Source organism: Lissotriton helveticus, chromosome 6, assembly GCF_964261635.1.
Source record: "Lissotriton helveticus chromosome 6, aLisHel1.1, whole genome shotgun sequence".
In the NCBI taxonomy this organism is placed as follows: domain Eukaryota; kingdom Metazoa; phylum Chordata; class Amphibia; order Caudata; family Salamandridae; genus Lissotriton; species Lissotriton helveticus.
Window position 1 is genome coordinate 1,384,635,616 of NC_136067.1, and position 72,089 is coordinate 1,384,707,704.

The following is a 72,089-nucleotide window of genomic DNA, read 5'->3' on the forward strand; positions in this document are numbered from 1 at the left end:
ATCATTTTGGCATAGTAAGGATAGAAGAGATTGGAAGTATCAGTCAAAATAGAAAGACGATGGTCGTTCGCATGTATTAGGATGTTACCCATCCCAAAAATAGATATGTTGACCTCCCCTCTGAAACTCTGGGAAGGGAAGGAGCAGTGGTGAGTTTAGTGCCATAGGGAATTTTGACAGTTTTTGTAACTTGTAGGTAGAGTAGGACGGTTTTTCTCCATTTTGCTGGGTATTTAGAGTAGAAAATGAAGTTGGATGATTTATTGCCCTTGATTGTTTCAACAATTAGTTTATCTGGGTGTTATTTCAGTAGGTTGTGTTTAAACATTTTTATAGCATTACTTGAGAGATTAATTGGATATTTCAAGCTTCATGTGTTGGGGCCGTACCTCTCCAATGTGGTGACGAGGGGTTTAGGTTGGTGTTCAGACATCGTTGCTGTGACTAGACCTTTGGGGAGGTGCTAGGGAGATGTCTGAGTGGTCATCAAGCAGGTAGCAAGCAGGGGGCTCCTCTCGCAGGTAGTAGATTGGTTGGTGGAGCTTTGGTGGACTCCAGCAGCAGCCGTGAGTCTGCAAGGCGCCAGCGGACATTGTCTGATCGTGGAAGAGGGGTAGTAGTGTCATAGGTGCAGTTTGGTACTGATAATAGATTGTGGGCTGCAATATTATTGTAGGTAAACTTGAACTAGTTCATAGAAAGTTATTAGGGAGAAACGATTCCAAAATGGCCGTTCCTTAGTGTAGACATATGGTTGAGGAATTTCCTACTTTGCATTTAGTGAAATTGCATGTGTGCAGTCCCATTTCGGATTCAATTAGGAAGGGCTGCCATCTTCTGAGAGAGATGTGGGGACTAAAATGGATGCAGACCATGGGGCCAACAGCAGCTCAGTGGCAGCCGGTACATTCATGGTGACAACAACAAAAAAAGAAAAATGAAAAATGAAAGAGAGCACACCAATCCACTGCAACGCTCTGGGATTCTGGGAAGTACAGGGGAAGCGTCAGTAGCTGCCACAACACCCTCTAATCAACATGAGGTTGGGCCAAGATGACAGAAGCAAAGAGTTGCGGCACAGCATGTCAGCCTCGTATTGTGCTGGGCAGATTGCAGGAGTGGGCAGGCTGTAACAACATTCTGTCCAACTTCCAATATGGCTTTCGCAAGGGTGTTGGGACCACAGAGCAGGCCATCAACTTGAACTTTCTAGTGAGCAAGTACACACAAATAAAAGGGGGCAACCTGTTCCTGGCATTTGTGGATTTGACCTCCCCATTCGACTGTGTCGCCCATGATAAACTCTGGTCTATTATGGCCTCGATGGGCGTTGACCGTGCTATCGTCATCTTCCTCAGATATCCGTGATGATCTTCGTCCATTTAAAAAACAAAAAAACAATGTCTGAACCTCGACATGTACCCAGGCTGCGTGCAAGTGTTGTAAGCATGTCCTTGCCTGTTGCGGCCTTTGCCTCGTCCGTACTGACATGCACATCCCAATAAAGTCCATGTCACCCCACTGGTGTCTAAGTGTGTGGTGTGTTCGTTTGATTGTCCACTCGTGTGCCACATGGGGAGGAACTGACTGATGCATGTGCAATGGTGGTGTGTCCCTTTTGATAGCTCAACCTCTGTGAGCCAGACATAGTCATGGGATAGGTGCTGGCCGACATGTGCACTTACGTGACTGCAACAATATGAGTATGGTGTGCAACCCCTGACCATGTCCAGCAATGTCATACATCACAACGGAATGTGGCCACACAGATTTGTGTAAGTGGGTTTTCGACGTGCAGAGCTGTTGTCACATGTGATGTAGGACAGCACCCCTGGGCTGCTACAGATAGGGTCACTCCTACCCCTAGCACCATTCAACACATGGACATGGGGCTATAGTGAGGGGGGTCATGAGATTATTGATGATGTGCAATGGGTACACAGCTAGTACTCACCTTCAAAGTCATCCAATTTGCCATGTGTCTCAGGGATTCACATACGCATAGAAGTAAGTTACCATGGTGTGCCTTCATGTGCAATCATTGTCCCCACATCCAGCCATACTCCCATATGTGAGAGAACATAGTAATGAACATCTGTGAGATTCAGAATGTTTTATTCACATTCAGGTGATTGACAGAGCTGGTGCTGTACATGGCCATCCAAGCCCACATCACATGGAAGCCCAGTGGTGGGCCAAACACCGTCCTTTAGAGATTGAGCAGTGATTAGGAAGTGGGAGAGTGCATTCCGCAGCAGGATTGCTGAGTAATTGCTCAGCAGTGATAAATGACCATCCGTGTCAGGGTCCGGGTGAATGTCGCAGGGGTCAGTAGGAGGTTTTCCTAGGGCATGCTGCATAGATCATCACCAGGCAGGGACAGGGCACATGGTGGTGATGGGTGCTACTGCCACCTCCTCACACAGTAATTTATCTCCCCTTCTTACTCCCCTGATACGAGTTCTGTGTCCGGTGTGTGTGGCGGGCTGATGGCTGCATCACTGTGTGCCACTGGCACAACAGACTGCAAAGGTGATGGGGCAGCATCACTGTGTGCCACGGACACAACAGGGCTCAGAGCTGTGTGTATCGATGTTCCTGCTGCAGTCATTTGGGAACGGCTCAGTGGCAGCAATGGCAAGATGAAATACTGCAGGGCAATGAGGTTCCCAGTTACTACTGGCTGGTGTCCGTCCGTGGCAGACAGACTTCCAGCCTGCATCTGCTCCATGGTCTCCATTGACCTCTGCATCTGTGTCAACTCTGTGCTCTGATCGCTGGTGCCTGTCTGACAGACAGTTCTTGTATGATGTTCATTGCCCCAGTGAGCTCAGCCGAGGTCTGTGCTAGTGCATCGTGCGTACAGGGAGTGTCTGATAGGGACTGTACATGGTCCCTGATGGTACTCAAACACCCACGTATGGCATTGAGTTTGGCTGCCACAAATTCGAAGCCCACCCGCAGCTGGTCAGCCAACTCCACCTGGCAACGCCATATACGTTGTTGGAACTCAATGAATTGGTCAGGAGTGCTGGAAGACAGCCGTGGTGATGTGTGTTTCCTGCTGTGTGGTCTGTGCAGGGGGTGGACTCACCTCAGGGCAGCTGACCTGCCCTGTTTCTGGGGATGGGGTACCGAGGCTATCTAAGATCCGTTGGAAGGTGTCGGTGCAGATGAGCAGGGGGTCCTCTTCATCGTCACTGAAGATGTGTCTGGTTCGCTCTGCAGGAGGTGTTGGTTCTCCCTCTGCAATGTGTAAGGAGAGAAGCAGGGTTACAGAGTCGTACATGTATGTTGGAGATTTGATGATGTATACGTTCTGACTGCATGCCAATGTGCATTGTGCTCATTGGAAGGTGTCGGTGCAGATGAGCAGGGGGTCCTCTTCATCGTCAAAGAAGATGTGTCTGGTTCGCTCTGCAGGAGGTGTTGGTTCTCCCTCTGCAATGTGTAAGGAGAGAAGCAGGGTTACAGAGTCGTACATGTATGTTGGAGATTTGATGATGTATACGTTCTGACTGCATGCCAATGTGCATTGTGGCTTTTTCTGGGTAGCTGGCTATTTGATGGCAGTCAGTGTATTTGTTCGACTACATGACTGATGTGTGGTAGTACCCGTGCTTTGTCATCACATAGTGTCAGGCAATGCCAGATGTGAGTGGACTGTTACTACGCACGTACGGACCTGTTGTGAGTTGTGTACTATTGTGCTGGTGTTGCACTTTGTACCTCATTGTCCTCATTGCTGTTGTTCTGTGATTGCTATGTGTGTGCTGCATTATATTGTTGGGGATCTGGAGTGGGCCCCTCTGTGCACATTGTGGACGTGGGCCTACTTGGCATTTCTATGTGTGCTGCAGTGTGTCAAGGCTCTCAGTTACAAGTTCCACGATCATTGTGGGGGTGCAGTGTGCTACACGTATTCGTGCATGTGTGCCATTGAGCCCATCTCCCCCCGCCCCCCGTCCCTAGTCGTTACTCACCCTGTTGCTGTTGGGTCAGGTCGTATCGTGCTGTGTCCAGGCCCCCGATTCCTGCCACCGTCTCCACACTGCTGACTGTGGCCAACATTTCCTCCAGCCATCAGTCCCTCCTGTGTCTCAGGACTCCCACCTCCAGTCGCCCTTGCTGCATTCCTGTTGGCGGCGAGCTTCTCCTTGGTTTGGCTGTGCACTTCATGCCAGCACCTCTTGACCTCCTCTGGTGTCCTCCTCGTCACTCCAACTGCATTGACGTTGTTTATGATGGCCTGCCACATTTCCGTTTGGGTTTCCAGAGCCACAGTGGAAGTGCTGAACAGTTAATGGTAGTGTCCTGTGACATCCGTGATGATGGTCCGGTCTTCCTGCGGACTGAACCCTGTCTACCTCTTCCTCTTGTCCTAGCCCTTCCCCGAGCACGGGGTTTCTTGCTGGTCCTAAGGGGGGTTTGTGGGGTTCTGCTTGTCCTCTGCACTTAATCCCGGTGCATCCATGGTGCTATGCATGTCTCTTTCTTTTATAGTGCATTTTCCCACCTAGCGTGTTGGATTAGCAGGCCTGTGGCTGGTTTACCCTGATTTTTGTACAGTGATTGGCCTCATCGCATGTTTTTTTGCGTTCGCGTTTCACATTTTTGCGGCCCTGTGTAGGTTTTCACGCTGATTTTTGCTGCGTTATCTGGTGTCTATCGCATGCAACCGCCTTGTTGTGAATTCCACGTTCACGCGGGGTTGTTTTCCCGCGATAGGCTGCGATGGTGAAAGTTGCGTTAGGCTACTCTTGCGGTAGTTATCATTTGTTCTTGTGAATATACCCCTAGTATACTCCTAAGATGCAGACCCTAACCTATGTGTCTAGGGTCTGAATGTATGGTATGCCAAGAAACCCCCTTCTGAAATAACCCCTTTACCTGGTGGGTAAGAATGTAGGACCCCGTCTTGATCATGAACTGGACACCCCTCACGGAGATATCAGTCAGCTGCTAGGCGAAAGCTTCAGCATGCAGGGACCACTCGAAGTCAGCAGAAGTGCCTCCTCTCATTGTAGTCGGAAACAACGTACCATATATATATATATATATATATATATATATATATATATATATATATATATACGGTACGTAAACGTCCAACTGCTCAGCAGATCCGCACATCAGCATGTCAACTGGATAGACGAAGCGAGACCCGTAGTTGGTGCAGATTATTTATTTATTGTAAGCCCTACACCAAACTGCCATGACGCGTTTCGGCTAAACAAAGCCTTGATCACATGACACCGTCATGGGGGCTGGTGTGCTCTTTTTAAAGTGCAAGTGAACCGTTAAAAAAAGACATAGTAAAAGTACTTTGAAAATTACCACTTAATGTGTAACAAAAAGACTATCAAAGGGGGGCTGACATCAAGTTGAGTCACTGTATCTAAGTATAAATACAATTACAAATATATAAATTTATAACATATATATATATATACAGAAAACAACATCCTTGCCTCAGGATGCGATTGTGATCAGGGTGAATATTGTTTGTATTCCACAGATAGCTGCGTTGCCATATGGACGTAATAACAAACACATTTGTATCACGCATTTGAAAGCCTTAAACATAATGCCAAGGCAGTGTGATAGTATTCTCACAAAGTTCCTTTGTGTCAGCAAGGTCTGTGTTTATTAGAAACTAACCCAAGCGTCACAAATGTGTGTCAAATGTCGATGTAACAAAGGGAAGACAACTTTAGGAAAGAACCCTGTACATGTAAATTGGCACTATTTCCTACAATGCCTTACTCAGGCACATGGCAATACAGATATCACCATGTGAAAAGTGACCAGTTGATTTCTACAAAGTGCATAGTATTGCATTTCACCACGTGTCTTTTCATATCTTTAGTAACTTTAAATTAAAGTCACTTAAAAACACATTTTTGTAGATATCTGTTGATGGTACAATATGTATATCAAAACAAAAGGTGGAGAGAGAGGGGTTTGTTAAACAGAGATCCATCATATGGCCTCCCAAACTACACATTAACAACTAAAATGTATTATGTGCCACAGTAATTAATCAGAAGTGGTTACTGGCTCCTATGATTAAGATGCAAAAACACTTACCCACGTGTTTTATCCTTGGGTTCCTGTTCTCTTTGGGTAGGTCATAAGTTTTATAATCCCAACTGGCTTTTGTCAACCAGCAGTTCTGACCGGGGATCTTTTTAGGAAATATTCTCAAAGTATGTATGAAAAATGCTACTCAACCCAAGTTGGCTACTGCTTTTACAAACAGGAGTGTGGGAACACTGGGTGGTTGAAATGTTGTGGATCCTATTTATTCTTTTATTGAAAACGTTTTGTATAGCGCGAACATGACCCAAGCGGGTATCAGAGCGCTTTACAGAAGAGGTGCAACACATAAACGTGGAGACAATTGTGGCAAAGCACCAGCAACATATAGCAATAGTAACAGGAATGTAATGAGAAAATAATGGAGGGTATCAGAGCTAGGACATTGCAAAATAACATAGGTAGACAGAGGTGCAAAACAAGGATGACCGAGACTAAGCTTTTAGCACAGAGACACACTCATAAGTGAAGCTTTCACTTCCCTTTTGAAGGACTCTGTTTATGGAATCAGTCTAATTTCCGTTGGTAGGGAGTTCCAGATTCTCAGGGCAATACCTGAGAAGACTTGATTGTAAGTTTTTTTTTGGGGGTTTAACCAACAAGGTACTGGAGCTACTAGAGGAGCGGCCACCTCCCAAAAGAACTAGCTAATTTGCAAGGTACAGAGGAGTGTTGAAATGAAGTGCTTTGTAGGTCATGCAGGTAAGTTTTAGTTGTATCCTTGACTCGAATGGTAGCCAGTTTAGAGATTTCAAATCCGAGGAAATGTGGTGGTTGTCTAGGAGCCTGTGATGATTCTAGCAGCAGCATTCAGTGAAGCCTTGAGAGGGGCAGATTGTACCTTGGTAGACCACAGAGGTTTGCACTGACATATTCCAGTCGAGAGATGACTAATGCTTGCACAGCAGATTTGAAGTCATCGGTGGGAAGTAAGGGTTTTAGTTTCCTAAGGAAGCTCAATTGAAAGTTTGCTCCTTTGGTAGATGCGCTGATGTGATCTTGCATGTTCAAGTTCTTATCCAGCACTATTCCCAGGGATCTCGTAGAATCTATGATGTGTGGTGTGCAGTTGAGAACGGAGAGATTTTTCATATATTTCTCCACGATGAGGGCTTGCTTGGGTGGTGAGATAAGGAGGAATTCTGTTTTGAGGGCGTTCAGTTTGGGATGGTTGAAGGGTAACCAGTTTTGGGTTTTGTGCAGGGTTCTGTTGAGTGTCTTGATCTCGTCCAGTGAAGAGATTTTCATGTACAACTGAGTGTCATCCGCATACATATGATAATGTATGTTAGCTGCTTTCAGGATTTTAGTAAGAGGTTCAATGAATAGGTTGAAAAGAGTGGGAGAGAAAGAGGACCCTTGGGGCACCCCCAGAGTGCAAGGACTGGAATTGGAGAGGGTTTGATTGGGTTTAACTCTCTGAGTTCTGCTATGGAGAAAAGAGGCAAACCATTTTAGTACTGAGCCAGAGAACCCCATCCTGTGTTCCAAAACGTTCAGGAGGTTGTCATGTTTGACAGTGTCAAAAGCTGATGAGAGGTCGAGTCAGATTAAAAGGCAGGATTCGGTCTGGTCAAGAATTGTAAGAGAGTCAGCAACTATATGTGTGATAGGTGTTTTGGTGCTGTGGCCCTGACAAAAGCCCAATTGGAACTGATCCAGCAGTTGGAATTCCTCAATGTGGTTACACAGTTGTAATTGAACACAATTCTCAAGGAATTTTGCCAGAGTAGGGATGTTTGTGTTTAGTCTGATGTTATTCAGATCCTCTGGTTCAGCTGTAGGTTTTTTGAGAATAGGCAGCACCAAACCGGACTTTAAGCATTCGGGGATCTCATCTTGTAGAAGGGAGGCATTAAAAATCTTGGTCCAGAGAGGGACTAGTGACCATATAATTTCTTTTAAGAAATTAGAGGGAAGGGGATCGTTGAAGTGATCAGAGGGTTTCAGGGTAGAAAGAATGTTGAGAATGAATGTGTCATTGAAGGGGGAGAATTGACTCCAAAAGGCATTGTTTTTTAAGGGAGTGACTTGACACACGCTGGGGTTGTGGGAGTAGGGGGTAGTCTGGTAAGAGTGATAGATCGAACAGGGCTGACCTTAGATCAGATTCGATCTTGTTAGATTTTTCAAGGAAAAAGGTGGCTAAGTCCTTGCAATTTGGTTGTGGAATGGAGATGAGATGTCGATTGGATGGTAGTGTTGTTGGATTGACGTTTAATCAGATCAATTAGCATTTTGGGGCGATTTTTGGCTTTGTCCAGTTGGCTTCTGAAGAAGGATGCTTTCACTGTTCTGATGTGTTTGTTGTACATACTCCTTCTCAATCTCAGAAGCTTAAGGAGTTCGGTCGTTGGAGAGGATCTCCATGCGCATTCTGATAATCTCAGGTTGCGTCTGTCTGAGCTTAAGACAGCTGTTATTAAACCATGGTTTGGAATCTTTGTTGGACTTTCTTTTCAGTTGTAGGGGGGCAATTGCATCCAGGACTTTCAACATGGAGTTGTTTTACCATTCATTGAGTTTGTAGACGTCGGACATGACCGTAGGAGGAGGCAGGGACAGATTACAACAAGATATGAGCTCGTTCATGTTTGTATTTTGCTACAATTTCTTTCCAGTGTCTCTGTTTCATGGGTTGGGAACTTTTGGTGTTCCAAGATGAGGAAGGTGATGTAGTAGTGGTCTGACCAGTCACAAGGGGTAATCAATTCCGACTGAATGGAGTTGGGGGTTGGAGATGATTAGGTCAAGGGTCAAGCCTAAATTGTGCGTTGGGCTGTCACAAAATTGATTCAAGTTGAGGTCCGCGAAGGACATTTTTTTCTTTTTCTTTTTTTTGAGTTGCAGAAGAATTTATTTCATATAATTAAGATTATTATTTTTTTTTATAAATCTTTTTTCATTGAAAACAAGGCATGACATCTGAAAGACCAAGTTGTACGTACATTGGCAATATTGTTACGCTGCAAGTGATACATTGTAACATAAATATCTCAAAACAAAAGTGACAGTCCCCAATTGAATGTATTTAGGTCCCATTGACAATATCTTCTCTCGGATATGATCTTGGAGGTTCACATATCTCTCCCCTGTGGACATTCCAATGCCCCCACAGTTGCGTCGATTTATTCGGCACTCCCTGGCTTAATATATAGACTTTTCTGTGACCATACACCAGTCCATATCTTCACCACATTCTTCTATACTCGGTGGGCTCTGAGCCCTCCAAGATCTCACAATGTTTTGTTTTGCCACCATCAGCCCCAAGGTAACCCATATTCACCCCCTGGAGTTCAGGTCGGTAGGGTCCCATACATTGAGGAGGGCCAATTTAATATTGCAAACAATCTGCTGCCCCAACAGATCCTCCATCAGGTTCACCAACGCCTCCCAATATCTCTGGATAGATGTGCACTCCCAAAGTGTGTAGACAAAGGTTCCCTCCTGCCCACTCTGCCTTACACAGCCAACATCTGAACTATATTCCATGCAAACGAGTAGAGACCGAGACAGGTAGGATCTATGGAGAAGCTTTAGCTGCACCAGGCATGGCCTGGAGGAGATGGCCACCACCTGAGGGGAGGCCACCGCCGCCAGCCATTCTTCATCATCCAATCCCCCTACATTATAGTCACATTTTACCCTCAGGCGAATCCGGGGATCTGTCATGTTGTTAATCAGCTTTTTGTAGTGATATGGTCTTCTCCGGTAGGTTGCCATCTAAAACTTTATCTTCGAGTGGGGGGGACACGGGGAGTGCACTACCTTTGGGGAGAACCACAAGTAAGGCATGTCTAATCTGAAATGTTCAGATTGCGCTAGTTCGTATTCCTGCTGCAGCTGAGAAAAAGGGACCACCTCAACTGACTTCCACAAATCACCCACCCTGGATATACCTATAAGGTCCCAGCGATCGAAGCCGCTCGAGCGAATCAGCCTGCCCAATTGCTCACTGTGCCAGAGTGGTGTGGCCTGTGTGAGTTTCCCCTCCCATCCCAAGCTTTTGGTAGCCACTTTCCACACATGCACCACATTCCCATTCGGACCAGTCTGAGCAGGCTTCGACCGCACATAAAGAGCCCCCTCAAAATCGCCACCCGGGAGGAGCCATCTGTTGATCTGGTAGGCCGGGTCACCCTGCGTCCTATACATACATTGGTTAATTGCTGCGAGATGTGATGCCCAATAGTACTTCCTTATATCTGGAAGTCCGATGCCCCCATTAAACCATCCTAGCCAGGGCCGGACTGGGAACCAAAACCGGCCCTGGCAAAGTGCCCGCCCCCCCCCCCCCCCCCTTCCCCCCCCCCAGGGTTGGGGTTGCAGCCGAGCTCTTTGCCAGGGCCGGTTTTTGGCCGATTTTGTTACAGGGCCGATTTTGCAGCTATGCTGCACAAACGGTGGCGCACCGGGGGATTGCCCGGTGCCTTCTACGGCCAGTCCGGCACTGATCCTAGCATGAGTTTGTGTGTTGCAATATGAGGTGGCTTACCCTCCCACAGCATGTCCTGTATGATAAATCAGTTTCTTTAAAGTACAAGGAGTTAACAGGGTGCGGAGTATTATGCAGCGCATATAAGAATCTGGGCACAAGGACGTTTTTAAGACTATTCACAGCCTGATCATTTGGGTAATTCCAATGAAGATTGAAGTCTCCCAGGAGGATCTGGGGACAATGGCGGCCCAAATTGGATGAGATGGTTTCCATCGTTTGTTCGACCAGAGGGAGGTTTCTCCTGGGGGATGGTAAAAGAGGTGTAGGTGGCCCAAGAGTCTGCAATTACTGATGATGTCTATAGACAGATATTCACACAATGAGAGAATTACAGAGTGAGACTGCTTTGCTGAGAGACTGTTTTGGTATATACTGGCGATGCCTCCATCAGTTCTCTTAGCTCTATCAAGTCTGATTATGTTGTGGCTCAGGGGGACTAGGATGTCGAGGACAGGTCCTGAGGAGTCATCAAGTCAAGTTTCTGTGAGAATTATGAGGTCGAGTCCAGAATAAGAATGAGAATGAGGTCAGCGATGCCATTTGCATGTTTCACCACAGATCTAAAGTTGAGCAGCATGCATTTCAGGTGTGTTTTGGAGTCTGTGTGAGTAGGCTGTGTAATGTGAACTTGCATAAGATTAGCAGTGTTAAGGCATTAGAGGTATGTCTGGGAGCTATATACAGGTTTAGTGAAATCATTTGAATAGGCCCCCGATATGACTTGATTGAGTCTAGTAGCTCTAGGAGATTTAGTGGCATACGTAGAATGGGTCCATGTGTATCTGAGTTGTCAGATTGAGTGGAATTTTAAGCTAGTAGGCTGGAGAGAATGACCTGGTCATATAGGTGTTTCTTGTATCCAATGAGTCTGGAGGGGTTGTTAGGGTAAGGAGTGGTGCTCCAGTTCCGCCGGGTAATGTCTACCTAGTGACACTCCTCAACTCAAAGGGCCGAGTTGGTATTATAGGGTGTTGGTTGGTCCCTTGCAGGATCAAATGCTACGATAAGTCAAGGGCCAGCTCAGAGGTGTTGTTTTAAAAAAAAAAATTAAACATCTTTTTATTGGCATTTTATATCAATATATACTTTGCACACATGTACATTTAATCATGTTTAATCTCTGTTTACTAACCCATACAAGCCTGGATATTACAGATCATGCATGTAAGTAGAAATTGCACATTAATGTACATTCTTATTAACAGTTAGTCTTGTTTTTCACTGTGAAGTTATGTATCACAACATATATGTATTCAGGGTAGTTACTCCCACAGGTACCCCATTTTATTCTATTAACATTAAACCATATATATCAAAACTTGTTGTGTTCAGTCTGTAGCATTTCTGTTGATAGTGATGTGAGTTCTTGCATGGTTCCTCGCACATCATCCTGCTGTAGAGCCCTCAGTTCCGCTTTGGACCAAGCAGACACGTTTCTCTCCCACGCCTGTATCGAGGGTGATATGTGCACCTTCCAGTTTTGAGCTATCTTTTTTTGGGCCAATATATATGCCAGATCTGCAAATCTATTTCCTATTTGTTTGGCTTTTGGTCTGGCAAACGGGCTTAGCAGACAAATCTCAGGTATTTTTGGGAGGGATCTCGCTTATGTTTTACCAATCTCAGCCAGGACCTTTTCCCAAAATTCAATTAAACGTGGGCACTCCCAGATCATATGCGCAAAGCCGGCCTCTTGTAGTCCACATCTAGCGCAGGACTGGTCTGTGTCTCCTCTCATAACATTCAGTCTATGTGGTGTCAGATACACTATATGTATATAATTTAATTGGAATGTTTTGAAATTAGAATTTCTTGACACCAGTTTTGAACCTCTCAATGCTCAGGACCATTCTTTCTCTGTTAACGGTTTCCCTACAATCACCTCCCACTGTCTCCTAATCTGATCAAGTTCTTTTTTTACTGATTCCAGGAGTGCCCCATATATCCACCTTATCAAGTGCCTTGCTGTTCCGAGGGTCAGCAGCACTTGGAGCACTCTATGCGTGATGGGTTCTGTGGAGCCTCCCTGCCATATGTCCCAGATTGTCAGTGTTAGTGAATGTTAGGTTAAGAATTGCCTGGGATGTGGGTCATGTTGGGACATTAATTCATCCATAGGGAACAAGGCTCCCAAGTGAAAACAGTCTCCCACCACTGTAATCCCAGCCCTCGTCCATTCTGCAAATTGGAGTCTGGGGTATGGAGTTAAGGGATCTCCATGTGGTATTCCTGTTAACTGTATTTCGGGTGTGTAAGGCGGAACATTTCCTGTTCGCTGGAGGCATATTTTCCAGCAAGATAGTGCAGTCTGCAGTAGTATGTTGGGACTCGGCAGTACTACTTTCTGGTGAATTAGTTTGGCTATCAACCATCCTGAGTTGTTTCTCCCATTACCCTCATCTAGGAGCTCCAAGCACTGCCCATCCACCCAGTGAGCGAGCAACTGGAGCTGGGCAGCCAGCAGGTATAAATCAAAATCTAGGGCGCCCAATCCTCCTTCCTCGGGTGCCCTTTGTACTACCTCCAGTGCCACCCTATTCCACCGCCCATCGCAAATCAATTCCCAAAGTAGCTGGTTCAGATCAGAAAACCATCACGGATAGATCACCACTGGTAGATTAGCAAAATACAGCAATTTGGGCAACATAATCATCTTCGGAAGAATAGACATTTTTATGATGTTTGATCTGCCTATGAGGCTTAAGGGGAGGGTAGTCCAAATCTTTAAGAGCTTTCTTACTTCACCTGCCACTCTATTTAGGTTTATCTGCGGGATTTTTTCCAAGTCATGGACTACTGTGATTCCTAAGTATTTAATTTCCTTCTTGATGTTTGGGTTGGTGAGGTTTGTGTTCCAGGTCATAATCTCTGTTTTTGAGTGGTTAACCAAATAGCCTGAAATTTTCCCAAAATTCTCAAGAATGATTTTGATTTCGGGTATGGAGGACTTGTAATCGTTGGTAAAAATCATTAAATCATCCGCATATAGGGCCACTTTTTTGGACCACCCCTGGTGTTTGAATGGAAGTAATTTTTCGTTTTCCCTTAGCAAGCTTGCTAATGGCTCGATATACAAATTGAATAGTAATGGCGAGAGGGGGCAACCTTGCCTTGTGCCTCTTTCGATTCTTATGTTGTTGGTTAAATCTCCATTCACCAAAATTTTGGATCTTGGGGTCCTATAGATCTCTTTCACCATATGCCGAAAGGAATCCCCCAGGTTATTTCTTATCATTACCTCATTTAGGAAGACCCAGTTCACCCGGTCAAACGCCTTTGCGGCGTCAAAGGTGAGAATTGTAAGTGGAATTTTTTCAGAGGAAGCAACGTCTATTGCCCCAAATAATTCATGAGTTAGGTCATGAATCTGCCTTCCTTTGATGAAGCCTTTCTGGTCAGAGTGAACTAGCTGGGTCATCACATTCCCCAGCCTTTTTGCCATGATTTTTGTGCAGATCTTGTAATCACAGTTGAGTAGTCATATCGGCCGGTATGATTCACATAATGTCGCCTTTTTTCCGGGTTTTAAAATTATAGTTATAATGGCATCATTCCAAGAGTCTGGGATCTTTTCGTGTTGTTTATACACCCGATTGAGTAGGTCTGTTATTTGTGGAGATAGAGTTTCTCTGAGTGCCATATATAGCTCGTTTGGAAGAGCATCCGGACCCGCAGCCTTCCCTCTTTTCAGCCCCTTTATTGCATCTTCTACCTCCTCTCTAGAAATGTCTTCATTTAGGGCTTTTTTCTCTTCCTCTGTTAGGGATAGAGTGGGTAGAATATTCAGATAGCATTCTATTTGCTCTTCTGATGAATTTATATCTTCAGAGTATAACTCAGCGAAAAATTTCGTGAATTCCTGCCTTATAACCGTATCTTCGGATGATGGTGGTGACTGGCTATCTTGTTGAATACTTACTACCTTATTCCTGGATAGGTCTGACTTTAGTTTCCAGGCCAGTAGTTTCCCACAACCTTCCCCATACTCGTGGTTTGCTAGTTTGCTTGCTTCCCATTTCGTCCTCACTCTTTCTTCTAGAATGTCAACAAGGCATTCTTTTTATCTTTGCCTTTCCTTCTCCATCTCCTTCCTTGTGACTATGCTTTGTTCAACCAGTATTTGCCCATCCATAAGAGTTATAGAATTCTCCAACTCCTTTATTTTGTGTTTTATTGTCTTTGATCGAAATGCTCCTAGGCTTAATAGTTTCCCTCTAATTACTGCCTTATAGGTATCCCATGAAATTTGTCTTGTTGTGCCTATCCTATTGCTTTCAAAGAAAGATTCTGTTTCCAATTTGAGCTCTAGTATGCAGTGCTGGTCTAACAGGATAGCCCTTTCGATTGTCAGTCTATTTTGCGTTTTAATTTCCGTCCTTTGCATCGTAAGCCGGACTGCAGAATGGTCTGACAGATGAGCTGGGAGATGTTTTAGCGTGGTTATATCTTTTGTGAGGCTTCTATCAATTAGAAAGTAATCAATTCTGGACCCATGTCCAAGTTTCTTGTTATGTAGTGTAAAAGGTTGTCTTTTATCCCCTTTTATTTTCCATATATCTACTAGGTCTAAGTCTCTCCTGTAGTTTCCGAGCCACACTCTCATATTTGGAAGATTTTTGTGTCTTCCCGGGGGCGATCTGTCAACTTTAGGGTCCATAATTATGTTGAAGTTGCCACCTAATATTATTGGGGAGGTAGCTGACAGCAAGTGAGTATATAGATGCTGTAGTGGCCCTGAGTCATCTATATTCGGGCCGTAGTATCCTACTATTGTATAAGGGTTATTTCCAATTCTTGCTCTAGCGATTGCCCATCTGCCTTTATTGTGTACTTCAGAATATTCAAGTTTGATTTTAAGTGTTTTCTTGAACATAATAGCTATTCCTTTTATATTACATCATAAAAATGTCTATTCTTCTGAAATATACATACCTGTTCCACACAATACCTCTAGAATTAAAAAAAAAGTCACTGAAGAAATTACAGGGAGAAATCTCAAGTTTTATTTGGGCTTCCAAAGGAACCAGAATATCGTGGAAAAAAATCAGGAGAAGGAAAATACAAGGAGGGATAGCGAGCCCTGACCTGTGGGAATACTACAGAGCTTTTTTCTTCAAAAACATGAGACCGATGATGGGGGTTCATCACTACTATCCCGAATATCTCAAAGCAATGACCAGGAAACCTGACCATTTTCTATATAAATTTGGACACCCAAAATATTAAAAAAAAATAAAACTGAAGATCCTAAAAGATGCGGCCAGACTATGGGTCCAGATCAGAGGAACTCTAAACATTTCGTATTATAGCCCCCTGGCTCCTATATGGGACTCCCCAGGCACTCCAGAATGCCTCAAAGATAGCCTGGAAAATCCCCTGAAAACAGCCAACATAGTACATTGGGGCCAAATTCTGAGGAGATCAACATTGATATCTTGGGAAGATCTCCAAGCAATCACTAATTTCACAGTTTCCAAATTTAAATATTACCAGCTAGCCAGCTGGGCAAAAACTCTCACAAAACATGAAAAGGATACCGGAGAACTGGAGAGAGGAATGAAGAAAGTTCTACCCATAAAGAAAGAGATAGCCAGATGGTACTGGGTCCTAACAACCTCAGGAGATGAAGATGCTCAGATTGCAGAATCAATCTGGGGGAGAGACCTACAAACTTCAGTTCTTGAGGAAGTGTGGCTAAAGTCAATTGAGAAATGCTGGGACACACTAAAATCAGCAGCTTTAAAGAGAAATCATCTCTTTACAATTCATAGGGCCTATTGGACCCCAAAAAAACTGTCCAAAATTAATGGCGCACAAACAAGGAAATGCCCGAAATGTGGAGAGGAGAGGGCGGATGATATTCACATCTTTAAAGACTGCCCATCCCTCGATGAGTTCTGGTCTGTAGTGGGTAAGATCTTAAGCTCGATCCTACATCAGCAACTAACTGTAAGTACCATCCTTGTTTTGTTTGGGATTGAGTAGTAGTATTTTAAAGAAAAGTTTATCACTATTTCCACAGGAAGAATTGTCTAATGTTCTGTTTCTATGGCAATCATTGGAAGTAAAACTTCTAAAGAATAAGTAATGTTATGATTATTTCTATTATCCTTGAACTCCTTATACCCGATGATATTTTCCCGTTCTGATGAATTTCAGCTTTTGTATTATCTTGTGTGTATTTTATCCATTCCTATTGCATAAAATCTTATAATGTATTGCTTTTATGACAATCGTCGAATAAAGCTTTTTTGACTGACTGACAACAATATAGGAGCGGGTAAGCTAACAAAAGTGCAAGAAAATCTGGTTTTTGTTTTGATACTCCTTGCAAGAAGGGAGATATGTATTAAGTGGGTAGGCCCATCACCTCCCACGGTTGGTGAATGGATGAACTCAGTCATGAAAATAAATAAACTAGACAGAAGGGGAAAGCAAACCAATAGAAATAACTTCTGGGAAATATGGGAAAATCACTTTAACCCTATTAACTAATGGCCGAGATGGAACAACGATCCTATGATCCTATGATTAAGCGATGGAAACTTCTGTGGATGAATATAATTTTCATCGAGTAGTCAAGGTGGCTATCTCCCTCCCGCTAACGAAAAAACAGAAAGTTATTTATGTGTTGGCTTCAAAGGAGACCCCTCTGCAAAACCCGATGGCTGGGAAACTCCCCCCATACTCTCGCATCGAGGGGCAGTGCTGGTACAGTAAATGCAGAGGCTGAACCTTGGTATTACCAAAAAAAACATAAAGATCGCAATATGAGGATTAAAAGAAAAAAACCAAAAAAAAACCATAATCATCTTCGATAGCGTTATGCTGGCCATCTGAGATAGTTTAAGCGACCACCAAACCTATATAGATGACTTTAGGGATCTAATAACCGGGTTCAGGTTGCCCTCTCATAAATCTTCTGTGGCGTGAAAGACCTGGTGTCCCAGGTATTTTTATAAGTGGGGAGTCCAAGTCAAGTCACTCAGGAAATTCCCAGGCCGCACCAAGCCCTCCTGCAGTGGGAAGGTGTTGGACTTGGCCCTTTTTCCCGAAATTCTTTTGCATTTCACCCCCGTTTGAGGATGTCTCCCCCCATGGTAGAGAAATGTATAGGCCATGTGTGGTGTGAGATGCCATGGTAAATGTGATGCAATGGTGTACGCACCTGTAATTCCCCCATTATAAGAAGGTACCCTAGTAAAATGTCGCTTTTAAAATGGCTGCCTAGGCTGTGTGTGGTGCCACCTGACCGTGGTGGGTTAGCAGTCTAGTTGATCGGTTCTCAGCCATCCCAGCTTTTGGAGGGAAAGCCTGGCACCCAGGGTGCTCTACTCCTCCCCCCTGAGCCAGTTAGAACCAGTTTCCCCAGATGCTTCTAGAAGCTTCTGGCACTGTCTGGTAGGTGGGGTGAGGGGAGTATAAGTAGGGGGGCTGTGCCACCATGTGCTCAGACAGAGCGTGGACTTGAGAGAGAGGGGACCTGCTGCCAGATGGTGCTGCCGTATGGGCCTGTGTGCTGGCCCCTGAGCCCATCTGTACCCCTCCACTGTCCACAGGGCCAGTGAGAGCCCCCTGCTGGAGTTCAGGCTGCTGTACCAGGAGGAGTGCCACGGTACAGATGATGATAGTTCCTAGGAGCTGCTGTCCTGTACTGATGAGTACCCACTGACTGCAGACCTGACCCAGTACTGCCGGCCTGCTCTCCTGCAGTAGCGCCTTGTGAGCGCTACACCTGGGCCCTGACTGCTCCCTAGCGCCTGGAAAAGAAGGGCGCTTTACCTGACTGCCAAGGAGCACCTTTGACTGCACCCAGAAGGATGTGAGGGGCGCGACCTGTTGTCCCTGAGTCTGCTGGTGGAACCTAGCACCTTGTGAGCGCTATATTTGGTGGGCACTATACTTTAGTGACTGTCTCCTGCCCTAGCATCTTGGGAGTGCCACCCTCAAAGTGCCAGTGAAGAGGAGCGCTTCCACCCCAATTTGCAAAGCTGTGCCGAGTAGCGCTGAATGAGTGCTGCATTTGATGTGCCAGGAGAGGGGGAGCGCTGTGTTCCCAGTCCCCCGTCGCCTATGGAAGTAGCGGGAGCCCACCCCCTGTTATTGCCGCCTTGACATTCATGTGAAGAGCAGGTGCCAACCCCGCATGTGTGCTGTCCTTTTGTTGATTTAAAACCAGCGGGAGCCTGCCCAGCGCTTTGCCCACAAGAGGGAGATCACTGCCTCAACCCGTGGTTGCCGAGAAAACCCCGGGCTGCTGTTCTGCTCGCAACGACCTGGAAGCCAGGGAGGAGCACGCCTGGTGGGGGGCGTGGCCTGCCGCCGGAAGAAGGAAGAGGAGGTGTGGCAGGGCTCCCGTGGTGACGAGGGAGCCCCGTGTGTGGAGTGAGACCGGAGCGGGAGCCCACCCCGCTGGTCAGTGCCACTGCAAGTGAAGTAATGTAATTTCTCACTGAGCACTCATATTATTAATATATATAGTATGACTGTAACAGATGTATTGTAAAGTCACTGTAACCAATTGTATCAAAAAGTCTTTATCGAGATAAGATCCACTCGAAAAAAATCTTGAAGTAAAGAGACACCGGGGCTCAATGTTCAATCCTGGTAGTATTCCCAATAAGGAGGGGTATGGAGAGTGAAAATATAGGAAAGGCATACTTTCTATAATAGACTCTATTAATACTATTCATAAATCAATAAATGACCATTATTGGAAGAGGCTATGAATATACGAGTATACAATACAAATAAAGTTATTTCAGGACCTATATACAGTTTAACAATACATGTCACTATTCACGATACAGTAGTCCAAATGGAGGTTTTACCAATAGTGAAACAATAACATCAGTCTCCCTAAAAGTATTGAAGTTCAGAATCCATTTCAAACCCTCCTCAACTGCACGCAAAACCATAATCCATCTCGCTTCTCTGCGCCGCAGTTTCAGAGTTCTATTACCTCCTCTCCGATCCATTGTTACATGTTCAATCCCATGATATGTGAAGCTGTGGTTAACTGAATTGTTACCATTTTGGATTGCGTGAGAAGAAATGGGGTACCTGGTATCCCCATTTTTGAGAGCACGAAAGTGTTCGATCATCCGATCTTTTAATCGTCTAACTGTACTCCCAACGTAAATTTTGCCACATGCAATTACATAAACGACAAATGTCGTCTCACAGTTGATGAATGTTTTAATTTTAAAAGTACCTGTATCATTGTATTCAAAAGTTTAAATTTTCTTAGTGGCCCAACGGCATGAGCTACAATGCCCACAGTAATAGAAGCCCGATGGGCATGTACCCAACCAAATCCTCTTCTGTATAGGTTTCGGATAGCTTGGACTGACAATATTAGCTATTGTAATACCCTTCCTAAATGTCAGACTAGGCCGATCAGTTAAGTATGGAGAGATATCATTGTCAGTTTTTAAAAGGTGCCAGTATTTGTTTAAAATCGCAAAAAGTTTATGACTGCCTGTACCAAAATTGGTAACAATTCTGATTTTCTGAGATTGTGTAACTCTAACATGTTTCATTTTAGGGTTAAGGGTATCCTCTCTTTTAAGTTTACAGGCTCTGTTAAATGCCTGTCCAATAGTTTTAATTTTCATAGCCTCTATATTTAAATCTATTGGTCATATCATGTAGATTAGTTATGAAATCAAGTTCATTAGAACAATTACTCCGGGCTCTCAGCATCTCTCCGAATGGAATTGAATTAATTTGACTCTTAGGGTGGCAACTATCTGCACGTAACAGTGCATTACAACTAGTTTCTTTGCGAAACATACGGCTACATAACGTGTTGTTCTCTACAAATAATTAAATGTCCAAAAAAGTCAAATGTTGTGTATTGAAATGTGTGGTAAAGAACATATTCACTTCATTGTTATTTAAATAATCAAAAAATATCTTTAGGGAGGAGCTACACAAGCAACCAAGATGGCCGCATAGGTTCCCGGCTCCGTCGACCTACGTCGCTGGCGGACTTATCCTGAACTTCATCCTGACCTCCCGCCAGACTCCCGTGTGTCTGAATCATTGCTGAGCCCAGGGGGGCAATCCCGGAGTTTTTCTCGCCTTTATTGACGAAGTTACACCGTCTTTCATTTTTGGGCCTCCTCCAGTGTGTAAGCCGGGGCCTCGAGTACTGACCCAGCGGGGTTTCAGTTGAACAACATCGGCCGCGGGTGCCCGGCAGAGTCCGGTCTCATTGGAGTGGAACATATTCTCTATCCTGGTGGTGGTCTTTGGTCCCTGCGAATACTAGACGAACGGCGACGAGACGTGGTTGCCACGGTGGGTGGGGGGCCAGGTCCCGGGACCCTGCTGCAGCCCTCGGGGTCCGCGGGTGGGGCCCCCGCTCTCGGCAGTGGTGTAAAGGTTGCCAAGCCGGTGAGCCGCCAGTCGCCTCGTCCACTCCGCGCCTGTTGGTTTCCCCGGGGTTGAAAATCTGCTTTGTTATTGTTCACGCGGAGATGGATCGGACGGTGTGTGGACCAACCCTGGGGACCGTAATGGCCGCCATTGGGGCTCTTCGCTTGCAAATGGAGGCTGCTCTCCACAATTTGACTGCGCACCTCGAGACTGTTTGCTTGAGACCGGACTCCAGCCTTGTGTCAGACCTGCAACATACGGTTACCCCTGCGAAGCTCGATCTACCTCGAGAGGAGAACCCCAAATATGTTCTGAAACTGGTGCCAGTTGTGCCCGCACGATTACAGCGGTACGTTACTGGAGCCCCTGAACACCTAGCAAGATCGGCGAAGTCATCGCCCGCACAGGACCCACTTCTTCCTTCTCTTCTGGAGACCTCCACTAATATCTTTTGGATTGACTTTCATGTATCCGATAGACTTCGAGACTTAACCTTTTTGACTCTTTCAGGCTATATTGATATCCTGTTTCAACAACGCTTTGACTCTTTTGATACTATATTGGTTCTACCGGATGGGGTTTGTGCAATGGATCGTAAGGGCCAGGGCTGAATTTGACTTGAATTCGGTACAGGGACTTTCTTTTGGCTCTGCTGGGTTGTATCTGTGGGAGTGCGGGCCAGATGGAATTCTTATTGTCTGGGTTTGGTGTGACTGCTACGATCGAAAAGGGATTTGCTGCCTCTGTGGTACCGGGGGCTGGGCGGGACGGTCTTTTCTCTGTCGGTGGCTCCCCTATTGGTCTGCTTATTAGTCTGTTATAACTTGCTTGATACCACGGTAGGGGATGTCTGTTTTTGGCGGGGGGGGGGAGGGGAGTCCGGGAGCCCGTATCGTCTTGTAATACATCTCCTCCTCCATCTTTTCCCTTCCTTGGGGTGTAGTTTAGGGGGCGACAGGCACGCTGCTAGTGGGGTTAGGTCGTAGCCATCTGCAGGGGTGCAGGGTGGGAGGTTGAGTTTTTTTTTAAAAAATTTCTTTATTTTGTTCTATGACCTTTCTATTCCCTTTTCCCTTCTTCACAAGAGATGTGGCATATTCTCCTGCTCTTTTTGTCCCTCATATCTGGGTGTCGAGTGTCCAATCTGCTTATCCTGTATTCCTGGTGGGCGGGTTCTGATAAGGTTTGCTTAAGGTTATCTGTATCGTATTGTTTTGCCTCAGCTCTAAGCTGGTATTGATATTTTTCAGATGCCTATAATTGTAATGTATTTCCTCAATTCCTTCGCCCGTTCACCGCTGTAATATGTCCTACCACATGACACCCGTTATGTACATTTTTACTCTTGTGTTATACTCAATAAAAAATATACATAAAAAAATATATATATCTTTAGTTCCTCCGCAGTCCCTCTCCAAATTAACAAACAATCATCAATATAACGTACCCAATAATAAATATGGTCAATCCATTGTCTGCCTTTAGGGCCCCAGATCCACTCCGCCTCGAAGCACCCCATGAAGAGGTTCGCGAAGGACGGAGCACATCTGGAACCCATCGCTGTCCCAAGTTTCTGTCTGTACCAGATATCTTCGAATAAGAAAAAATTCTTTTGCAAAACTATCCTGGACATTTCCATAATCATAGCAGTGTGTTCAAGATATTCAACCGGTCTTTGATTAATTCGTGGTCAATGTTGGAATACAAGGAAACTACATCCAATGTAGCTAAAATCATGTCCGTTTCCCATGTAACATCGTTCATTATATTTAATACATGTTTAGTATCTTCTATATGCGATGGAAGATTTTGAACAAAGGGTCTAAGATACAAATCAATAAAATGGGACAATTTCTCAGTAGGCCCTCCAATGCCCAATATGATGGGCCTTCCCGGTGGTTTCTGACAGTTCTTATGTATCTTGGGTAGACTGTACAAACATGGGGCCTTAGGGAACTCAACACGGAGGTACAGATATTCGTCATGATGAAGTAAAGCGCAATCATACCAGACCTTAAGTCTAGAGCTAATCATATTAGTGGTTACAGATAATGGATTACAAGTAACCTTCTCATATTATCTAGCATCTCGTAATTGTGACAAAATTTCATCGTTATAATCTTGTCTATTCATCAAAACGATGTTGCCACCTTTATCAGCCATACGTATAATGAGGTCAGTTGTGATGTTAGAGTTTTGAGGGCCAACCTTTCATCCTGATTTAAATTACCCTTGAATGGTACATTTATTCTGCCTTTCTCCTTCTTAAGGAGTTTGTCAATATCTGCAATCACAGCCTTATAAAATGCATCTACAACATTCCCAGCAGATATTAGGGGGGTTTGCCCACAAGAGGGAGATCACTGCCTCAACCTGTGGTTGCTGAGAAAACCCCGGGCTGCTGTCCTGCTCGCAGCGACCTGGAAGCCAGGCAGGAGCGCGCCTGGTGGGGGGCGTGGCCCGCTGCCGGAAGAAGGAAGAGGAGGTGTGGCGGGGCTCCCGTGGTGACGAGGGAGCACCGTGTGTGGAGTGAGACGGGAGCGGGAGCCCACCCCGCCGGTCAGTGCCAGTGCAAGTGAAAGCCGCCGGAAGTGAGCAGAAGTGCTGCCGGTCGTTGGCGGGGCTCCCGTGGCAGAAGGGGAGCCTGCGTGCTGGCACGAGGGAGGATGCCTGCCAGGGGCTCTCGTGAAGACAGGAGAGCCCTGCGGCCTGGTGAAGATGTCCGGAGCTTTGCAGGATCCTTGCCCAAGTCCTGGGTCCCAGGAGGGGCCCGGGTGAAGTCGGGCGAAGCACTGCTGTGGGCGGGGCTCTCGTGTAGTGCAGAGAGCCCCGATTGTTGCCGCACCTGCAGCCCAGAGTCCAGGCAGCCCCCGCAGGAATTCTGGTGAGTGCGGGCGGGGTCCTGACACCAGCGGGGGGCCCACCGATGTACTGGGTTTTAGGGTGATGCCCTCTGGTAAGGTGGCCTATGCTAGTGCGTGGCCTACTAGGATGTTTTAGGTTAGGCCTGATGCTCTTGGGCCTCAATATCATTCATTGTTATGACCTCATTATTTATGCCTACTGCATTTCTATGCTGGATCTAATGTTTTTCCCTTACAGCTTTCCTGCCTCAGGGGTTATTCACGTTGTTCATGCATATTGTTAGGCCTGCTCTGATGCCTCATGATAATGTCTCATTCTGAGATCATGTTTTCGTTCTATGCCTAGCGACTGATTTCACGTCCTGATGTTTTCATTGCAGGATTGAGACTGATGGAATTACCTTTCTTTCCCTTTGTCCTTTGCAATGGTTCTGGCAGCGGCCCGATTGGCCCTGCCATGTACATAATCCCCTTGTAAATATTGCCTTGGCGCCAGTTGGCGCAGTATAGAGATTATTGTGATTACTACGGTGTGTTTGAACAATACAAAAGTTATTATTTTCACCTAACCTGGTGTGGTCTCTTTTTGTGGTGTGCCTCGTGTGTCACCTGTGTGTACTGCGTGGATGCTTTGCACATGTCCTCTGGAGTTTGGCCCGCCCGCTCTGCACCAGTGGATGCTTTGCACATGTCCTCTGGAGTTTGGCCCGCCCGCTCTGCACCACGCTACCCTATTTCTAACAGAAGGCACAAGTCTTGGATTCATTGATCTTAAGTCCTGCTATTTCTGCATATTCTTCTAGCATGGTTAGGGCCAGTTGTGTGCCAATGACCCCAGCTCTTAGATACAACAACAGGTCACCCACATAGAGCGAAATCATATGCGATCTCTGTCCCAACTGGATAACAATGTGATATTCATGAAGAAATGCCTGTGTCCCAACTGGATAACAATGTGATATTCATGAAGAAATGCCGTAGCCAATGGTTCTATTGCTATAGCAAATAACAATGGGGACAAGGGGCACCCCTGCCTAGGGCCTCGGTATATGTTATATGATTCCAAAATCATCCCAGTTGTCCTAACTCCCGTTGTCGGATGTTTGTAAAATATGTTCACCCACCTGAAGCAGTCCCCCCTAATCACATTCTTTCCATTGTGACCTTCAGGAAGTCCCACCTTAACGAATCAAATGCCTTCTCTAGGTCTATTGATAATATGAATACATCCAGGTTCCAGTCTCGGTCAGGATGGTGTAGCACATGGAACAACCTGCGTAAGTTCCCAGCGGTGGATCATGTTGGTACAAACCCATTTTGGTCTCTATGTATTAAGCCGGTCATATAAGTTAAAAGCCTTGTAGCTAACACTTTACTCAAGATTTTGAAATCGATATTAAGCATTGAAAGGGGGCGAAAGTCTGACTCCTGTGGGTGTGGTTTATTAGACTTGGGGAGTTGCACCACCAACGCGTCCCTGGTTGAAGAAGGCAGCTCCCCTCTAACCTATTCTTCTTTATAGAGCTCCTCCAACTTTGGGGCTAGAATCTGGGCATATGCGGCTTAGAACTCGATTGGCAGGCCATCAGGGCCGGACGTTTTCCCTCTGACCATCTCTTTGAGCGCTGTCATGATTTCCATTGCAGTTACTGGTCCCCCTAACTGCCTGCTTTCAACAGGGGATCAGAGTACCAGAAGTAAGGGTGTTAAGTAAGCCTTTATAGCTTCTCGGCTTTGCACTTTTGTTTCAGAGCATAATGCAAAATAATAAGATCGGAATGATTTGTTTATTTCTTTAGGATGGTGTGTTATCAATCCCACAGACACCCTTATCTGGAAGATGGGGCTTCTCCTATAATCGGGTTGTACTAATCATGCAAGTAATCTATCTGCTTTACCTCCCTCTATATGTGTGAGAGAGCACAAATCTGAAAAATGTATGAGTGCACCATATTTACAAGCACGTAGTTAGTTTAAATATACTGTGCACAAGAGTGTCTTATACTCAGTAGTGAAAAATATAGAGTGTTCAAGTAGAATAACAATAATCATAGCAATGTGAAGACTAATATAGAAATGTTAGAATGAATATGGAAACCTCACGTTCTCATGTTAAAGTGATCATGTAAGAGAAAAATAGAGTCTTGCAAACCAGTTGAAATGTGTAGGCCTCATGGCAATTCACAGTAAATCTAAACGTGCTGCTAAAATAATGTGAGGTGGGGTTGACATTGTTCATCTAAAGGTATTATTGAATTTAGTACTGAAATATATGTTTTATAGATGTGAGGCATTATAGAAACGTGTGTTAGTTAAGAATACTGTTTAAATCAAGTTAAATGTTTTCAGAGTGCAGGGACCCGCTTCATGTAAATCAAGTAGGCCCGAACAGATAATGTTGTTTCTTTGATCTGCAATGTGCTCGTTAGAGAAGAAGTCGAGAGGCGCCAAGTACAGAGTTTTACATATGTTTTATGACCTATAGATATGGTGGAGTCTGGAATTTGAGGCCCACTGTAGGACAGTCTGTATGCAGGTGCGAGGGGTCCTAATCAGTCGAAATGAATGGGGCTTTGTTCAGTGGCGCTTGGCGCAGGCCTGTAGGAGTTTTCAGGAATTTCAGGGGGTACCGGCGCGCTGGAGAAGAAGCCTGGGAACCAAGGTCAACTTTAACGAGGGTCTTGAAGAGTACCATCATGGAGTTTGCCGCTCAAAACTGCACCACGTGAGGGGCGTCCCGAGGGGCGTTCCTATTGGAAATGTGATTTTGTATTAGGGAAAGCGACCCGGGAGGAGAGTAGAGCAGATGATTTTGGAAGCCTAAGAGAGCGGTGGGGTAGGCAGATAGGCTGATCACAAGAGACCTATTTACAGAAGAGAGAAAGAGAAGTGCGTGATCTTCTTAGGAAGACACCACGGCTGACACCTTTTGGGGTAAAGATCTTGTTAAGTAGGGATGTCACTTAGTCTAGTGTAGGGACAGACTAACAGAATTTTCTTTTCTGTAATGACTCTTAAGTTGCAACTTGTATCCATTCTTGCAACTCTGATGATTTTCGAACTTGTACTTATTATTCTGTTTTGTAGACTCAGATTATTCAAAGAATTTATGTTTATAGTGATACCAGTATACCTTTTAAATCTCATCTTGAGAAGTTTGTATCTTCAGTTATCTTTGACTTTATATTAAATCTTTAAACTTTATCACTGGTCAGTGGTTATTTAGAGTGGTGTAAGTTCTTAATTGACTAACCTAGTAGTAGATTATCTTTTACTCAATGACAGGTACCAACGATCCAGTCGACTTGATTTGGGATCTGGTAAGATAACTAGAAACCAGAAACCCCGCGTTAACAGTTGGTAGCAGAGGATGGTTATCTTCTTGAGGAAGGTAATCTAGAGAGGTTAGTTTACCCCAAGGCCCCTAGACATCGAGAGACGAGCAGCGGAAGAATCGTGCGCCGAAGGTGCAGACGGGGCGAGAAAAGCAGCAGTATCGGAGGAGAGTGAGTATAACAAGTGTCATGCGTGAACAGATTGCGGTTTTGTGTTGTATTTGTAGTGTAATGTCTTGCGGAGTTGAATGCCTGTAGCGTGATTGTGAGAAGGTTGTGAGCGCGCGCAACCTGGTGAACTGGTTACCTGGTAAACGGGTGAACTGGCAAATCTTAAGTTCAGGCCAGAGCTTAAGTGGTTTTGGGTGTATCGGACATCCAGAGTAGTTGTCGACCATAGTACGGAAGTCATGAGGTACCATTGACCGCCGTGGGACCGAGATAGGGGGAGTGTAAGAGTGAGCGTATGAGTAACGGACGCTGGTCGGAAGTTACTGTGTGTGAGTAACCTATCAGAGAAGGCGATTGTCTGGAAATAAACGGAAAGACATTTCGTCAAGTTAAGGGGACAACTACAGAAAGACTGTGGGCGTACAGTCAAGAAAGGTGATCGCTTGGACAGAAGTAATAATTTTTCAGAGTATGAATGGGATGCACGCATGACCGAGGAGACGAGCTGAAAAAGGAGGGGAACTGCTGCGAAGGGGGACGAGTGACGTCAGAAAGAGCCGCGCTGAGATAGGGTGGCGAGTGAAGAGCCGCGACGCGATAGGACGGTTGGTGTGACGTCGGCAAGAGCCGCGACGCGATTGGGCGGCTGGCGCGACGTCAGTGAGAAGTCGCGATCGGATAGGCCAGTTAGCGAGAACAGCGCGGTGATTGGTAGATTGTCATCAGGAAGGAAACAAACGCGGAGAAAAGAGAAATCATGAAGTGCTTTAAGTGTTTGAAAGGGATTTTTAAAAGAAAAAGAAGTGAACATTATTACGGGGAAGAGGCACCGCCGGAGGGTACACCAGCTCATTATATGGCAGCGAATGTGGGGCTGCATACAATATTATGGATTGGGGCTTGGAATAAGCTTACGGAAGGAAATGAGGAAATGCAGTTCCCGAAGTACGGGACGTTTAAGTTAGAGGTGTTACATCGGCTAAAAGCAACTATGTCCTCATTGAAACCCTCACCTAGACCAACCCAGTTTGAGGCCCTTAATGCATGGATTAGGGCGGCACACGATAGAAATTTGAACAGGCGTCAACAAAGATTGACTCAATCGGTAAGAGCAGTGCGAGATTCTAAATGGGACGAGGAGGCAAAGAGATGGAGGGTACAGGCTATTGAGGTAGAGAAGTTGTATCCAATGAGGGAGGTGGTAGGTGGGAGGAACCTTATGGAAGAGGATGAGGAGAGCGAGTCGGAGGACAATGTGATAAACAGATTATTGATAGACAGACCACCTCAGAGAGTTGGGGAAATTGAAGATAGAGGGCTCGCAAGGGAAGATGGGACTGCCATAGAGGGGTTTACACCACTCCCTATATCGGAATGGACACCTATCAAAGACGAGGAGACACCTCAAAACAACACAGTACAGAGTGTAGTGGGAAGGTTTGTGGTACAAAAGACGCCAAACACCGAACAGGTTGAGTCTTTTGGATTACCGGATGCTCTTCAAGTACCTGTTACCATAGGACCTATAGTGACGATTTACAATCCAGATCATGGGAGAGGAGAAGAGCAGGCACGGTTAGATAGAGAAAGGATTGAGATGGAAAGGAGGAATAACACGACAAATGCATGGAAGCAATTGCCAGGATCGGTAACGTGGAACACCCCATTCGATACGACTGTGGGTCCCAACACAGGACAGGGAAGTCAGAGAGGACCGATGGACCTGAGGGGACCACGGCCGAAACCCTACACGGAATTAAGAGCTGACTTGAGAGAATGGGATGGGTCCGCAGTAACCCCGAGTAATAGGTTAAGAACAGAACCCGAGTGGGAAAGCCGAGGTAACGGGACTGTATCTCATTGCGGGGCTAGCGAAAGCAGTCAGGGCCGAGAAGGTCAAAGTCAGGAGAATAGAGGAGTTACATGTCCTATGAATGGGAGGGAACAGCAGGAGCAGAATGGTAGGAGTATGGAGTGTGAGGAGATGTCTCGCCTCATGCAAACCGAGGGAGACCAAAGAACACAAGAGTACAGGGATAGGTTTAGGTGCACTCATCACGCACCTGGGGAAAGTGTACAGCACTGGCAAAGAGGGAACAGTGAAAGGTCCCGTCATGCATCGAGTGATCGGAGGTCACAGATGCATGAGGAAGAAAGAGGGAGTAACGGAATATCTTACCATGTATCCCGTGAAACTAGACAGGATGGGGAACGCGGGGCTATGAGGCGCGAAGGAGTGTTTCACCATCCACCCCGAGAAGATGGAAAGGCATGGGACCTAGAGAGATGGGAGCATGGGAGGACTCCCTATAACTCACCAGTGCTTAGGCGCAGGACTAGGAGCTGGGATGGGAGAGATGCGGAAGGAGCACCTGGAGCCGAAGTACTAAAAGCTGCGATAAAGGTTAAAAGGCTTGATGTCTCCAGCCTAAAATCCGATCTAGACGAGATTATAGAAGGGACGGTGCCTTTAGAAAGGATTGATTTGTACGAACAAGATGAGCTGCTGTTCATAGCGAAGGATACTACTAGGAAGGCTAGAGCGATTCATGAGAAACTGACTAATTTGGCAGACAGGTATGCCGTAGATTTATCTAGGACAAGGGCATTGCAGAGTAACCATAGATTGCAGTACTCAGACCAAGACCTAGATGAGAAGAGAACTACTGGATTAAAAACACACATAAGAGAGTTGGTATCAGGAATAAGAGTGTGGAGAGAACTGGACAAATGGGAAGAAAGGTGGTCGAAAAAGGGCACAGTTAGACGAAGTACAAATGTGATGACCCCAGAGGGAAGGGTAATGCAGATGGAGGCATTCCCTTTGCGAGAAATATCAAATGGGAATTATGTACATGTACCATGGAGTAGGGGAAATTTGGCTGCATTTACCAACTCGTTTCCGAAATTGAGGGAAAACCCAGTCGAGTGGTATAAGCAGGTAGAAAGGTTTGTAAAGATCTCCAAAGTATTGTGGATTGATTTGAACACCTTGTTCGACATTGTGGTTCCAGGGGATTTGTGGGTAACGTGCAAGATTAGTGTCCAGTGGCCAAATGCAGAGCCTGAGAGGAATCCTAGAACTAATGGACCATCGGACAGTGTCATGGAGAAGTACGAAAGAGTAATAGCCTGGTTAAAGGATAAAGTGCCTCCACAAGATATAGATTGGGTAAAAATAGACCGAACAAGGCAGGAACCCAAAGAGACAGTTCACGAGTTTTATGAGAGATTACTGAAAATATTCAAACAATATAGTGGACTCGATGTAATGGATCCCAAAGACATAGGGCAGTTTGTGTCAAAGTTTGTTTTGGGGCTGAGACCAGATATTTGTTTGATGATTCAACAACATTTAATTTGTTGGCAAAACAAACCACTAGATGAGATCCTGCGATATGCGAGATACTGCAGTGACGAAATAGATTCTAAAGCAAAGAATCTAAAGGAGAAATTGATGGTAGTGCAGATGCAGTCAGCAGGGAAGGGTGGACAACAGAAGCAGGGGATGGGACGAAAGCCAAATGGTCAGAACAAGGATAATGAAGAAGGCCAGAGACCTAGAGTAGACTTTGCCACTTTAAAGAAAACGACAAAGTGCCATTTGTGTCACCAGGTGGGACATTGGCGACGCGAGTGTCCCTTTAACCCTGAAAATGGAGAACTGGAATTAGAGGAGCAGGTTCAAGAGGTTCCAGCTCAAAAGGCAACAGTCCCAGGAAGCAAGGTGGTCAAAGGGGGGACTTTGGCTCCACAAGCTCAGTTCCCACAGCCACCGAAAATATCGACAGGGGGAAAGGTCTTTAAACAAATGCCTCTCTTTATCGAGGAAGAAAAGTGTTATTATGTTGATCCATTGACAGGACAGCGTGTGAGTAGGGAAGAGGACTGTACCCTCGGGGCAGTCCTAGAGGTGGATCAAAGGGGGCCATTTGTAGAGGCTGAAGTGGCGGGATGTCCTACAACGTTCTTGGTGGATACTGGAGCTACTCGATCAACGTTGAGATCAGTGGTGGTTCCAGATTTACCGATGTCAGGGGAAACAATTCAAGTGGTAGGAGTTGCAAACAAAAGGATGACTAGTCCTCTGACTGAACCAGTGTCGGTGAAAATAGGAAACCATATGAATGAACATCAGTTTGTGGTATGTGATTCGAGTCCGGTGTGTCTGTTAGGGAGGGATTTGTTGTGCAAATTGAACTGCACAATATACTGCACCCCGCAAGGGGTGGAGGTACAGACTACAGATGATGACGCTACCTTTAAGGTAGCCAATTCCAAATCTTGCATAGAACTATATCCTACTCTGACTGTAGAAGATCTTCCCCAGGACCTACGAGATGCAGTGGCGTCAGAGGTATGGGATTTCACGGGTGAAGAAATAGGATTGATTAAAGGGGTAGAACTAGTAAAAATAATGGTAAAACCAAATGCCGAGTTTCCCAGAACACCGCAATACAAACTGTCCCAGGAAACGATTGCAGGAATAAAGCCTGTGATCGAGTCAATGATTCAGCAGGGAATACTAAAAGAAATCGTGGGAAGTCCTTGTAACTCCCCGATTATGGGTTTGCAGAAACCTAGTGGGAAATTCAGAATAGTTCAGGACCTTCGGAAAATTAACAATATAGTTGTTTCATGTTGTCCAGTGGTACCGAATCCATCAGTGATACTGTTTCAGATACCATGCCAAGCAGAATGGTTCACAGTGATAGATCTTTGCCAGGCCTTCTTTTCAATCCCATTGGATGAAGAGAGCAGGTACCTTTTCGCTTTTAAAATGGAAGATCGCGTTTTAACATGGTGTCGAATCCCACAAGGATTCACAGACAGTCCATCCATCTTCAACCAGTTGTTGAAGAAGAACCTCGAAAATCTAGTACTGCCGCAGAATTCAGTTCTGGTCCAGTACATAGATGACCTACTTGTTGCGTCAGAAACTGAGGAAGCTTGTAAAACAGATTCCATTGCCTTATTGAACCACTTAGCAGAAAATGGACATAAGGTATCTCCGAGCAAGTTGCAGTACTGTCTGACCGAAGTGCAGTATTTGGGACACCGGTTAGAAAAGGGAAAACGTAAGGTGTCTCCAGATAGGATTGAGGGGATAATGAAAATGAATGCGCCTACAACTCAGAGAGAAGTTAGGATGTTTCTAGGAATGGTTGGTTATTGTCGACAGTGGATAGTTAACTTTTCACTGAAAGCAAAACCCTTACAGAAACTGACGCACAAGGAGGTGAGTGATCCGGTACCATGGGACGATGAATGCCTAGTGGCATTCCTGCAGCTGAGAGACGATTTGTGTCGTGCTCCGGCTCTGGGGATGCCCGATTACGAGAAGTCTTTTTCACTTTATTGCTGTGAGAGAGAGGGATGTGCTTTGTCAGTCTTGGCACAGACCCATGGAAATGCCCGTAGACCAGTTGCATACTTTTCGGCTACATTAGATCCAGTAGCCGCAGCGTTGCCCGGATGTCTCAAATCCGTTGCTGCAACGGGTGTCAGCATTGAGAGGTGTGAGAGCATTGTGATGGGACACCAGTTAGTGGTGTATGTACCACATTCTGTAGAATTGTTAATGACCAGGACAAAGACGCAGCATCTGACCAATAGCAGGCTCACGCGCTACGAGCAAGTTATCCTTGCTGCGGAGAACGTGACCCTTAAGAGATGCTCTGTTTTGAATCCTGCTACATTGATGCCACTACCTACTGTAATAGAAGGCGAAGAATGTGAAGACCACGATTGCCTTGATGTGACTGAACTATGCACGAAGCCCAGACCAGATATTGTGGATGAGCCGTTGTCTGACCCTGATGAGATTTACTTTGTCGATGGCTCATGTTTAAGAGATGATACTGGTCGGTTGAGAGCAGCTTATGCTGTCTGTACCATTACTGGAGTTGTGGAAGCCGCTTGCCTGGAAGGAGTACATTCCGCACAGGTAGCAGAAATCATTGCCCTAACTCGTGCCTGCATAGCAGGAAACGGAAAGAGAGTCACCATATACACTGACAGCCAATATGGTTTCGGTGTGGTTCACGATTTCGGGCAATTGTGGTCTCAGAGAGGTTACATGACCTCTTCTGGTTCGCCCATTCGAAATGGAGAATTTGTGCGGCTGTTGCTGGAAGCATTGCAAGGTCCAGCCGCCATTGCGATTGTAAAGTGTGTAGCTCATACTAAGAATACAGATTTTGTGTCACAAGGTAACCGATACGCTGATGAAGTCGCCCGCTATTGTGCGGAGCAGGACTATTCCTTCACAAAGGTAGAAATAGATGGGGCGGAAGAGAAGACAGAATTGAGCATGATGTTGGAAACAGTAGACACTTGGGAGGATTTAAGAGTGATGCAGGAGAACGCACCTGAAGCAGAGAAAAAGGCATGGGAAATAGCAGGTTGCGTGAGAAGCGAGATGGATTTTTGGATTTCAGCAGATGGGAGGGCTGTGTTACCTGAGGAACTAGCGAATCCCATGGCAAGACAAATACATGGTCCAGTACACCTAGGAAGAGACGCTATGCTGAGAGAGTTTAGGCAGACTTGGTTTTGCCCTAAATTTAGGATAGCAGCAGAATCAGTGTGTAAGCGATGTGTTACCTGCCAACAGTTAAACATAGGGAAAAGAACACCAGTTACACTGAGTCACATTGGGAGGTCTGGGGGGCCTTTCAATAGAATGCAATTAGACTTTATTGAAATGCCAAAAATCAACCGCCTCAGGTATGTTTTGGTGGTTGTATGCATATTTTCTAGGTGGGTTGAAGCATACCCTACACGCAGGTGCGATACACTCACAGTAGCCAAACTGTTGCTCAGGGAGTTGATACCACGCTTCGGGGTGCCTACCTCTCTGGAATCGGACAGAGGAAAACATTTTAACAGCGAAATTGTGAAGATGTTGTGCTCTGCATTAAAGATCGATCAAAAACTGCATTGTAGTTATCGACCAGAAGCCTCAGGGATTGTGGAACAAGTAAATGGCACCCTGAAGAGTCGACTAGCTAAAGTCTGTTCATCCACATCTTTGAGTTGGCCAGATGCTCTTCCTTTAGTGCTCATGAGCATGCGCAGCACACCTGACAGGAGGACAGGTCTCTCTCCACATGAGATTCTGATGGGGAGGGCCATGAGACTTCCTACAGTTCCAACTGCTGCCCTATTGAATATCACAGATGATCTGATCTTGGATTATTGTAAGGGACTGTCTGACGCCATCCATTCTGTGTCCCTTCAGGTGCAGGCGGCTGAAGTTCCATCATCAAGGAACCTGTGTCATGATCTGAGCCCAGGGGACTGGGTGCTGATCAAGAAGCACGTCCGGAAGAACTGCCTAGATGTACGTTGGCGTGGGCCCTTTCAGGTAATCCTGATCACGAATACCGCGGTGAAGTGCGGAGGGCTGCCCAATTGGATCCATGCATCCCATACTCGAAGAGTTCCAGCACCTCTAGAAGAAACAGCTCCTCTCCCAGACGAAAGTCCAGTAGTGGAAGAAGAATCCCAAGGGGGGACCAGTCAAGCTGTGGGGGTGTCGGAAGGAGTTGGGAACGCATCTGATCCAGAAGAGGAAGGAGGGCCGAACGGCAGTGAGACCGAAGACGCAACTGAAGGAGAGAGCTGCAGTGAGTACGATTCGGACACAGATCTGTACCAGAGCGATCAGGAATCGAGTGTGAGGACGAGAAATAGGAGAACAAGGCGTGGAGCAGCCACCTGGCCAGAAAGAAAGAGGAGGTTGAGCTTGAGGTCTGCTCGAGAAGAAACGCTTGCTCCTATATCCGAAGACTCAGATCCGGAAGAAGATACGCAGGATCAAGCCCAGGAGGGTCCCAGAAGATCAAGGAGGGTGCGAGTGCCTAGCAGAAGGTACTCTACTCCTGATTGGACCTACCTCGTTGCAGATGTCCGTGGGTCACAGAACCGGGAGGGTCAGGGAAGTGAGCCTGATCAGAACTGAACCGATCATCACAGTGCAAATAAGGTTCCTGCTACCAGGAGTGGAGGCCGAAAGGTTGCTGACACTCAACATCGTCTATCCTCCTCTCCTGAGCGGAATAAGAAAATTGATTTTAGAGACAGTTGACTTTCCGGTTTGCTGTTCACGATATCCAATATTGGAGGGAACTCTTCTTCGACTGGAAATGCTTGAGCGAGTAGTAGAACTTCTTGGAACACTCATAGTTTTAGATTGATAAAAGACTTTTGAAAAGAACTTTGTAAATATTGCTACAAGATAACCTAGCGCCGAGTGGAAGAAGAAAATGGTAGGGGCTTCCTTTTAGAGGATGGAGAAGGGCTAGGGTTGTCTATTTCTACAGGACTCCAGAACTGTTTTGCGGAGTAAATTGTCAACTTCCAGGTGTTCAAAAGAGAGACTTTGTTCGGAGAGAAGGAGACGTTGGAGATAGAAGAACGCCAAAACTACCCTGTTTGAGATCATGGAGGCTGGCAACCCGAACCGCAGGGCAAAATGTATAGTTGGCACACTTTTAGGGGTGGTGATTTCACTTATAGTTTTAGTGGTTACTGTCTCATACATAGTGGGACATGAGAGAGATGCAACTGCAGTCAAGGAAGTCAAGGGAGTGTCAACACAGAGAACAATCACTGTTAATCATAAGGGAAACATCAATGATAAAGACAAAGCTTTGTTAGATGCGGAAATTAAAAGGTTACATACAGATGAATCACAGGGGAACTTCAGGTCAAATGCTTATGCCAAATTGCTTTACGAATACATTGATGTCATGGAGGCGAAGAATTGCTATGTTTGTATGCAATTACCAGCTTCGGTGGAGGAGGGTATCAGATACCATCATCTTCCATTGACATATGGAATCACATGTAGTTTGTTGTTAAGCATATTCTATGGACGAGATGGGTTCGAGTATTATTTCTCGAATTTTGACTCGACATTGCCAGAGGTCCCAAATTACAAGCATCTGAACAAGTGGGACTATTACAAGAGCGAAGACAGATTACAGAAATGGTTCATTCCATGGAAGACGTTAGATACTTCACATGCCCGAAGAAATAATCTGACTTGTCAAGTGTCAGAAATTGAGAAAAAGTTTATAGGGCAGGTAGATACCAGATACAGGAGGCAGAAGATTCTAAAGGCTTCAGGACAATGGGAAACAGATTGGACCAAGGAAGAAAGGATACAGCAAAGAAAGGGTAGCTTTGGTCCAATTGCTTTAGACAAAGAGAAATGGGGGAAACTGTGCATTCACAGGAGTTACTCTTATTATGAGAATCTGTATGTAGGTCAAGTCAGTTGTGAACATGCTTTCCAATTGGAGTACTACTCCAAAGATTTTTTGAAAGAGATGCAAGCAATTCCAAATGTATATTTTGTATGTGGAAGAAATGCATATGTGAAGCTACCGGATAATTGGTACGGATCATGCTATCTAGCAATTGTCTTCCCCAAAATATATCATGTTGAGAATTTAGAAACGACAAAGAGAGGAATACCAACAAGAGGGAAGAGAGGGTTAGGTGCTGAAGAGGTAATTGGGGATGTATTTGGTGCTGCATTCCCTATCTTGGGATTGATACTGAATGACATCAAAATTAGAAGATTGGCTACAGTCGTAGATAGGTTATCTGCCAGTACTGCTAGATCATTAATGCTGGTGGAGGGTGAGATGCAATCGATAAGGGCAATGGTTCTTCAGAACCGACTTGCTCTAGACGTTCTGTTAGCCAAAGAGGGAGGAGTTTGCAAGGCTTTGAAGGTCCAGGAATGCTGCACTTACATTCCAGACAATTCAAAACCTTTAGAAAAATACATACGAAACATCACTGCAATTCACCACGAAATTGAGGATCTGACAAAAGTGAACGTGTGGGAAAAAGTAGGTCATGGAATGGGTAAAGTTGGAGGTTGGTTTGCCAACCTAGGAAAAGGTATCGTTTGGTACATACTGAAACCCATCATCATAATTGTGATTTGTGTAATCACTTTGTGGGGATTGGTGCGTTTGTATCAATGGTATAAAGCAAACAGGTTGCAAAGATCTATGAGAGAACAGGAGAAAAGGTTGACAGCGATGCAAGATAAACAATATAAGAGTCTGAAGGCATTGGAGACAATGAAAAGAAATGGTACTGCCATGACTTCACTTTGAAGAGTCCTACATTTAGAGATGGTGTTTTGATGGTGATGACTCCTGAAAGTCATCAAAGGGGGGACTGAGAGAGCACAAATCTGAAAAATGTATGAGTGCACCATATTTACAAGCACGTAGTTAGTTTAAATATACTGTGCACAAGAGTGTCTTATACTCAGTAGTGAAAAATATAGAGTGTTCAAGTAGAATAACAATAATCATAGCAATGTGAAGACTAATATAGAAATGTTAGAATGAATATGGAAACCTCACGTTCTCATGTTAAAGTGATCATGTAAGAGAAAAATAGAGTCTTGCAAACCAGTTGAAATGTGTAGGCCTCATGGCAATTCACAGTAAATCTAAACGTGCTGCTAAAATAATGTGAGGTGGGGTTGACATTGTTCATCTAAAGGTATTATTGAATTTAGTACTGAAATATATGTTTTATAGATGTGAGGCATTATAGAAACGTGTGTTAGTTAAGAATACTGTTTAAATCAAGTTAAATGTTTTCAGAGTGCAGGGACCCGCTTCATGTAAATCAAGTAGGCCCGAACAGATAATGTTGTTTCTTTGATCTGCAATGTGCTCGTTAGAGAAGAAGTCGAGAGGCGCCAAGTACAGAGTTTTACATATGTTTTATGACCTATAGATATGGTGGAGTCTGGAATTTGAGGCCCACTGTAGGACGGTCTGTATGCAGGTGCGAGGGGTCCTAATCAGTCGAAATGAATGGGGCTTTGTTCAGTGGCGCTTGGCGCAGGCCTGTAGGAGTTTTCAGGAATTTCAGGGGGTACCGGCGCGCTGGAGAAGAAGCCTGGGAACCAAGGTCAACTTTAACGAGGGTCTTGAAGAGTACCATCATGGAGTTTGCCGCTCAAAACTGCACCACGTGAGGGGCGTCCCGAGGGGCGTTCCTATTGGAAATGTGATTTTGTATTAGGGAAAGCGACCCGGGAGGAGAGTAGAGCAGATGATTTTGGAAGCCTAAGAGAGCGGTGGGGTAGGCAGATAGGCTGATCACAAGAGACCTATTTACAGAAGAGAGAAAGAGAAGTGCGTGATCTTCTTAGGAAGACACCACGGCTGACACCTTTTGGGGTAAAGATCTTGTTAAGTAGGGATGTCACTTAGTCTAGTGTAGGGACAGACTAACAGAATTTTCTTTTCTGTAATGACTCTTAAGTTGCAACTTGTATCCATTCTTGCAACTCTGATGATTTTCGAACTTGTACTTATTATTCTGTTTTGTAGACTCAGATTATTCAAAGAATTTATGTTTATAGTGATACCAGTATACCTTTTAAATCTCATCTTGAGAAGTTTGTATCTTCAGTTATCTTTGACTTTATATTAAATCTTTAAACTTTATCACTGGTCAGTGGTTATTTAGAGTGGTGTAAGTTCTTAATTGACTAACCTAGTAGTAGATTATCTTTTACTCAATGACAGGTACCAACGATCCAGTCGACTTGATTTGGGATCTGGTAAGATAACTAGAAACCAGAAACCCCGCGTTAACATGTGCCCGCACCTGGTTTTCCCATATATCGGAACAGTTCAGCCTTTCTAGTACGTCATCATAGTGATGTCGCAGGTCAAGCAGTTTTGCATGATGCGCCCCCTCCCTAGTCAGTGCAGCTGGGATTCTAGGCAGGAGAGCTCTTCCAATATTACCTTCCACTGTCCAACCCTGTGCCCCATGCATTTCCCCCTTAACACCACTTCGAAGGCTTCCATTCAATTGCTCTGGATCTGGGGATCTGGTCACCCCCTGGTTAAACTGAAAATATTCTACAATAGCCTCTTGTAACATAGTGCAAAAATGGGCGTCCTCCAGGAGTGTGGGATCTAGTCTCCGTGTAGGGGTCAATGTAGGTTCAGCCGTGGGATGGATGGGCACAATAGCGGATTAAGGCCTGTTATAGTATGCCCTAAGTACTCCGTATGCATAATAGTTGGGCTCAGTCCATTGATGTTACAAACATATCTAATCTAGTATGCAATGTATACAAATGAGAATATGAGTAATCTTGTGCGTTACCATGTTGCAGCCTCCAGGTATCTCCCATGCCCCATCCCCCAACCACTTCCGGAATCCCTTGGTCACCTTGGCTATTGGAGTGTCGTTTAACGGAGGTGTTGACCTGTCCAAGGTGAGAAAGGCTACACAGTTACAATCTCCTTCAAGCAAGGTGTGGGAAGTGTCAAAAATAGAATGTTGTGTCGACAAATGATGGAGGAAGTGGACTTGTTCAGAATTTGTTGCATATATGCTTCCCAGGTGGAACATCTTACGCAAGATCCTGCCTTGTATCAGGACACATCTGCCATCTGGGTCTACTCAAACCTTACTCACGTCAATGGGTGTACCTGCCCTTATCCATATTAGTGTACCCCTTGAAAATGCAGAATACGTGGTGGGATAGATCTGGCCGCGCCACTTACCCCTGAGTCTAACACTTTCTTCTAATGTCAGATGCATTTCCTACAACATAGCTACTTGCACTCCACGGTGTGTGTGGAAACGGTGTATTTTGTGCCGTTTATCCATTGACCCCATTCCTCGTACGTTCCAGGACATCATTTTAACTTCTTAGTATACCTGTGGCATATCGTAAAACAATCAGCCCCATCCTATTACCCTTCTCCTCCTCCACCCCCTACCGCTCGCCAGTATTTCTCCATGCGAAAGAAACAACCCCCTAGAGACTGACACAATTCCCCAACAAGTACCACCCTCAACCCAGGACAGCGTGGCAAGGGCTGGCTGCCCAAACCTGAAAACCTGCAAAAAAAGGAAAAACCAATAGTGAAAGATTGTCCCCAGTGTCCACCTGTCCGTGGGATGTGCAAGGTATTAAACACCACTTGCTTCAGCGTCCTGGGCCTCATCATCTTCTGACAGGGATATAAATGCCTCCTGCCATTTGTAGACCTAGTATCTCACCCGCATATTTCACAAATGAACCGGTGTTTGAGACGCTGCAATTGGTCGAAATTATATCATCAGCTGACTGTGGGGTCACTTCTGACAATTCTCTATCTCTTTCAGCTGATGCCTCTTATTAAGATTTGACTGCTCTATGCTCCGAGGATTTTCCCGATCTATCCTTTGGGGTTTTCGTCAATACCACGGCCACAGCCTGCAGCGCCGCCTTCCTCTCTTGGGCAGTCTGTGATGCTGATGGTTTCTGTAGCGGTCTCTGTCTGGACGAATGTCGTAGACTTTTGCGCTGTGGTTTGGGTGGTCTTGGGCTGTGGGGTCCTGCCCGACCTTGGATCCATTTTACCTGTAAGTTTCCAACCATGACCAGACTTCTTCCGGCGAGTCATAAAACTGTGTGGTGCCATCTATTATGATTCGCAAGTTTGCCGAAAACATCAAGGAGCACTTGATTCCCTCCGCTCGTAGAGCTTTCTTCACCTCCAGAAAGGAGAAAAGTGCTGAGCCTGCACTCTTGCAGGGAAGTCAGGGAAAATGGACACTTTGCAGTTATCAATGGGATAAGGACCATTGGCACGGGCCTGTCGTATCAAAGTGTTGCGATCTTTGTAATGCAGTAGGCGCGCTACTACAGTTCGAGGCAGCCTACCCGGGGCCGGCGGGCGCAACTTAACTCTGTGTGCTTTCTCTAGAGCGAAGAAGGGTGATAGTAAGCCCAGCAGCACCGTTGTTCTCAACCAGTCCTCCAGAAATGCCACTATATTTGAACTTTCTTTGGTTTCCGGCAGACCCACTACGCGTATATTATTGCGTCTATTGAGCCCTTGCGCATCCTCTGCCCACATTTCCAGCATATCCACCCCGGTGGTCACATTTTCCAGCATATTGGGTAAGGTTGCATGATCTGGTTGTATCGTTTCAATCATTAGTTTGTGGTGTTCCCCCTGCATGAGGCCCAGGCCAACAGATTCTACCCCAATATCTTGCTGCAGTGCTGTTTTGTGTCTGCAATAGCTGCTAATATTTTATCCAAGTGCTTATGAAGGTATACAACGTTTACAACGAAACTTTTACCACGCACTACCATTACAACGCAGGCATTAAAACGCAATCCATTACAACGCATTGCACTGGGGGGCGCTCTAGGATAGGGAATAAGTTTAATTTTCTATCCAACACCTTCCCTAGTGTCCACGGGGACTGGAGTTGGAATGGAAAATTATACTTACCACTATCCAGCACCTTTAAGCGCTATGCGTTGTAAAGGTTTGCGATGTAAAAAGCGCGTTGTAAAGGTATGCGTGGTAAAAGTATGCGTTGTAACGTCATACATCCGCTTATGAAGGGCCCTATCAGTTTGCTCCGCTCGTCAGTTCCCAGAGCAATGCTTGGTGGGTGGGCTTCCCCATCCTCAGTGGGTATATCTCCCGGCTTCTGTCGAGGTTTACCCATAATGGAGGAATATCCGAAATCTGGAGGGAGAGAGTCTATTACATAAAAAACTCCTCGACAATCAGTGATACTAGGCCCCGCCTCAGACTTCAACCGGCCACTTCTGGGATAAAAAGCCCCCCAGAGGCCTCGACCGGCTATTTTATCTAGTCAAGTGCTGTATTGCCCTGGTAAGTTGCTAATATTGTCCTTTATATTGCTCCCCTCTGAGGTGCTTCAGGAAGTCTCTCAGCTGTCTCCAAACAAACACGGGCGTTGCACGTAATCTACTCTGCTGCACTACTCCATACACAGCGCTAGAGTCCGCGCTCCAACTAGGCTTCCAGACCCAGGCACTTGGCAGTCAAGGTCACCCTACTCATCATTGTGTAAATGTGTACATCCCCCTTCACAGTGTATCTCCAGGAGTCTCCCCCACGGTTAATGCACATCCCAGACCCACTGTTGTGGCTCCTTTAGTTCCTGAGCTGGTGTTCAATCCTATATTATTACTTAGGAACCTATATGTGAGTTCCTCCGGAGGCTCGGCTTGTTGAACCCCGCCCCTTTCTTCACCTCCAGAAAGGAGGAACGTGCTGAGCCTGTACTCTAGCAGGGAAGTCAGGGAAAATGGACACCTTGCAGTTATCAATGGGATAAGGACCATTGGCACGGGCCTGTTGTATCAAAGTGTTGCAATCTTTGTAATGCAGTAGGCGCGCTACTACAGGTCGAGGCAGCCTCCCTGGGGCCGGCGGGTGCAACTTAACTCTGTGTGCTTTCTCTAGAGCGAAGAAGGGTGATAGTAAGCCCGGCGCCACCGTTGTTCTCAACCAGTCCTCCAGAAATGCCACTATATTTGAACTTTCTTTGGTTTCCGGCAGACCCACTACGCGTATATTATTGCGTCTATTGAGCCCTTGCTCATCCTCTGCCCACATTGCCAGAATATCCACCCTGGTGGTCACATTTTCCAGCGTATTGGATAAGGTTGCATGATCTGGTTGTATAGTTTCAATCATTAGTTTGTGTTGTTCCGCCTGCAGGAGGCCCAGGTCAATAGATACTACCCCAATATCTTGCTGCAGTGCTGTTTTGTGTCTGCAATAGCTGCTAATATTTTATCCAAGTGCTTATGAAGGGCCCTATCAGTTTGTTCCGGCTCCTCAGTTCCCAGAGCAATGCTTGGTGGGTGCGCTTCCCCATCCTCAGTGGGTATATCTTCCTGCTTCTGTCGAGGTTTACCCATAATGGAGGAATATCAGAAATCTGGAGGGAGAGAGTCTATTACATAAAACTCCTCGGTAATCAGTGGTACTAGGCTCCGCCTCAGACTTCAACTGGCCACTTCTGGTATAAAAAGTCCCCGAGAGGCCTCGACCGGCTATTTTCTCTAGTCAAGTGCTGTATTGCCCTGGTCAGTTGATAATGTTGTCCTTTATATTGCTCCCCTCTGAGGTGTTTCAGGAAGTCTCTTAGCTGCCTCCCAACAAACACGGGCGTCGCACGTGATCTACTCTGCTGCACTACTCCATGCACAGCGCTAGGGTCCGCGCTCCAACTAGGCTTACAGACCCAGGCACTTGGCAGTCAAGGTCACCCTACTCATCATTGAGTAAATGTGTACATCCCCCTTCACAGTGTATCTCCAGGAGTCTCCCCCACGGTTAATGCACATCCTAGACCCACTGTTGTGGCTCCTTTAGTTCCTGAGCTGGTGTTCAATCCTATCTTATTACTCAGGAACCTATATGTGAGTTCCTCCGGAGGCTCGGCTTGTTGAACACCGCCCCTGTGGGCCTACCTTATAGGGCCGCACCACAGCGGAGCCAGTGTCCAGGCCAGCCTAAGGTGTTCTACTCCAGTTATCCTGACATCTCCTAGGGGAGCGTGTTCGGTGTGTCTGGGTCCCAGAGCTCTCCCCCTTCGCCGCTGGCCGATCGAGGCCCAAAACCGACCACTCCAATAGCAGCGCCCACTGCTCACCGGGCCCCAAGGATTCTTCCACAGCTCACCACTCAATCTTCTCAGTTCAGGCAGGCAACATAGGCAGGGCCACCACACCCCACTGGCTTCTCTGCTCCACAATGCGTGGTCCAATCTCCCAGCACAGAATCACGGGTCGCCAACAGCCTCCTCTGCAGATTATGTCACCCGCAGCTTGCAGTCATCCGGTCATCTCCAGTTTTCGGGCAGCATGCCTTCGCTCCCCGCTCAATTTTCCAACCAGCGGTCACAGGTTTCCATCAGCCCCCTCGGGCACGATATATGCACTAGGCCTCCACTTCTAGGCCGCCTTCATCGATGATCGCAGTCTATACCTCGGGGGCTCTGGGACCGGCCCCCAGCGCACCGCTCAGGACCTTCCGAATTCGCAGCCAGCAGAGATAGTGCTCCACTGCAACTCAGTCATTACTCTTGTTGTGCAGCATGATCTGGCGCTCCAGTGATCAATCGTGGATCCCCAGCAGCTCTCTCTGGACCACGCCGCAACGTCAGCCCACGGCGTTTGGGTCAGCTCCAGTTGTCGGGCAGGTCGTCACGATTCTCTGCTGACTCCCCAGTGGCAAACTTCCTTAGTGACAGCGGAATATCGCGGTTTGGTCCCAATGGCAGGCTTTTATGTCAGGATTTATTTTAGGGGCCACAGCGGAACTCTTCGCTCATGCAGCCATCATGGTTCGTACCCAAACCTCGCCCCCCGCTCAGAGGTGATGTTTAAGAGATTTTCTGTCAGATTTGAGTTTTTGAAGCTCCCAGTTGATTTTCTTAAGTCTAGAGGCATGATAGGGTTGGGGAACATGGGTATTGGAATGGGAAGGTGAGGAGTCATTCACAAGGGTGGGGGTAGGCGTGGCACATGAATGGGGTTGAAATGGAGAGGGGCCAATCCCAGAGGAAGAAATCATGTGGTGTTGGCCAGATGGGAGCAGAGGGGGAAGATATTTTTGGATGGTGATGTAGCTTGGGCAGCAGGGAAGTAGGGTTCAGAGAATGGAGGAGGGAATGTCTGGATTGACGGGTATGCGGCGTAGCCATGGACAAATGTGTGTTGTTCATGGTAGCAAGGGTAGTCAGCAGATGATTGGGGCTATGCAAGGAGACTACTTAGAAGTGCTGAGGAATGGGTGAGGGGCTAGAATCCCTAGAAGATTTGGGAGGATCACTGTGAATCTGTGAATTTTTAAAGACGGAGAAGCTTTCATCAAATAATCCTAGATTACGATTAGAGGCTTGAATGACGATAGTCCCATTATTGTAAATGGCTATGGTAACAGTTGCTCTGAAAGTGGGTGAGAGGGCGCCGAGAGTCTTCAGCCCTGAGGAAGTTTCTTAGCAGTGGAGATCCTGAGAAGTGAGTAGAAAGCCTTCCTCCACTGGGCTCTTCTTTTGGTACAGAAGACCAGATCGCTTGTAATAGCTCCTTTTTTGGGCAAAAATATGGATCAGAGATAAGGGTTTCTGGATTAGATTTAAGCAACCTGTGTTTGAGGGGGATCACTGAAAGAATATCGACTGAAAGAATATCGACTACCCAAAATATCGTTGAGAAAATATCGAGTACAAAATATCGAGTTTCTATCTACAAACAGGTAAGTACAAAAATATCGAGTACAAAATATCGTTTACAAAAATATCGTTGTTAAAAATATCGACTTTACTAAAAACAATGTTTAATTACATTAATATAAAAAATTAATTACTAAAATATAATTAACAATACTTAAAATAACTTTTAATAATTAAATAATTAATGAAAGTAAAAAAATATTTTTTTTTCATCATATTTCTTAAAACATATATATATAGTAACAAAATTTAATTAAATAATAGGCAATATTGTATATGTACCCCAAAAACCCCAAACTGACCCTGAACCCTAAAAATACCCCTTTACCCAAAAACTGAAAACTGACCCTGAACCCTAAAAATACCCCTTTACCCAAAAACTGAAAACTGACCCTGAACCCTAAAAATACCCCTTTACCCAAAAACTGAAAACTGACCCTGAACCCTAAAAATACCCCTTTGCCCAAAAACTGAAAACTGACCCTGAACCCTAAAAATACCCCTTTACCCAAAAACTGACCCTGAACCCTAAAAATACCCCTTTACCCAAAAACTGAAAACTGACCCTGAACCCTAAAAATACCCCTTTACCCAAAAACTGAAAACTGACCCTGAACCCTAAAAATACCCCTTTACCCAAAAACTGAAAACTGACCCTGAACCCTAAAAATACCCCTTTACCCAAAAACTGAAAACTGACCCTGAACCCTAAAAATACCCCTTTGCCCAAAAACTGAAAACTGACCCTGAACCCTAAAAATACCCCTTTGCCCAAAAACTGAAAACTGACCCTGAACCCTAAAAATACCCCTTTAATTTAACATAATTAGCAATTAATCAATTAAATTAAATTAATTACCAATTAAATTGTAAATAATTAACATATGTTATTTAATTACCAATTAATTAATTATTACTACCAATTAATAAATTTACATATTTAATTTATTATAATTAAATTACTTCCCACCCTATTCCCCTATAAACCCACAACCCGCTACAGAATAAAATTACACAATAATTAAAAAAAATTATTAATTAAAAATAATTATTAAAAAAAATGACACTTTTCACATATATTATAACATAAAAACACTATAAATAATTAAATATTATTGAAAAAACTATATTTTTTACTATCTAGATTATATACTTGGATATTTTCACTGTCTATATTATTTACAGTCGATATTACTTCACTTACCTTAAAAACGATATTTTGACTGTCGATATTCTGTCTAGTCGATATTTTCTCCAAACGATATTTAAAACTCGATATTCTTTCCAGTCGATATTTTGGAGTCGATATTATGTCTGTGCACCGTTTGAGGGATTTAACCGCGTGTTTAGATAGGTTGGGTGGATAGTTAATTGTACAACTATTCAAACCTAGCCACTCAAGCCTGTCAGCCGGACTGCTCTGTGCACAAAAGCCCATGATTTAGTATGATGGCGGAGGGATCTCTGTAAGAAAGCCTCACTGGGAGCATAGAAGAGTGTGAAGCTTCACTTACTACCAGCGCGTGTCTAAGTGGAGGGAATATGAGGCCAAAGGGAGTGTCGAATTAGTGAAGCTTCGAGAGGTAGGAAATCTTACAATGATAGCAGGTAGCAGATTGATCTTGCTGAGGGAGCAGAGCATCACCCATAGAGACACTCGGGTGGTTAGCAAAGTGTCTTTACCCGTTCCATGATGGTCGTCTCATTGGGATAGCGAGGACCTGGGTAGAGAGATCAAAGCTGTTACAGTAGTAGAAGGTGACTTTGATCCTGTTGGGGTACAGAGAATAGTGAGGAGGAGGATGAGGAACATCAAAGGAGGTTGTGAGGGGATTCCCAGGTGAAGAGAGTTAAATGTGATGAAAACTCAGGTGGAAATCAGCATAAACCCCCACCTTACAAGATGGATCTTGTGTTTCGAGGAGGCATCAGCATTGTGCCATATACTTCCAAGATGGCCGCCGCATTAGTAAACTAAGGAGCTGGGTGACTAAACTAGAATGGATGCCTGAGTGAGGAGAATCTAAGATGGCAGCAGAAAAAATGCAATGTAGAACAGTGTGAGGTAATTTTAAATGGAGCTCAGGGATAATCGTCCACAACTGGATGCGTGGCCCCACACTTTAGGCACACCATGCCTCTACTTATAATTTGCAATAATATGGATGCAGCCCAGCCTCCCAGATAAGTGGCAACTCAGCTAAGCCGAGCTGGATTAGTTGGGGATCCGACCTGGTTCCAGCTGCAGGGGCAGGGGCTCAGCCAACTCCATGGATCTCCCTTACCTCGTCACGATGACAGTATCTGCGTCGGCGTAGCAGCTTCAGCAAGCTGGATTTGGTGAAGATCCTCCTTGGTCACCCCAGACAGGAGGCCCATCCTGCACCAAACCTCGTCCCGGTGTCAGCGTCGGATGCAGCGTAGGAACAGCCCTGGTCCCAGTGGAACAGGGCAGGGGTCTCATCATGCACCTAACAACATCCCCCACATAGGAGCTCCATCCGCCTCTGATTGGAAGACAGGGTCTAGGAAGACTCCTCCAGTGCTGTCTCATCACTGGAGGGCCGACTGTCGAGAGTAACGACGGCAGAAGACCTCATCAGACCTCGGATCCCGATCGGAGGGCAGAGGTCTCAGAAGTCACCTCCGGTGCTGTATCGTTTCCGGAGGGTCGACTATCGAATGGTCAAACACCAGACTAGGGGCCACACTAGATCTCGGGTCTCTGTCTCTGTCGGAGGGCAGAGGCCACAGGCATCGGCTCGTCCTCTTTGGTGTAGCTGCCGTAGGGAAGGAGGGAGACACTGAGGCCTCAAGGTGCTAGCCAGCCTCAGGGGGATCCTTGCAGTAGCAACTGAGCAGCACTGCATCAATTGTCAGTCGTGGGGCATGCAATCGTCATGAAGTATCCTCTTCCTTGGTGCCGAAGATCCGAGCATAGGAAAATCCGCACGGTGGGGCCAGAGATCGAGGCCGCAGGTGCGAATCTTGTTTGAGCAGATAAAAACGTAGGGCCTCATTTATGAGAAGTGGAGCATCGCTGCATGAAAGACCCTTTCTTGCGAGGTTACGCTGACCCTGCATACATTATACCTGGCGCAGGTGTAATGTAGTGAGCCCCTTAAGGTTTAAGGCTTGGGGTTCGATGGGCAGGATTTTCCAGGGATTTACGCCAATGGTGATCCCTTGCCCCGGAGCCTTCGTGAAGAGCTCCTATCCCAATCGGCTACCTTGGTGGATTTGATCCCTGCAGATTTCTCATCTTTACCTCAGAGAAATGAATATGAGGAAAACGCTGTTAGCCAAACTTTGAGGTTTGCATTGCATTCTGAGTGAGAAATATGGAATCCACACAAGTCACGCCACGCTGGACTCTCTTGGAGGTTTAGTTTTCAGAAATGACTAGATTTAATAGATTTTCCCTGATTGATGGTCGAGCTCCTCATATCTCTAAAAGAGGTCAACATCTGATGTCTTCATGTTGCCTTTTGGGGATTACAATGTTGTGCATGATAGTACCAGACACACAAATGAGGTACTTTTATTGGGAGAATGAGAAAATGCTAGATGGTAGGAATGTTGATCCCTGCAGATTCCTGAACTTTTCCTCTCAGAAATGTGAGGAAAATGAATGAATTTAGCCAAAGTTTGTGGTTTGCACAACTTTTTGGGTAAGAGAACGAAGTGGGATCCACACAAGTTCAACTGGGTATCGAGCTTTCAGAAATGTCTGGCCTAGTATGTTTCCCTTGATGGCAGCTGAGCCCAGGCACCATCAATGCAGCGACCCACATAGCCAAAGTGGTTCAATTTTCAAGGCAAGAATGTTGATGTCCCCACATTGAGTTTTTGGGCCTTTCCTGTTGTTGGCAATATGCCCACCCACACAAGTGAGGCATGATTTTGAAAATTCAGAATAGTAAAAGATTTTTTATTATCAATTGAATCACTCTCCATTTTTAGCTTCTAAATGTAAGCCAGGGTGCGTCAAAGAACACATTTTGTAAACTTCCATCATATTCACATGCTGATATGGGTGACCCAAACTTCAGAGTTGAAAAACAATCTCTATTCCTATCATTTTTTGGGCAAAAATATGGATCAGAGTTAAGGGTTTCTGGATTAGATTTAAGCAACCTATGTTTGAGGGAATTAACCGCGTGTTTAGATAGGTTGGGTGGATAGTTAATTGTACAACTATTCAAACCTAGCCACTCAAGCCTGGCAGCCGGACTGCTCTGTGCACATGAGGCTATCACTTAGTATGGTGGCTGAGGGATCTATGTAGGAAAGCCTCACTGGGAGCATAGAAGAGCGTGAAGCTTCACTTACTACCAGCGCGTATCTAAGTGGAGGGAATATGAGGCCAAAGGGAGTGTCGAATTAGTGGAGCTTCGAGAGGTAGAAAAACTTACAATGATAGCAGGTAGCAGATTGATCTTGCTGATGGAGCAGAGCATCACCCATAGAGACACTCGAGTGGTTAGCAAAGTGTCTCTACCCGTTGCATAATGGTCGTCTCATTGGGATAGTGAGGAGCTGGGTAGAGAGATCAAAGCTGTTACAGTAGTAGAAGGTGACTTTGATCCTGTTGGGGTGCAGACAATCCCCAGTGGAGTAGCTCACAAAATTGTCAGGGATGACCCTAGCCATTTCAAGATGGACGACACATTGGGATAATGTGGAGCTGTGATAGTAACCAAGGTTGATACAATAGTGAGGAGTAGGATGAGGAACATCAAAAGAGGTTGTGAGGGGATTCCCAGCTGAAGAGAGTTAAATGTGATGAAAACTCAGGTGGACATCAGAATAAACCCCCACCTTACAGGATGGATCGTGTGTTTCGAGGAGGCATCAGCATTGTGCCTTATAGTTCCAAGGGATAATCGTCCACAACTGGATGCGTGGGCCCGCTCTTTAGGCACACCATGCCTCTACTTATAATTTGCAATAATATGGAAGCAGCCCAGCCTCTCAGATAAGCTGTAACTCAGCTAAACCGAGCTGGATTAGTTGGGGATCCGACCTGGTACCAGCTGCAGGGGCAGGGGCTCAGCCAACTTCGTGGATCTCCCTTACCTCGTCACGATGACAGTATCTGCGTCGGTGTAGCAGCTTCAGCAAGCTGGATTTGGTGAAGATCCTCCTTGGTCACCCCAGACAGGAGGCCCATCCTGCACCAAACCTCGTCCCGGTGTCAGCGTCGGAGCGGCGTAGGAACAGCCCTGGTCCCAGTGGAACAGGGCAGGGGTCTCATCATGCACCTAACAACATCCTCCACATAGGGGGTCCATCCGCCTCCGATTGGAAGACAGGGTCTAGGAAGTCTCCTCCAGTGCTGTCTCATCACTGGAGGGCCGACTATCAAGAGTAACGACGGCTGAAGACCTCATCCGACCTCGGATCCTGATCGGAGGGCAGAGGTCTCGGAAGTCACCTTCGGTGCTGTATCGTTTCCGGAGGGTCGACTATCGAATGGTTCAACACCAGACTAGGGGCCACACTAGATCTCGGGTCTCTGTCGGAGGGCAGAGGCCACAGGCATCGGCTCGTCCTCTTGGGTGTAGCTGCCGTAGGGAAGAAGGGAGACACTGAGACCTCAAGGTGCTAGCCAGCCTTGGTGGGATCCTTGCAGTAGCAACTGGGCAGCACTGCATCAATTGTCAGTCGTGGGGCATGCAATCGTCATGAAGTATCCTCTTCCTTGGTGCCGAAGTTCCGAGCACAGGAAAATCCGCACGGTGGGGCCAGAGATCGAGGCCGCAGGTGGGAATCTTGTTTGAGCAGATAAAAACGTAGGGCCTCATTTATGAGAAGTGGAGCATCGCTGCATGAAAGACCCTTTCTTGCGAGGTTACGCTGACCCTGCATACATTATACCTGGCGCAGGTGTAATGTAGTGAGCCCCTTAAGGTTTAAGGCTTGGGGTTGGATGGGCAGGATTTCCAGGGATTTACGCCGATGGTGATCCCTTACCCCGGAGCCTTTGTGAAGAGCTCCTATCCCCATCGGCTACCTTGGTGGATTTGATCCCTGCAGATTTCTCATCTTTACCTCAGAGAAATGAATATGAGGAAAACGCTGTTAGACAAACTTTGAGGTTTGCATTGCATTCTGAGTGAGAAATATGGAATCCACACAAGTCACGCCACGCTGGACTCTCTTGGATGTTTAGTTTTCAGAAATGACTAGATTTAATAGATTTTCCCTGCTTGATGGTCGAGCTCCTCATATCTCTAAAAGAGGTCAAAATCTGATGTCTCCATGTTGCCTTTTGGCGCTTACAATGTTGTGCATGATAGTACCAGACACACAAATGAGGTACTCCTTTTTATTGGGAGAATGAGATAATGCTAGATGGCAGGAATGTTGTAGATCCCTACAGATTCCTGAACTTTACCTGTGAGGAAAATGAATGAATTTAGCCAAAGTTTGTGGTTTGCACAACTTTTTGGGTAAGAGAACGTAGTGGGATCCACACAAGTTCTACTCGGTATCGAGCTTTCAGAAATGTCTGGCCTAGTATGTTTCCCTTGATGGCAGCTGAGCGCAGGCACCATCAATGCAGCGACCCACATAGCCAAAATGGGTCAATTTTCAAGGCAAGAATGTTGATGTCCCCACATTGAGTTTTTGGACCTTTCCTGTTGTTGGCAATATGCCCACCCACACAAGTGAGGCATGATTTTGAATATTCAGAATAGTAGAAGATTTGTTATTATCAATTGAATTACTCTCCATTTTTAGCTTCTAAATGTAAGCCAGGGTGCGTCAAAGAACACATTTTGTAAACTTCCATCATAGTCACATGCTGATATAGGTAACCCCAACTTCAGAGTTGAAAAAGAATCCCTAGTCCTAAACTCAGTAGCTTGGCTACATTCAAAATAACATTATAAGCTACAGCTCAGTTGTTGGCTCCTGGTATCAAATGTTTTTGAACAGGGACTGAAGGGCATAATGGAATATTACATGTGTATATTGAGGCAAAAGAATATAGACGAAAACGCTGCCACCTATTTCCATTTTTATTACTTATTTTCATTATTTTTTATTTAAATCATTAGTTTCTTTGAGAAACCATGAAGGATCTACATAATGACGCCTCCCTGATTTGGAATTTTGTCTATTCAATTCCAAAATCTTTATTTCGTTGCTTTGCAACATAAAAGATATACAGTAATACAATAGTAAAAACATTATAGAAAAACATATAATCAATGCTACGCGTCATCAGTTTAGGACAGTCTATTGTAGTTTGAGGTTATCACAGAATGAATAAATAATTTAAAATACCTATTACAAAATTTTAAAAAAAGCATTAAATAAAGTTTGTAACGGCCAAGGCATAAAATTTAAAATTAGCAAAAAACGTAATCCGTGGTTTGATCAAATACACATAGTATACTGTTTTAAAATGGGAGGGACAATTTCACTCTAAGAAAATATACAGCCAGAAGAAATCTACTAATTCCAAACACAATTACCTGGCTGGTATCCATTTTTAAAATTCTACCTGCTTCATTGTGGGATCTAAAGCCAATGATGCGACACAGAGGCGCTATCCATTTTTTCCTGGCTTTACCATAACTTGGACAAAAGAACAGTATATGTAAAATGTCTTCCCTCATATTATTAGAACATAAAGTGCAGTAGTCGCTATTAATCTTCCCCCAGCTTTTCTCTGTTACCTTGGTTCTCAGTGTACCGTATCTATATTTTAAGTACAGGATTTTGGCCAATGGCGGCTGAACCTCGTCAAGAAATGATTCAAAACAAGCCACATTTTTGACCATTAAAAATTTTTCTGTCAGAGGACCATGTGTTTTAACATACACTGAATCATAGCTCACGTAAGACCAGAATGACAATTTAACAATTTTCTTGGAGGCCGTGGTTAAAAACTCCGGCTCGCTCCAGAAATGGGTTAAACCTAGTTTGGATAACCAAACTCTTACGTGTTTAAACCAATACATTTGGTTACCACTATCTAGGTCCAATACCTCTTTCAACCCATTTTTGTATTCGGTCAATTCAGGGTTGTCCATAGTCTAACCCATAATAATAGTGGTCTCAACATGGCATGATGATCAGTATGCTTGATGTTTAGATCTAAAAATAATGGTACCAATGGGGTATTAGTGGGAACTTTTAATAAACCCCTAATGAACTTGTTCTCCAGTGTTCCAAAGGTATCCCTGCATACTGGTCCCCATAATTCAGCTCCATACAGAACAGCAGATTGAACCTTGTACTTAAAAATCTCTATTGCTGGGGTAACTGCCTTGTTCACACATTTAGCATATTTTTTTAATATTGGAAGACAATTTTGTTTAAACACTATTCTTGATTTTTCTACCTGTGGTCTCCATCCCATTGACGAGTCTAAAAGTACCCCTAAATATGTAAAGCTCTGTTCATAGTCGAGCTTATGACCATTCAACATTAGATTTTTTTTAAAACTTTTGTGCGGGTTTAATGCCATGTATTTGGTTTTTTTATATTAATTTCTAACCCTTTTGAAGTACAATATTGCTGGAACCTATCTAATAAAATCTGGAGGCCCCGTGGCGTTTGTGATATGAGGATCGTGTCGTCCGCGAAGAGGAGGCACGGTACACGTTCCCCTCCCAAACGGGGCGAATCATTATCACAATTCTCCATATAGTCCGCAATATCATTGACAAATAGAAAAAAAGTGTTGGTGCCAGTACGCATCCCTGGCGGACTCCTCTTTTTATTGGGATTGGGTCTGTAAGTTCCCCATTTGGGCCCCACCTGACCTTAGCATAGTTTTCCTGGTGTAGGCCCATCACCAGTTTTAGGAGTTCCCCAGGGAGTCCCTGACTTTCCAAGGATTTCCAAAGTAGGTCACGGGGTATCAGGTCAAATGCTGCTCGTAGATCCACAAAGGTCACATACAAGTGGCCTCTGCGGATAATAACATATTTCCAATACAAGCAGCATAGCCTTAATACCTGGTCTATTGTCCCAGTTTTTTCCCTAAACCCTGCCTGATATTTCGATAAAACTAGTTCTTCGTCTAACCACATATTTATACGATTTAAGATATGCCTGGCATATATCTTTTGTGTTATATCTAAAAGACTGATAGGGCGATAGTTTGCTGGATCGCCTCTATCCCCCTTTTTAAAAATAGTGATAATTTCTGCTCCTTCCCAGGTATTTGGGATTTGGTCACCGGCCGCAATAGCATTGAATAAATGATTTAAATAAGGTGCCCAAACATCAGTGTTATGCAGATACAGGTCACCTGGGACCTTATCAAGACCAGGTGCCTTCCCTTGTTTAATTGAAGCAAGTGCTTGTTCCGTTTCATATAGGTCGAAGACTACCAATGGGTATGTATTCACTGGCTGCATTAAGGTCGATTCTCCCAGTAAAGCAACGTCAGTAATTTTGGCTGTATACAACGTTGTAAAATGTTTTACCCATGTGGCTTCGTCCAAGAAGACCTCTCTGGAGCCCTTCTCACGTTTGTTCCCCTTGGACACTAATTCCCAGAAATGCCTCTGGTCCTTAGTTTTGGCTGCTTGTAGCATGCTGGACCATAGTTCCTCGTCCCAAGAGGATTTTGCTTTTACCAATAGACTATTGTATGATTTCCTTTTGTCTTTGACTTCCTCAGGACTTTTTCTTTTAACTGCCTCAATCAAAGCTGTTTTGGCAGCACGGCATTTCTTGTTATACCAGGGTTTCCCTACTGGTTTTGCATTTACTGTACCAGTCCCTTTTTTTGGTCTTTTTGTTAAAAGGTCTAGCAATTGACTAAAGAGGAGCTTATGTAAGTTGATGAATTCCCCAGGTTCACATCTTAATGGGCAATAAGATTCAAATGTGTTTACAAAAGTATGATAAATATTGGATAAGAGGTCCTCTTTTTCCAATATATATGCCCATTTGACAGCCCTTCGGTTATTGCTGACTATGATGTTATCTAGTATAGGCAATTGAACTTGTGTGACACCTTCCTCTATATTACCCATCCCCTTTAGTAAACTTGTAAGAAAACTAGTTTCCAGAGGGTTGTGGTCGCTGTCAAATCTTTCCTTGACTTTTAATTCAATTGTATATGGCCACATATCAAAAGAAATAATTACATAGTCTAAATTACTTTTGTAATCTCGCCTCTTGAAAGTGGGAACTTTTGGGCTGTCAGATGGCATGCGCCCATTACAGGCCCTTAGACCATGGGTTGTTAATAGCCTAGTGATCTGAAGGGCTAATGTAGTCCCAGCTACAGTTCCGTTTTCAGTCAGGGGAGGAATCTTATTGGCCATGTCCTCGTCTTCAAACAAGTTGGCCATACCCGTGATAGGTTCATAATTACAATTCAGGTCCCCATATAGGATTACACTTGCGCCTGACTCTAGGGTGTCCATAAAAGACTCCAATTTTTCAATACATGGCGACACCTTGTGGGAAGGATGAGGACTATTATACACATTTATGAGGTTAATTACCCTTTTGTCCTCAGTTGTTATTTCCAGTCCAAGGATATCTAAAAAATTGGTATTTAAAATTTTTATACCACTATTAATAGATACACTGATCCATATTAGTAGGCCTCCTGAGGCTCGACCTCTAGTTGAGGGCACAGCCTCAATTTGGTATGTTTTATATTCCACTCTATGGACCGGATCCGTAGCCCATGTCTCCTGTAACATACAAATATCCAAAGTGTTCACATAATTATTCCAATCAGGATCACATATTTTTGCACGCACCCCCGCTACGTTCCATGAAAGTAATGTAACTAATGTAGCGTTTGACCCACAATTGCCCACTCGTATAAAAGAAGACGGGCTGCTGTTAGCACCAACCCCAATTACAACATCGGTGTTTTCTGCCATCAGAGAACTACTTCCTTCTACCTCCTTGTCTCCGTCAGTGTTACAGTTGATTGCACATCCGCCCCCTCCTCCCCTGTTCAATAAACTTCAATCACATTCCTCCAGACCACTGAATACATCAAACCTATTTGATATTTCCAGCGGCGTGAATGGTAATGAGTGAGCCATTCCTCTGTATTCGCTTGTGATGTGTCTCGGGGGTACGGTGTTCCACCCAGATATAACAGAGGTTGGAGCTGGTTGGTACATATGAACAGGGTTTCTAGCTTGCTCCATATTGAAAAAATAATTGTCAAAGAGGGCTTTACTAGTTGCCAGTTGGTGTGGGAGTACTATTGATCTTGGATAAAAGTAGGTTAGAGGTCGCGGTATAATACAGTTAATCTCATTGCCATGTGGCCAGGACAGTATGTATTGTACTGCGTTTTTGTCTCTAAAATTTACCACAACCACATCACCCCCTATGTCCTTAGGTCTTCCACCTAACCAGGGCAAACGTCGAACATGTATTATTTCACCATTTATATTACTGGCCTTTGGTCTATGTGAAGTTAGCCAGTGCATGATCTTATTCTTAAGTTGAAAGAAACCTTCCCGCTTGTTTCCAGCTAATTCAGGTACCCCAGTGAGTACCACCACATAAGGTACGGCTTCTGGCGGGAGTTCTGTAGGTAGTCTCCTGCCTTGGGCTCCTCTTGTATATCTTGCTTCGTCCGCCTCCGTTCTTGGCTGCCCATTAAATGAGTTACCCGATTCCCTTGCCAAATTTTTATCAACCACAGTATGCGGAATATGATTCAGGATAGCAGCTAATACTGGTGCTGGTGTTTTAGCCTGAATTGGTTTGGGATTAGGGTGATGTTTAGGTGCAGATGAAGTACTTATGGGCTTATTTTTAATTGCAGCTGGTATGACTGTTTTCAAGTTATTACAAGGGGTGGTGGTGGAGGGTGTTGCCACAATGACGTCAGATGAAGGAATATACGCCGATGTTGATGCTTGGCTGGGGATTGTTACTATTGTTGGACCTTTGGTTCCTATGGTCCTAGAGGAAATACTTTGTGTGGCCAGGTCTGCCTCTATTCTTTCCAGTCTTAACTCCACTCCTTTTAATCTTTCAACTATGGCCAGCGTGTAACTCCTCACAATGAGTTCTATGTTATCTAGTAAATTGCTAGAAGGAATAGGTGAGGGAATTTTTACATTTGGAGCATGTCCAGTATTACACTCAGAGACCAAATGAAGAGTAGATAATGGAGGTGCTGAAAGTTTTAACATTGATTCTGCAGCTTCCTGCGCAACTATGGTTCCTGTAACTTCAGTGCAAATAGGATTAGCCTTCCCCCCAAACTCAGAATGGCTCAGCTTTGGTTTGGTTGGATCCAATCTGTGACGTCTCTTTTTAGTAGGTGGCGGACCGTGGTTTTTGTATGGTAATGGCCTTGATATTTTCCCTCTTACTATCTTCCCTGGCCTAACTGTAGGTGATATTATGATCTTTGATCCATTAGTAGTGGCGGAGGGATCAAGAGAGGTAGTAGCTGAGTCAGTTTGTGTGGGGCCAATAGAGGGTGCTAAGCACTCCCTTAGCAATAATGGCACACTGTCCCCCGTTAATGTAACGTCCATGGTGTCAATACTCGAATCATTGTATGCTGTAGTATCAGGAGTAGGTTCAGACAGTGCCCTGTTCTGGATTCGTTCGATAGAACGGCGTCGGTCAGCCCGGCACTCAGCTAATGAAAGGTCTTTGGATCCCTCAAGGGTGGCTTTAAAGAAGTAATTGTCTAAGGTGCCATTCGCCAAGCCCCCTGTTTTGTCAGAGGCAATGGCAGAGGGAGAACTACGCGCAATGATAGACATTGGAATAGGTAGCAATGGGACCAAATTTTGCACGACTTACTTCCAATATGAATACACCGCCAAGGGGTACGGCCCAGCCCAGCCTCTTCTGGCCTCCGAGGGCCACAGAGGGCCCGCCCTTTGCCCGGGCTTGGCCCGGCGCGGCCCCGCGCGCTCCCGCGACGCGGGAGATGATGGTCGTCTTTAAACGCCTCCTGGCGCGCTCCGGTCGCGGAGGCCGCTGGGAGTTGTGGTCCCACACTCCCCACACCACGGCAGCACAGATGGAGAGAGGCTGTGGCGGGGGGAGGCGACCGGCAGCGGGAGCAGTAGCAAGGCAGCAGTACCGGCGGGTCAGCAAGGGTTCCCAAAAAGGTGAGGCTGGAAGTCACTTGGACACAAAACGAGTCTGTGTGGCACCCGCTCCCCAGCAAATGATGGTCGTCTTTAAACGCCTCCTGGCGCGCTCCGCCTCGACGCGACTTCCGGTCGCGGAGGCCGCTGGGAGTTGTGGTCCCACACTCCTCACACCACGGCAGCACAGATGGAGAGAGGCTGCGGCGGGGGGAGGCGACCGGCAGCGGGAGCAGTAGCAAGGCAGCAGTACCGGCGGGTCAGCAAGGGTTCCCAAAAAGGTGAGGCTGGAAGTCACTTGGACACAAAACGAGTCTGTGTGGCACCCGCTCCCCAGCAAATGATGGTCGTCTTTAAACGCCTCCTGGCGCGCTCCGCCTCGACGCGACTTCCGGTCGCGGAGGCCGCTGGGAGTTGTGATCCCACACTCCCCACACCACGGCAGCACAGATGAAGAGAGGCTGCGGCGGGGGGAGGCGACCGGCAGCGGGAGCAGTAGCAAGGCAGCAGTACCGGCGGGTCAGCAAGGGTTCCCAAAAAGGTGAGGCTGGAAGTCACTTGGACACAAAACGAGTCTTGTGTGTCTATTTGTCAACAATGTTTGGCTTTCTGGGTTCACAAATGTATTTCACAACTGTTTCCATGACAAACTGAAAAGTCGGAAACTATGAAAAAGTAGAAATTGACTGCAAGTTAGAAAAATGCAAAAACTGTAGTAAACATGGATTTATTTTCAATTATCCTGCCTGTTCCTGAAAGCTGTGAAGATGATGACCTAAGCCCAGCAAACCTTTTATTTGTGCCATTTTCAAAACATACACCTTCTTTCACACCACATTTTCCTAATTTTTCCAACCCTACCCCCACAAATTATGCTATATTTTGGGTATTATCTTGGTTCCCTCCCATTGCATACAAAAACCCTGGGTTTTTCTTGAATGGTTAACATGTGTGGAACAAACTATGCACAGGAAAACATATATAAAGGCTTAAGCATAAAATTCCCCAAACATCAATAAGGTCTCAACACTGGGGAGGAAAGCCTCAGCAGCTAAGGGGTTAAGCTCAAAGAGCTCTCCAGTACATTGGGTACTATTAGGGAAACGTGTTACTCCATAGAGGGAGTAATGTTCTACATTTCTGAGAGACAGAGAGTGCTGCTGTTCTGTAGACTTATTTTTGGAGTACTATGAATTAGATGTGAGCCAACAAAAATATATTCCGTTTTTTCTAAACAAGTCATTTTGCCATAAAACCAATTGTTTCTTTGGCCTAGGATGAACCTCCTAGGATGAAGCTCCATCAGCATGGCATTGGTCCCAGAGCTGGGCTGGGAAGGGCCAAATTGCATATTGATTTTTTAAGTTCTGTGAGTGTAGCTACTGGAGGTTGAACAGATGGTCACACAGCATGTAAACAAGGACTCCAGCTAGCTGGCAGGGCGCCACAAACATCCCCACTGGTACTGCTTAAGAAAACTTAAAGCTTTGCTTCTGGATTCTGTCCATTGAGGGACATCAAGGATCTGTCCCTGGAGGTGTTAAAGTAAGATACAAGAGTAATGTGCAAAATTGAAGTTACACCTGCTAGTGTTACTAGTAATAGTTCAATCATTATTTTCCTTAACATCATTAACTTACAGTTGTTTTGGTCGTTTTTTAAATATAAATGCTGCAGTGAGCCAGATTAAGGCATGTGCATTGAATTATCCCCGGCTTGAAAGTGCTATTTTCTGCAGCTGTTGGTTTGAAAACTGTTATATTAATTCTTGCCATTGGTCAATATGAGCTTAATCTTGATAATGATTTTCAGCACAATGTAAAAGAGAAAAGTAGAACCATAAAGAGCAGCTGTTAGCTGGATACAACTAAGCAATACCAGAGTACAATGTTTGAATTGCTGGTGGTTTAAGATGCCAGATTCAGGTCCAGTGCTTCCATAGGTCAAGGCAAGGTTAAACAAAATGCTATTTTTTTGCATAAAAGTGGAGTGCTCCTCTAGCAAAATATTGTTTTGCCTGGAACTCTGAACATCCTTGCACCATTTGTGGTAAACTAAACTGATCTGTTTATTATTTTTGATATCTCTCATCAAAGATAGAGTTCTCTTTGCACTCCAATGTCCATATTAATTCAGAAAGTAGGTGGCCAAGCAGCTCCTTGCTAATGATACCTGTCAGTTTATTGAACACCCCTGATTAGTTTAGTACTATTACTGACTCCTAATGAGCTTTGTCACCTTCTCAGTTTGCCCTATAGCAGTTTTTAGATTGCGTTTCCACATTGAAGCTGCTTTAGTGAAGCCCTGGAATGTACAAAAATGTCAATGCTTTCATTCTTTGTTTTTTTGAGATACTCTTTTTAATGTAAATGAATATGTACTAGTATATACTTGAATCTCATAAAGGTTTTCATTTTTCACTTGCTTTTTATAGGCAAGTCGTTGGTGATTTAATGGCAGACTGTGGAGTCTATTTACTCTGTTTTTGCGTCACAATATGACGCAAAATCTATATTTACTAATTTACTTTCCAGCGTTAAACTTGTTTCGCCTTGGAAAACACTTGAAAGAAGCACAAAGCAGCAATTAGCGTTGCTTTGCATTAGTTAGGGCCAAGGGACATTTCATGGGTGGTGCATGGGCGTTTCCTTGCAACTACTCAAGGTTTCTGACGTTGAGCGCTATTTACTTGAAAAAGTAGACAGGCTTTTGCGAGAGAAAATACCTCCCATTTCAAAAGGGCGCTATGAAGGAGAAATGCTTTAATTTCTCCATTCTTTTCCAACTTTGTATGTGTGCTGCACTGTACAGCACACATACAAAGTGGGAAAAGGTTTAAAGTTAGTCGAAGCATGGTATTTTGTACTGGCAGGATTTCCTTCCAGTACAAAAACTATGCTAGACTCACACAGACACCCTTGCACTATGGTGCAAACTTGTATACGTGGGGCACAGCAGCACATTTCTGCACCAGTGCTAGGAAGGGGAGGAGGGTGCCATATTTCCGTAAATATGGTGCTCTCCTGCTCTCTCCTTCTCATGTAGTGCAGCATTTGCAGCTGCTGCACGGCACTCTGTGAGAATCTAGAAAATCTGCCCCTTCATTGTCCCCGCTCGGTCTTACATTTGCTGGAACTCTAAAGAAGTTGCAGTGGCCGAAGGACTAACCGGTGTGTGCTTAATGTAATGGAACTGTCAGGAGAGGTAGATTAATGGTATATGTGCAGCAAATCTAATGGAAGGAAAGGTAAAGAGAAAGAATGGTGACGTAAACATTCCTCATTTCAACACAAAGCAGGTTTGATTGGGAAAGGCGGTTTAGATGATTAAACATAGAACATGTGCACGAGCTGTAGATAAGCCACACAATGTCCTGTTGATGTGAGGCTTTTCCAGGATTTTGTTTCAACAGAAGTGGCTTTTCCATCCCTTCTGCTCCTTCACCCAGCTCTGCTTTGAGGTATTGCCCAGCTTTGAGGTATTGCCCAGCTTGTCTGTCAGGGGGGTGGAGTAACTTTTCAAGAGAAGGCCTGGCTTTGGCCTAACCACTAACACAGTCTGTTGTAACTGCTGCACCAGTCGTTTTTCAAGCATTTTTTGTCAGCAATAATCTCCTTTTCCTTATTTCTGCATTTCTCCGCAGCATACATTTTTAATGAAGGAAAATGTAAAATAAAAATGCGCAATTTCCTCATAATAAAAGGAAACAACAGGTTTCTCCACCGCCAGTTAAATCTAAAGAGATGGAGTCAAGTGAACTCTCTTTGACCTTAATTCTTGACGAAATTCAGGCACTTCGTGCTAACACAGATACAATTGAGTCAGAGAATAAAAATGTGTGGAACGGCATGGCTAGTATTGTCAATGAACATTTCTGATAATTCAATTAAAATACAAGACAATTAAGTTAAAATCGACACTTTCACTCCATTTGTGGCAAAAATCTCTCCTATGTCTGGATTTGGAAAACCGTAACAGACAATATAATTTACGCATTTTCAACTTACCATAGGATGTTGAAGGTTCCGATTGAAGAATATATTTAGAGAATCTGATTCCTGGCCTTCTGAACATCAAATTTCCAGAAAAATTTGAAATTGATAAGGCGCATAGGATTCCATCGCATTGTAATCCTCACAACAGAAAAAAAACATCGACAAATGATTTCACCATCATCATTTGGTTTTGATAAAAAAAAGCAGCACAAGAAATTTCTTCCTTTATGGCCAAATGGGAATTTACAGCTCTTAGTCCTCAACTCAGAATTCTAGGATTTGAATATGGTCCTTTTGACCCATCAACAATGCGCATTTGGAAAGACAATGTTTCTAAATCCTTCCATTGACCTGAAGATTTAAGATTGTTCCTGGATCCACATTCGCATCACTCAATGATACTCATGACTCAGCTACTTGAATTTCAGTTTTACGCATTTTATGTTGTTAACTGCTTCTTCTATAGCGCATGATCACCATCAGGCCTCTTGGCGCTTTGAGAGAGGGGTCTAATACCCAAAACCGACTGCAGTCCCCACGAGCATGCGTAACAGATGATTAGATGGAATCTTACGCCTCCCTGAACAGGTGCGTTTTGAGGCGTTTCCGGAAAGGGAGGAGAGCGCATTCCTTACGGAGGTCATCGGGTAGTTTATTCCAGAGTTGCGAGAGCAGGACAGAGAGGGCTCTGCCTCCCTTGGATTTTATTTTAAACCGAGGAACTGCCAGCAGGCAGCTCTCGGCAGACCGGAGGTTACGGCCTAGTACATAGTTTTGGAGACGCTCTTTAATGTAGGTCGGGGCCTGGCCTTTGATTGCTTTGTGGGCAATACAAAGGCCCTTGAATTTGGCCCTCTGCTTGATAGGGAGCCAGTGAATCTTGCGCAAGAGAGGGGTCGCATGTGCCCTTCTGGGGAGCCTGAAGATCAGCCTAGCTGCATCATTTATGGTCACCTGTAATTTGTTGGTTAGTTTTTCCATTATGCCGATATATAGGGCGTTCCCGTAATCTAATCTTGACAGGATGGTAGCTGATACTATCATCTGTAGAGCTGCCATCGAGAGGAGGGGGGCAAGTCTCCGCATCTGTCTCAGCAGGCCAGTGCATGTACCAGTCGCGGACGCAACTTGGTTGGACATAGAGAGGTCCGCTTCTATCTTGATGCCCAAGCTTTTTACGGTTGTGACCGGCATAGCGGTTGTGCCCAGCTCTTGGGGCCAGAAGTGGTCACTCCAGGGGGTTGTCTTTCTGGGATGACTAGGACCTCAGTTTTGTCTGGGTTGACCTTCAGAGAGTTTGTCGTCATCCAGTTCACGGTGTATCTAAGAATATTTTGAACCAATGAGGGGGCCTGCTGGGAGTTGTCGATCTGGAGGATTAGCTGCGTGTCGTTCGCATAGTTAAAGACTTGGCAGTCCATGCGTGCCAAGGCAGCTATTAGCGGCTGGAGGTAAATGTTGGAAAGGAGCGGGGACAGTGCTGAACCCTGGGGGACGCAATGCGTGAGGGTGCCCCTTTCAGACATATTTCTGACAAATGTATGGTTTATATTCACATGGGGCTCCAACGATTTCGGTCATGCTTGTAAAGTGTGTGTGAGTTTCTTTAATGTTTAATGTTTGTCATTTTTCTATGTTTTTTTTTTCTCTTTTACCTACTCTCTTTTTTTCCCATGTTTTGGAGCTACTATTTTTCTCACTCTCTCTTAACCCTTTTCTCCTCTTCATGATCTTCCTTTTCTTTCATTTTTATTATCGCTAGTATTCATAATATTAAGATAGTCTCTTTAAATGTTAAGGGGTTACTTCATCTTGTTAAGCGTACAATTATTTTTAAATATTTGGGTAGTTGCAAAGCGGATATTTGTTTTATACAAGAAACACATATTGATAACAAAATCTTAGATTATATGGAAAAAATGGGTTGATAGTACTGCCTCTTCTCCTGCAAATGGCAAAAAAATGGCGTTGCTTTCCTTTTTGCAAAAAGACTACATTATCAAATTTTGAGTACGTTTTCAGATACGAATGAAAGATATGTTATAGCTAAAATTGAAGTTCATGATTCGGTTATGTTTTTACTAAATGCTTATGGTCCTACTGCTGATGCTTTTAAATCATTTCTACAAATTACAAAGCTAGTTGATATTAGGAGTTTACACTTTCCAACAGAAAACATGTTTAAATTTTTTTCTAACCCACTCAATTCTCATTCTAGGTTTGAATATCTATTAATTTCTAGACAACTAATTAACTCTGTGGTCACTCCTATTATTGGTAATATTGATATTTCGGATCATGCCTTAATTTCTTTTATTTTGAAATTAAATTCTAATGTTACTTCGCAATCCAGATGGTGAATGAATACTAGTATTGTTCTTAATGAACAAAATAGACCTAAACTCTTAAGTGCTATTCATGATTATTCTCTTCTTATCCCAGAAGGCTCTACATCTCTGGTGAATAGATGGGACGCCTTTAAAGCTTATTTTAGAGGTGCTACCATTTCTTTTATGGCCCATGAAAATAGAACTTTTAATGCAAATATGAAAAATTGGGATAAACAAACCGCAAAATATGAGAGTGATCCTCAATACAGATTCAAATTACAAAAACTTAGATATGAGTTTAACTCAATCCTTAGCTGAAGAGCTGGTATTCAGCTTTCCAATACTAAAGCCAATTTTGGTTTTAATGCTAACAGATCTGAAAGACTTTTAGCCAATTATTTACGCATTAAAAAAGATAAAACACAAATACATTCAATTCATGGCTCTAATGGTAAAATGGCTATATCACAAAATGATATTGTTAATGAATTTCTGGATTTTTATACTACTCTATATAACAAACCAAACTTTGACGATGCCTCTTTAATTGATTCTTTTTTAACAAGATGTGGTTTACCTAAGATTTCCCAATCAGATAAAATTCAACTTGATTTGCCTATTACTCAAGAAGTAATTTTATGAGCAATAAAATCTCTTAAAAAAACGAAGTCCCCTGGTCCCGATGGTATTCCCGCAGTTTTATAGAGAATTTCAACTACAGCTTATTCCTCATTTATTCCAACTTTTTACCTTTTTTGGTTCCATGGGAATTACTACAGGTTCTTTTGCTGAGGCTTTAATTATTACACTATCCAAACCTAATAAAGACCCTATGCTTGTGTCAAATTATTGTCCTATCTCTTTAATAAACCAAGATTGTAAACTTGCCAAAATACTTGCTTCTAGATCATCCTCTGTGTTAGAATCGATTATTCACCCAGATCAATCTGGTTTTATGAAAAATAGATATTCTGGCAATAATACTACAACTTTTTTGCATGTTATTGAACAAGGATCCACTCTATCTCTACCATCAGGAATTCTTGCACTAGATGCTGAAAAAGCTTTTGATACAATTCACTGGCAATTTTTATTTCATACTTTATTATCATTTAATTTTAGTGACATGTTTATCAGTATGATTTCTGCTTTATACTCTGCTCCAACTCCAATCAATTTTCTCTTTTCAGAGGTACACGACAAGGATGGCCCATTCCCCAGATTTTGTTTCTTCTCGGTAGCGAACCCTTGCTTGTTTCTACAAGAAAATGTGATAATATTAAGGGAATAAATATCAAGAAAGTTATAATTAAAACTTTAGCATATGCTGATGTACTTTTATTTATTAGTGCTCCTTTATCCTCTTTCCCTTCCCTATTAGAAATTATTTCGTTTTATTCCACAGTTTCTGGATATAAGTTAAATACTAATAAAACTGATTTTTTTCCTTTAAATATTTATTGTACTCATGATATGCTACCCATGAATGAAATCATTTGGCAACATGATAAATTTATCTTGGTATTGTGTTCTCTTCATCTATGAAATCAACAATATCGCTGAACTGTGACTCCATCATTAATTGTATTTAAGATAAAATATCTAAATGTTCGTCACTTCATGTTTGATGGTGGGGTAGAATGGATTCTATGAAAATGACTATTGCACCAAAATTTTTTTCTACCCTTGCCATGATTCCCACTCTTTTTATTGTAATGTTTTATAAAGCTGTAGATAAACTCCTCTCCAAATTTCTTTGGAATAATAAGTCATCTTGTATCAGTTATAAAAAATTAAAAATGCCCAAATGTAATGGGGGCTTTGGATTACCAGACTTTTTTCATTATCACAAAACTGTTATTTTAAAACAAAGCTATCTTTGTGTTAACCATTCTTTTATGAGTAATCCCCCTACTTGGCTTTTTATTGAAAAAACTTTAATAGAACCTTTTCCATTACCCACTTTGCTAACTATGTCTAATACATCTAATTTTTTTCATAAATCTGTTATTTTAAAATCCACTAAAATAATTTTAAATGATTTGGATTCAATCTTTCAATCACCTATATCCACTATGGAACATATGTAATTATGATATCACCCAATCATAAAACTTAATAAAATTGTTAGATTGGTATTCATTGATTAAAGCTGGTATTTTGTATCTTAAGGATGTTTATTACAATAATGCTTTTTTATCATTTGAAGCTTTACAAATAAAATGTATTTTACCTCCCTCAGATTTTTTCAAATATGAATTATTATGTTATTCTATTTTAGATTTATTTCCTCATAATATTCCTTCTAATGTTAAATCAGACCAATCAATTTATGTTCAAACTATTTCCACTCTACCTCATGGTGTTTCTATATTATATAAAAAAAATGTCCATCTCTCAAGGTACCAACATTAATGTGATCTCAACTTTTTGGAATAATGAACTTTCAACCTCCTTCTCTATTGATACATTGAAAGTTATTTGGCTTAACAGTATTTCTGGTTGGTTACCTGTTTCGCTCTATCAAACTAACTCATATATTTTATATAACTGTTTATGGACTCCATTACGTTCATCTCAAGCTAAACTTCTGCCGTCTTCAACTTGTTGGCACTGTCATTTACATACTGGTTCATTACAACATATGCTTTATGATTGTCCTTTCGTTTTTGAATTTTGGACTGAAGTTTGGGAAATTATAAAAAAGATATTTAATATTCATGATGATGTTGCATTCAAACTGTTAATCTGAAAATCTGTTGTTCTTTCACAAAACGTAAATGACTTAGAAGGTAAGCTTTTGAATTTTTTTGTTATCAGCAGCTTTAAAATCCCTTACAACATGTTGAAAAGATGTTTCATTATTATCAGTTCACGTTTGGTGATCATGGGTTATTTTTACTAGAAGAGGAATTCAGTTATCCTTGAATGGCATTAATCATAATTCTAAATCTTATCACTCTTTTTGGAAACCTGTTGATATCAATTTATCTTCTTAAATATGTATTTATTTCTAGGTATTATTGCTATTATAATAGTCCGGTTAGCATGTTATAGTAGCTCTATTTCATCATTATTATAATATATTTATAGATGCTTCCTCTCCCTCCCTTTTGTTTTCTAGGAATATTATATTTACCGTTTTTACCTTTTGTAATTTAATGCTGTTCTCGTTATCTCTCTATTGTAATTTGTATGTTTCGGAACTAGTTTTTATATTGTCTTTTGTTATTGTTTATTATGAAAACTCAATAAACCATTTTGAACTCTAAAACACAAAATAAACAAATATACATTAATTAACAACCAACTCACTCTATCAAGTGTAATTTGCTGACATGCATAACATATTCTCTGGTATAGTCTTATAAAAATGCTCAAGGAGAACTCAAGCCCTCATTTTTAGCAGCATTTTTATCCAAGTGGCCTAATGTTTTTAAAAATGCCCATCCATCTGTAAATTAGCCATAAAATGACCAGGTTTTGGCCAATGGAAAGTGCTTATGCATATGCTTTTGGGTACTGCATTTGAATCAACTTCTCCTGATTATGTCCGCCAGGTACCAGGACCATCCACACTTGGAGCACCCACCTGACCAACAGTAATAATAATAATAATAATAATCCACATTTGTAAAGCGCACAATCACCCGTAAGGGTCTCTAGGCGCCGTCGGGAAGATTAAGCAAGCTATTGCCCAGAGTCACATGGTGCTGGGCTAACCTGCCGCCGGTGCTGGGGATCGAACCGTGATCCCTAGATTCCGGAGTCAGTCGCCCTGGCCGCGGCGCCACACAGTACAAGGAGCTTTTGTTATAATTTAGCCCTCTTACGTTAGTATTACTGACTACACCCCTGCTGAACAAATCCACAAATATGGCAGAATTGTCCATATGATAAACTCACTGTTGATCCAGTCAAAATGTGCTATGATGTGGAGCCCATGGTTGTGGTTCCTACTATGCTTAAGTATGCACTCTAAAGTGCATGTTACTAAACTTTAGTGCAAAGCAGAGCAGCAAGCAACGTTTCTGCACTGTGTTGTGTGTGCGGGCTTTGCAGCACCCTTAACTTTGGCTGTTCCTAGGGTGGGCCTTTGTCTCCCAGGATTCCTCTTGAGGAGGAGGCGGGGCACAACATGGACAACACACTAAAAGCACTCTAAGGCCCTTTACATTGGCTGTTCCTAGGGTGGGTCTCCGTCCCTCAGAAATCCTCTTGCTGAGAATGTGGGGCACAACACGAGCAACGTGCTATAAGCACTCTAAGGCCCCCACGGCGAGGGTGCACAGAGTTTTCCACAAATGGCTGCACCCTTTACGTTGGCTGTTCCTGGTGTGGGCCTTTGTCCCCCAGGATTCCTCTTGCTGAGGAGGCGGGGCACAACACAGACAATGTGTTAAAAGTACTCTAAGGCCCCTGTGGTGCGGGATGTGCCCGCACATGTGCCCATGTGAAGGTCGGGCCAAGATTGGACCCATCTGCGCCCATCCACGGCCGGACTCGGCTCATTCTTTTGGCCCTTGGTTCCTCGTCTCCATTCTATCTTCAGCCTCAAAGTCAGTCCTGAGCTAAGGTAGGCCTTATTTCCTTATTTATTGCCTTTCCATATTTTATAATGGGGAGAAAGACTCCCTTTGTCCGATGAACATCCAGAGACAAGGGGTCATGTAATGCAGTTTCCTGCCGCTAAAACGGCGATAATTTTAACGAGGTTCTTGCAAATATGCCCCATTATGCCTTTACCACTCCTCGGGCAGACATCGGGGCAATGCTATAGGATGCATGTAAACCCTATTATGATAACCTGTAGACTTTTATGACGGGCTTCCGACTGGACCTTCTCTCTCAAATCAAGTTATTGGGGGACAGAGTCAAGTGCTCATGGATTATTGTCAGAGTTTCCCAAAAACTTCCCAGAGTACACATCAGCTAGTTATTTATTTCAGACAAGGCCAACCTTACATATAAGTGGTCAGCCCTCTTCTGAGTCTCCTAATCTGCAGTTCACATACATTGATCGGTCAACCTCCCAAACCATCCCGCTGGGTATACACAGCCTAGCAAAGCGACTGAAGTGGCCAAATTCTCATGTTCCCATGAGAAATCCAGGGGCATATGTACAAGCCCCTATTGCCACGGGAAGTTCACTTTTTGTGACTTTTCTGTGGTGATAGGGACTTTGTCTTATTTACAAGGCAGTGTTATGCCACTATGCTCAGAGTGAAAGGGGTGGGCGGTGGGTGTTGCTGTGGGCGTTCTACTCTCTCTTTTTATTCCAATAAGAGCGTAATACAGGGTTGCATTTTAGCCCCCTTTTTATTTCTTTTTCACAGGAATGCTCTCGAGGCAGAGCTTGTGACCAAAAGCAAGGGTTCCAGAGTGGGGAAGCACCCAGCCCCCATTTTACTTTACGTGGACAACTGGGTCCTAATTGCCCACACTGCTAACAGCCTGCAGTTGCTCCTTGACTTTTTAAACAATGTTATGGGGACGCTGAACTTGAAAATAAACCCTCAGAAGTCACACATTATGATATGCGAACCTAAAAGGACTTGCTCACGGCCACACAACATAGATGAGATCCGTATCTCTAAAGTGCAGAGCTTTAATTGGCTTGGGGTTTTGATGGCAGACAACGTGAATAGGGAAAAACTCCTGACCTTGAGAGCCTGCAAACTGGAAGTGGCCATAGATGCAATTTTTAGGTAATACAAAAAATGTGCCCATAATTCCATCAGGGAACTAATTACCCTCTATAAGAGTAAATGCCTCACCTCAGGAATCTATTGGGCCAGTGCCTGGGGATATACTCCCCCTGGAAGTCTTCAAACGATCAAAAACAAATTTCTGTGCATGTTACTAGAAACCCCTATAAGCACGGCCAGCTCTATCACCCATCTGGAATCTGGTCTCCCTTTTTTGGAGGACATAGCTCAGGCTGCACTGTTGCTACTCTGGCTTAAGATCTGGTATTCACCACACACCTCATTTACATGAACTGTTGTCTTTGATTATTTAAGACAAGATCATTTGGCTCCCATTCCATGTCTAGTTTACATTGAGGGCATTTTTTTTACTCTGGTCAGCCAAATTTCTTCCATTCCCCAAATAAAATTGATGGCAGCTCAAAAAAATGGTGACATCTCTCTTTTTTCAATATAGAACCCAATCCTGATGTGCTAAATGTCAACTTATGGCTTCTGTTTCCCGTTACCTAGACTTAAAGCACGTAAAAGGAACAGAACTAAGCACTTTGCACTTTCTTTGCCCTAGCAATAGCACTTCCAAGCAAACACTTGCACACTTTATGCTTTTTTGTGGTTTTTATATCTGCCCCAGATTGCAATTATTGTGCCTACTGCTGCATTCTTATGGTTCCAGATAATTTAATGTATGTTTGCAAAACCTCCAGCTCTTAGAATATGAACTCTATTGCTCGCCGTCATTTATTTTGTCCCACAAGCTCTAAGCAGTTCTGAGAACTAAATTAATTTCCAGGAAACCTGCATTTTTATCTTTAGCCTCAAGTCAGAGCCCATGTCTATCATGTGATTCATTTTTATAACCTCATTTAAACAGAACCACATTGAAGTTTTAATACGGCTGCGTGATTGTATTATGATTTTTATCGACAATTGTATTATATTCTGTGTTTTTAAATTATCCATCTGTAAGTATGTAATAATGTATCACTGATAGTTTACCTTTTTATGGCTTTCAGTTGAATAAAAGCATTTGACTGACCCAATCTGTGAAAGGGGTTAGCAGAAATTCTCCATATTTATAAAGCTGTGGAGCATTTCTGCTCTCTCTTTTTGCTGGTGCATTATGTGCTGCCTACCACTAACGCAGACACCCTTGCACCATATTGCAAGGGTGCCTGCGTTAGAAGCAGAATTGTGTTTGTGCAGAACAGTGGCGTAACGAAACTTGAGGGGGCCCCCCTGCAGGGTACGTGGAGGGGGCCCCCTCCGGACTCAATCTGGAGCTCTCCGGCCGAAGTGCGGTGCTGAGGGTCCCCGCACCGCAGAGGCTGCGGGGGCCTGTGTTACGCCCCTGGTAAGGACAATGACTACCCGGCTTTGTATTTACAACTGGTTGCACATCAGTCGCCACACGTGGCATGCAAAACACAAACGCTGCGGCCAACATAAAAGTGATGTAACATTGTACCGCAGCGAAAAGGCTATTGGGGAGCATTTTGTGTGATATAACGCAAATTACACAACATGTACTCTTGCAATTTGTATCCGTTATCGGGAACTT